This window comes from Ornithodoros turicata, chromosome 3 (genome assembly GCF_037126465.1).
Source record: "Ornithodoros turicata isolate Travis chromosome 3, ASM3712646v1, whole genome shotgun sequence".
Classification (NCBI taxonomy): domain Eukaryota; kingdom Metazoa; phylum Arthropoda; class Arachnida; order Ixodida; family Argasidae; genus Ornithodoros; species Ornithodoros turicata.
Window position 1 is genome coordinate 68,712,166 of NC_088203.1, and position 72,089 is coordinate 68,784,254.

General features: G+C 44.5%; 2 protein-coding genes across 2 annotated transcripts; both read left to right on the forward strand.

Moving 5' to 3' along the window:
• The first annotated feature begins 5,921 nt into the window (after window positions 1-5,921).
• Window positions 5,922-7,630, forward strand: LOC135389602 (uncharacterized). The gene is made up of 2 exons (XM_064619637.1): window positions 5,922-5,987; window positions 6,122-7,630. Exons 1-2 carry the CDS (start codon window positions 5,922-5,924, stop codon window positions 7,628-7,630), a joined length of 1,575 nt encoding a protein of 524 aa, XP_064475707.1.
• A 21,854-nt stretch (window positions 7,631-29,484) lies between these two features.
• Window positions 29,485-32,121, forward strand: LOC135389603 (uncharacterized). Its single transcript, XM_064619638.1, has 3 exons — window positions 29,485-29,590; window positions 29,709-29,807; window positions 31,136-32,121. The coding sequence occupies exons 1-3, from the start codon at window positions 29,485-29,487 to the stop codon at window positions 32,119-32,121; spliced, it is 1,191 nt and encodes a 396-aa protein (XP_064475708.1).
• The last annotated feature ends 39,968 nt before the right edge of the window (window positions 32,122-72,089 follow it).

Here is a 72,089-nt window from a genome sequence, read left to right on the forward strand (position 1 = left end):
GCTTCGGTGGCGACGAAATCCAGCCATTTCGTGAGGGAACGCACGTTGTTTTTCGAGCCACCAGTCGAGGCGATGCAAAACCATTCTCTCCATCAGTTTCCCCATACAGCTTGTCAGGCTCACCGGGTGAAAGGAGGATAGGGCATTTGGGGGCTTGCCTGGTTTCAGGATGGGAACAACCAATGCCTCCTTTCATGTATGTGGTAAAAATCCTTGTTGCCGAGACGTATTATAGACATGAAGGAGAGCTTGGAGTGACCGCCCGTCAAGGTTTCGTAGGGCGGCATAGGTGATTTTATCGGGTCCAGGGGACGAGCCGGCGTTCACAAGCTTCAACGCTGCCTTTAGCTCGATTAGTGTGAAGTCGCGGTCCATAACTTCCGGGGGACGGGGCCAGTCTTGGTGAAGTTCAGCCGTCAAACTGTATACAAAACCGTGGTGTAGTGGCGTGGTCGAGGCAGCCGCCGGAGTCGTTAGTACCACACAGAAGTCCGTCGCAAGCGTGTTTTCATCTACACCCTTAACGATAGCCAAGGCCGCGAGAGGATTCTTTTGAGGGGGCGCCTCCTTCACAGATCGGATTATCCGCCAGATCTTCGTGGCCGGATCAAACGGTGAAAGGTGGTGGCAAAACTTACGCCAACGCTTCCTGTCCTCGTTCTTAAGTTCTCGTGTTACTTTAGCTTCCATCCGGCGGTATTCCACAATGTCCGTAAGTTGCCCTGTCCGACGAGCCGTTCTTTCTGCTCGGCGACGTAATGCTCTAAAGTGGTTAATTGCTGGGGAATGGCCGACATGGCCTGTTACCCTTTTAGACATGACCACCGCGTCATGAATACCGCGGGTAATTGCTTGAGAGAGAGCCTCTGGGGACATAACGGTGTGCACAGATGTTCTGAGGCCTGCACGAAAAAGTCTCCAGTTTGTGAAAGAAATCAGTCCCGCAGTGGCTGAGAGGGGCAGCCTGTCGTGCGAAATATATAGAGGAAAATGATCGCTACCTCTAGTGTCGACGTCCGTAGCGCACGACAAGTGGCGAATTATGTCGGTTGAGCACCACGAGAGGTCCAATACATCAAGTGACGTTGGGGATCGCATGTAAGTGGGCTCGTGGTTGTTCAGCAGGCACATGTTATTATTCTCCATTGCCTCCAACAACCTCCTTCCCCTACCGTCCGTCCTTCGGCTTCCCCAGCCCGAGTGATATGCATTGAAGTCACCCAGCACAGGCGCCGGGGCTTCCAGAGAACCAAGTAAGCGTTCGAGGTCACTCCACGGGACCTGTTCCGCGGGACGGATATAGATACTGACGACCGTTAACAGCATGGGGCCAAGGCGGATCCTGCAGGTGACGTAATCATAAGAGCGATGACAAACTGCCCCGATGGGAGCAGCAACGAGGTCATTGCGAACGTATAGCGCTGTTCTGCTCTCAGGGGAATGATGAGATCGATAGATTGTGTATCCATTAACACGATGTGTACAATCCATGCCGTGTTCGCATATAGCTATGAAAGGGAACTTGTACTGTTGTAGATGTAATTTAAAATCTGGGAGCTTGTTACGCAGGCTTCGAGAATTAAAATTAAAATTAAAAACTGGTAGAAATTCATAGTAAAAAACGTAGGCCCCGGAGAGACATGCGGTCAAGGGACTTTTTTTCTGCCAATAACTTTTGCCACATATTGGTAACATTTTTATTTCATTCCAGTTGACGGAAAATTAATTTCTCGAATTAATTCCGAAATGAACTCCGAAATTTCCCAAGGCAACCTAACGTTTTCTTTTTGGAAATGGGTTCCCTGTAGTCATTTTACTCAGTATAGCACATACACCCACTCATAATGCAATGGCAATTGCCGAAATAAATTCGCCTAAAATCCGTGGAAATGAAATCCCTTGGCTCCGCCTCTTTTTTGACGGCTCGTAGTTTGAGCGCAAAGCTGCAAAGAAAGGAGGTTACGTTGGCACGCCACACGAGGGGGGAAAGGACTACAAGCCGTCAGGTGACTTCATTTTTGATCAGATAGCTCTGATTCCCGCACTCACCGCGCGTGTTTGTTCCGTGGGTAAGGCTTGTAACCCTTTCCCTCCTCGCGTGGCGTGGCAATGTAACCTCCTTTCTTCGCAGCTTTGCGCTCAAACTACTAGCCATCAGAAAAGAGGCGGAGCCAAGGGCTCATTTCCACAGATTTTTGGGCGAATTTATTTCGGCAATTGCCATTGCATTACGAGTGGGATTACGTGCTATACTGAGTAAAATGACCACGGCGAACCCATTTCCGCAAAGAAAACGTTAGGTTGCCTTAAGAAATTTCGGAGTTCAATTCAAGAAATTAACTTTCCGTCAATTGAAATGAAATAAAAATGTTGCCAACATGTGGCAAAAGTTATTGGCAGAAAAAATCTCTTGACCGCATGTCTCTCCCGGGCCTACGGTTTTTTCTATGAATTTCTGTCATGGTTGGTGGACCACCCTGTATATCAAATCAAATCAAATCTTTATTTCACTGTAACAGTGCGGAGACTCGGGGCAAAAAGCTGCTCGGGGCAGCTTGACGAGGTCCCGAGCTCCTACAGTTGGCCCCCATAGGTCGTCCTGGAAAAAGGGATATCCCATTCGTATACCGTACGAAAGTTATATGTAGGCGTGGGCTTTCTCAATCTTAATATGTTAAAAAAACTCATGTTATTTGATTTGATGGCACGTTGGTAGGTTACCATGAGTTTATATTTGTATAGATCTTGCACTGGGAAAATGTTTAGTTTTAAGTAGACACCTTTTAGGTCAGATAACATAGGTAAGTCAACAATACCTCGAATAGCCTTTTTCTGAATTATTGGCAGAGACTGCAAATTAACCTGTGTAGTAGTTCCCCATATAAGGCAACAGTAGTTCAGATGAGATTGCAGTAACGAATTGTAGATTATTAGCTTTGCATGCCGAGGCAGGACATAGCGATTTCTATCGATAATCCCTGCTATTTTAGCAATTTTTGATTTCAAAACGGCTATATGTTCATCCCAAGTTACATATTCATTAAAGTATACGCCAAGTAGATGATCTGACATGATCTCGATTGGGTCAGATTTGATTTTTATATCAACATAGGACGGAACCTGCTTATTTCTGGGTCTAAATACAACAGCTTTCGTTTTAGTTGTATTGATTTTCAATTTATTCATCTGTCCATTGACCCAGAGAATCAGATCGCTGTTTGCCTTCTTTGCTAAATCAGCAAGATCTGTCCCAGAGAATAACAAGGTGGTGTCGTCTGCGTACATAATTACTTCTGCGTGTTTGCATGAGTCTATAATGTCGTTAATATAGACGTTAAATAAAAGAGGTCCTAAAACACTGCCCTGTGGCACTCCGGAGACGATACTCGACAGGTCAGAGCTTACCGGGCCTAAGGTAACCATTTGCTTCCTGCCAGACATGTATGATTTAAATAACTCCCATGGAGTTCCACGGACACCGTAGCTGTATAACTTTCGCAGTAATAATTGATGGTCTAACGTATCGAAGGCCTTGCTAAGGTCGATGAATACACCCAAAGTGATGGACTTGTCCTCGAAATCTTGAAGTGTTTTTTCCTTGACCCTGAGGAGGGCAACTTCAGTTGATCTCAGTTTTCTAAAACCGAACTGGGAATCAGTAAGCAGATTATGTTTTTCCAGAAATGAGGAGAGTTGTTTATGTAAAATATGCTCGAAGTTTCTTGCAAATATTGGTAGTACCGGGATAGGCCTATAATTAGTCATATAGTTTTTATCGCCCCCTTTATGAATGGCAACTACCTTGGCTAACTTCATGTTACATGGAAATTCACCTCTTGCAATAGCAAGATTGTATATGTGGGAGAGTAGCGGCGCGATAATGTCGGCGACATATTTTATTGGTATAATCTGAAGTCCAAACGCGTCCGTACTCCTGGAGTTTTTCATGTTTAGGAAGGTTGAAACTACTTCACCAGGGCATGTAGGTGATAGGAAAAATGAACTCGAGCAAATATTAGGCTGCAGTGTTGGCCTGCTTTGTTCGTTAGAGGTACTTCAAACATACGGGGGTGTATACGGGGGATAATACGAGGGGTGTTCAAGTAAAACCGGGACTTTCTGTCTCCTGAGTGTACAAATTGCTCGCGCTACTGCTTTTTCGTCATTTTCACACGCGACACGCCTTTGCGTTCACCACGTGGTGGTCCAAAGTTTGTGCAAAGCAGAAGACACGTGATGGACAAGATGGCCGACAACGAGGTGAGCGCGCACATCGAACTGTCATGAAGTTTCTCGTGTATGGAGGCATAAAGTCATCTGAAATTCACAGAAGACTTCAGGCTTAGTATGGCCACGATACGCTTAGCCACAGCAAAGCGTTTGAGTGGTGCAAACGGTTCCGAGACGGCCGTACATCACAGCAGGACGATCACGGCCGGGGCGGCTCAGAGCCCAGTGTCAGAATTCCTGAGAACATCCAAGTTTTCCACGGTTTTCTGGGACAAGGCTGGCGTTGTTTATGTTGATTTTCTGCCCAGTGGTACCACCATCAATAGTGCATATTACTGCCAGGTTCTCAGAGATGTGCATAAGACGCTGAAGCAAAAGTGGCCTCATAACCAAAGGAGTCCTCCTCCTACAGGACAATGCACGCCCGCATACCGCTCATCTCACGACACGCACCTTACAGGAGCTTGGCTGGGAGTTGCTGCCACATCCCCCTTACAGTCTAGACCTCGCCTCCAGCGATTTCCATCTCGTCGGGCCACTGAAGGCGTTCCTTGGGGGCCGCCTACAGCTGCGACTACAGTAGTAAACATTCAACCCAAGTTATACACAGAAAATCCACGGCAAGTACTGCACTTTTTTACAATTACTCTAAATTATTTAAATTTTTAAAATTTTTAAATAGTGCAAAATCTGACTCAATGCAATATTTGTCGTGGATTTTCTATGTAAACTCGGGTTGTAGGAAAAAATAACTAAACAGTAAAGGAGCACACAGGCAGAAACAATTTATTTGAAAATTAACGACGCCATCTTGAAAAACGCGCTCTGGTGCGGGCGGCTGGGGCAAGACGCTTGCAGAGACAGATGGCCACGTAGTTGCAAGGCATCACACGAGATGGCGCCCCCTTTATAGCTTTACGCGAGAAAGACAGAGAACAACAAAATACTAGAGAGAGGTAAAATTGCAACACTGCCTGACAAGTCTAAGCATGCCAGAGCGCGGGCAAAAGGCCTAACCGCTACTGGGCGATTCCAAGCGAAATGATCCAGCGGACCTACTCGGACCCCACAAAACGATCCCGGATTTTTACGATTTTTTTTAGCAGTCTTTAATAGTGCAAAACGACATACCACGAAACATTTCTTCCCAAATCTCCATGTGGCGGGTGCTAAACACGAGCAAGGTTCGCAGCGAAAAGCATGCATGGCGTGAACGGCAGGTGCGGCTCATAGAAAGCACCTAGAACTGTGCGGTTTTCTTCTGTGTATAGAGGAAGCTATGCTTTACACAGCGTCCAAATCCCGGTTGTCGTGCTGTAATCGGTGCAGGTATACAAAGGCCGGAAGTTTCGCAGTTTTCCCCCTACTTCGCGATTTTTTTTGTGGAAAATCAAACCATTAAATTTTGATGAATATTTTTTCCTGCCAAGGCTCTAAGGAATGCTTCAACAGGAAAAATCGCCAGACATGTAACCTTCATAGTCATTGCAGGAAAAAAAAGAGGAAGTTTGCGATTTTTCAAAAATTCGCTACAATAGACCCTTCTCGAAATGTAGCGCCATCTAGTGCCACCCTCGCCAACTGGCCGCAGGCGCCATTGTAGGGGACAGAGGAAATATTTCATAGTTTCGAGGTCCGCTTGCTCCGAACGTCGGACGCCAGTTGCGTGTGAGCACTTGGATTTAGCGGGAATGCCTTCGTACTGCTGTGTTCCGCATTGCAAACAGAAAGGCTACGTGGATCAGGACGCAAAGAAGGTGCGTATATAAGCGTGTTTTATTTATTGTACGTGAAATAAAACTGGTGTGTGCAGCGACAACAAACATCGTTCCCCGGCTTTTGCCGAAAGCGGGGCACTTACATACGAGTTTATCTGCTATTCATGTTCCAGGTGTCGTTCCATTGCTTCCCGAGGACGGCTGCCGCTCACAGAAAATGGATAATCGCTATCAAGCGCGACGAAGGCAAGATGTTTCGCGTGACGCACTCTACACAAGTGTGTTCAAGACACTTCGTCGAGTCGGACTTCATTGCGAACGTGGCCAGTGGGCACACACATCTGCACAGTTGGGCAGTTCCGTCCGTGTTCGACTTTTGCAAGCCGAAAACTCAAAGGAAACCTCCACGTCAAAAACGGACTGCCGCCGGTGTAGCCACGCTCCCCATCACCACAGAGGCTTGCGACGAAGCGATAGAGCCATTGCGTGATATCACCTGGTCTGATGAGAATCTCCCAGCGGAAGCCACCCAGCGTGATTCAGACCAACGTCAATGCATGTGCGCTAAGGACTGTTCTGTGCTAAGCAACAAGCTGGAGAAGCTTACGAAGCAGAACGACGAATTGCGTAAATGCCTGAGAGAGAAAACGGAAGAAGTGTACAGGCTGCAAGCACAACTCGAAATGACTGAAGGAAAACGAAAAAAGTTGGAGGAGCAGCAGGTCGCCTTCAGTATTAACAAGTTCAAGGACAGTGATGATGACGTGCGATTTTACACAGGACTTCCCTCGTACGCACACTTTAGAGAACTGCATGAGTATCTCAACCCAGGAGAGAGTGGGAAAAACATGGTACTGTGGCAAGGCAGTGCTTCCAGCGACAACGTTGGCCGGCCTCGAAAACTTGACACAGAAGATCAGCTCTTCCTAGTTTTGATAAAGCTGAAAGTTGGACTATTTCACAAGCATCTTGGACACCTGTTTAACATTTCGTTGAGTACTGTGTCCAGGATCTTCTTGTCATGGATTAACTACCTCTACATTCAGCTATCCCAGTTACCACTTTGGCAGCCACGATCATTCATTGATGAGACCAAGCCAAATGGATTCAAGGAAAAGTACCCAACGACAAGGGTCATCATTGATGCGACTGAGCTCAGGTGTGAGGTGGCAAGCTCGTTTGTAACGTTCGTTTGTAAGCTCGTTTGTGTATGTTCCCATTCAGGAACATACTCCAGTTACAAGTCTGCAAATACATTCAAAGGACTGGTTGGTGTTGCACCCAATGGTCTCCTGACCTTTGTGTCCGAGCTGTTCATGGGGTCACTGTCCGACAGAGAATGCGTTGTGCGAAGTGGGTTTTTGGAGATGCCTTTCGATGCATATGACTCAGTAATGGCCGATAAGGGATTCCGCATTGCAGATCTACTACAAGCCAAAAATGTGTCCTTGAATATTCCGCCGTTCCTGACAAAAGGTCAGTTTTCTGCTGAAGAAAACCAGGAAACACAGGAGATCGCTGCTCTTCGTATCCATGTTGAGAGGAGGATTCAAAGAATTAAGACCTATCACATTTTTGACCGGTACATTCCCATATCCTTGGCTCCTGTAGCAAACCAGATTTGGACGGTTTGTGCAATTCTGAGCAATATGCAGCTGGCAATCATTAAGGCGGTTGAGTGACAGCATGGTAACAGCCTGCTATTTTTTATTTTTGGATCTTTCTGAAATCTTTGTGTTGAGATGTAACCATTTAATGTACAGATGTTAAATGTGTGAGTACAGGTACATATCTTAACAACTGATCTCATGTAACCGTGTTGATGTAATGCGACACAAGGTAAGGTGAAGCTGCATAGAAGACAAAACAAATTTATTGCAAGGCTCTGTCTCCTACTTCTTGTAAATATGGTAACATGGTCGCAAAATAAAATGATTTAAGTTTTTCTTGTAGCACCCCCACTCTTCACTGCAGAACCTAATCCGTTCAACTAAAATGAAATGCCGTCCATACACCACAAAGTCTGCCCAACTCAGTCCACAAATCCCCATTTGCCCCAGGACCTGGTAATAGTAAGGGTCTTTTTAACAATGCATTATTCTCGCCGACTGAAGAGCAGAACACCTCCTGTTGTAGCTCCGTCAGCTTCTTCTCTGACAGTGAGTAGGGACACTTTATCTCTAGCACACCATGCGGAGAGTCTTCAGTGGGGTCAAAGACTATTCTGTCAGGTGTGGCACCCAGCCACGGAGTCGAAGGGTCGACAAACAGTTCACATGCTGAAAGGGTGACGTGGTGGCCTCTGCTACGTAGAACGCCCTGATAACGCTGTGCAGCAATGGGCTCATTTGCAATGCCATACCTAGAAAAGAAAGCAACTTTAAGGACTTAACCGTGGAAATAAATTTCACATACCCGTTACCAGTGCAAAACGGAATGTCCAGTTGCTTTCTCATGTTACAGGGGACTGTAATGTCTTGGACATAAAAGTGAATCGCTGAGGTATATAAATTTATTATCATTGCCTTCATGCAGCCGGTAAACCGTATCTGATCGCTCGAACACAGTCTGACAGGTCCTTCCTCGAAACAATGGCTGCCAGACATTTTTCTGTCCACTCCTTTCGTTTCATGACAATGCCAAAATTCGATGCAGTAAGTCGCAGCCCACGCTCCTTGAGCCAGGTTCCACTCTTCGCTTGTTGACGTGTCTTCTGTTCAAGGCTTTGGGCACTTTCACGTGAAATCGCTAGCCTCTGTAAGTGTAACGCAGTGTGTTCGAAATATGATCACTAAAGCAAGCAAATCGTACTTTTTACCTTTATGATATCATTGCCCTTCTAGTTTGGTGGTGCTGTCCATGGCTGACACTGCACAAATGGCTTGTAATCTTGCGGTACCTTACATGTGCTCCCAGCAACTGCACGAATGTCTGAGGAGAGGACTACGTCGTATCCAAACGGGCGCAGTGGTTGCTGGTATGCCAGTGGTGATGACGTGAATGCAGGGCCCAGCTTTGTCTCTTTTGATTCTCTCTGAGAGGCTTCAAACAGGGCCTGGCCAAACATGCTTCATTCACTGAGCCTTGCAAGAGCTTCTCCAAACTTTGATACAGCGACTTGCTGTGTGGGAATGCTTCTTGGGTTTCGTCTGGCATCGTAGGTTCGGCATGTGATGGGGCTGTCTAGTCCCCCTTCACGTACACTCCTCCAGTCCACAACTGGAACTGATGTCCCTTTAATTTGTCGGCGCCTTGGCACTCCCCACTGTTGTGGCAGGTCTGCGACGGAAATTTGACTAGGGGCCTCGCTGAAGCCCTTGTCTTGAAGCAAGGCAACATTCCTCAGCACCCCTAACTGGTGGTTGCATGACCCGAGACCGGCCGGACTGTCGCGCTTGCCTTCTGCTATGTTTCCGTCGTCATCGATTGCAAGTGAAACAGCGTACGGGTGGGCACCTTTCTTTTTACTTCTGTAGCACTTAGCCTTGATGTAGAAGATTCCAAAGCTGCATATAAAATGACAATGATATGCAGTGATAGAAATCCAAACAGTTCCTGAGTGTTCGTTTTCGCGCGAGCGAAGACTAGTTGTTATCGGAACCCAAAGTTTATAAACATGTACATGCACGTGTTAAACTTGTCAGTACAGCGTATACTACCGAATGGCTTACCATTCCTTTGTGTAGTTCGCCTTTATGGACTCCGTCTCCACGTATGACTCAACAAGAAAGTGGTAGCTGCGCTCCATGTGGCGCCCGTGTTCCCGTATACCCTACAATGGCGCCGATGCGTAGTTACGGTTCAGTGTTGCCGGACTTTGTAAAACCCTCTATCGAGCGTAAAACACGCAATGAAGAGGTCGGAAGAGACGCCTGAAACCAACGCAGTTTTAGAGAGCGAGCCTTCTCCTACAAAATATAACAAAATCTAGAGGGTGTTTTTTCGTATACAGGAGAAAATATTTTTTTTTGTAGTAGAGCGTATTCCGACCACAGTGACCCATGTTGCGTGTATCCAGTGGGGTGCTATATTTTCTCTTGGGCTCCTGCTTTAATTCGTTTTATTTTTAATTTTCTCTGGTCTGGTTGGGTTTTAATGAGCAAGCAATATGCTGTGGCACAGACTTCTGCAAGGTTACCATAATCTTTGCTTCTGTAGCATAACACGCATATTGCAATCCTGGGTGGTTAAGTTTATGGCATTGTTTCCGGTGTGCGCGGCACGGGCAACGGAGATTGGGGATTAGCGGTGATGGGCAGGTCTAAGTAATACTTTTTGTCGTGTGAGCTAAAGCCCTGCGCGGATGAGCTTTTTGACATCCGCATCCGATCCGAAAAATCCGCGTCTCCCACGGCACACAGCAATAGTTCAGTTTCTATGCTCGATATATCAGGCAAATTTTCCAGCAAATAAACGTTATTTCCCGTTAGCACAAAAAAGCAAAAAAGCTGTCACTAAACTTCATCCACACGGGCGACTTCCTCTCTTTCGTTCTGACAATGAAAACCCCGGAGCGGCATAGCTTTTCTAGCGAGGACAGGTCCTGAGCGTTCATGATGCTACCACAGGATACACGACACGAAGTACAGATTTAGCTTCCACGAAGATTATACGGCATCAAGCACAGCAGCACATTTTGCACCAAACGGGATAAGTAGAGTTTATTGCAAGTGAAACGCAAGATCGGCGCCGAGTGCGCACCTCGACTTTCGTACACCTTGTACTCCATGTTCTGTACCTAGCGTGAAGCAAACTCACGGCGCAATCTCGCGGTTTATCCGAGTCTGACCCGCTCCTGAGCAACAAGCGTCCATATTTCATCCGAACCCAGAAGTTTCTTGCGGATATCCGCGGGTATACGCTTCCATACGCGCATGGTGCAAAGCTTTATATAGCTGTGAGCCTCATTGGAACCTAGGACAGCATGAACGATGAACTACCACCACGAGATTACGTTGTTTCCAGTACTGCCATGTACATGACTTTTTTGCACGTTCGTCTTTTCCTCTAGCGTTATAATTTGTTAGACTTTTCGTGGTTAATATTTTAGCTGAATTGTTCAGCATTTAAATGAGACAGATAAAGGGAACTTTCATCAAGTGTACATGCATCTACACGCCTATAATAGTCATACTGGTGAATTGGAACTCCACAGCGCTCAACTTGAGCCATGTTCCTTTGGTCCGGGTGGTTGTCATATTGAAAACTAACCAGAAAAAAATCAGAAATACGTGGAATTAAAACGGGAGCCCAAGAAACAAATATAGCATCCTACCAGATACATGCAACGTGGGTCAGTGTGGCTGTAATACCCTCTACTACAACAAAATTATTGTCTCCTGTATACGAAAAAACATCCTCGAGATTTTTTAATATGTTGTAGAGGAAGGCTCTCTCTATAAAACTGAGTTGGTTTCAGGCGTCTCTTCCGACCTCTTCATTGCGTGTTTTACGCTCGATCGTAGCGAAATTTGGAAAAATCGCACACTTCCTCTTTTTTCTTGCAATGACTACAAGAGTTACGTGTCTTGCGATTTTTCCTGTGGAAGTATTCCACGAGGCCTTGTTAGGGAAAAATATTCATTACAATTTAATGGTTTGATTTTCCACAAAAAACAACGAAGTAAGAGGAAAATTGCGAAACTTCCGGCCTTTGCATACCAGCACCGATTACAGCACGACAACCGGATTTGAACGCTGTGTAAAGCATGGTTCCCTCTATACGCAAAAGAAAACCGCACAGTTCTAGGTGCTTTCTATGAGCCGCACCTGCCGTTCACGCCAGGCACGGTTTTCGCCAGCGCTGCGACCTTTGCTCGTGTCTAACACCCGCAACATTGAGATTTGGGAAGAAATGTTTGGTGGTATGTCGTTTTGCACTATTAGGGACTGCTAAACAAATTTTCGTAAAAATTCGCGATAGTTTTGTAAGGGCCGAGCAGGTCCGCTGGATCATTTCGCGTGGAATCACTCACTGCTAAACAGCACGGAGAAAACACTACACATCGGGGAAAAGGCTGAAGGCGATCGACTAGGCCTAACCACAGCGTCATTACCTACACAATTCAATGGCTAACACAAGACAACACCCACAAAAATACTACTCACACAACGCTAAACATGCGACAATACGAACGAAAGGCCGCTACGGGTCACTGCTGAACAAGTCTAAACATGCGCGTACAGGGAATATCCGTTACGGTGAACATGCCAGAAAAGGCTTAACACGAGCGCGGTAAAAAAAACGCGCAAACATCGGGCACGGCAAACCACTCACCTTTTTCCCCTCGGCGAGGGAGCGTCCGATCGCAACGACAACCAGGAATCAACTGACGCAGAGCGGGGACGACGGGGCTACCGACCGCACGTCTTCTCCCTACGAGAGCTTGCGGCCAACTGACGCAGGCGCCTCTCCGCATGCGCGCATGCTCCTAGCGCCCTCTGCGCTCTCCTAGCGCCACTTCCGGCGACCATCAGTGAGAAGTAACACGACCGTGCCTGCGAGAGGCTAAGATAGAACTGAACCCCTGCGCCCTCTGCAGGCCTTGCTGATTGGTTGCGACGTCATCCCATTGTCCAAAGTCTACAGAGCTTTTTTTTTTTCACTAATGCTAACTGGACAAGGTCCACCTGAAACAATAGAGCCGCAGCATGACGTCATCACCCAAGCATGCAGCTGCATAATTCAAGGGCGCGTACGCTGTAGGCAGGGGACCTATTACTTATTGAATCACTATCCCAAGATTATTTCCTTTATTCTTCTATAACGATTGCATAGGAAGCAGAAAAACTATTGCAGAAAAGCACCATGCATGAAAGCTGATCGTAGGAATTCCAAAGTCTTACTAAATGAGACTTGCAAAAGAACAAAATATCCTAACACGTAACTCCATCAATGGTTAGTTAAAGGGACAGTCGCATCGACCACAGATCGATTCCGAAACCACAGTGAAATGAGATTCCCCGTCCTTCACTGAACATGACTCCGAAAGTCCCGTTCCGATCGACGGAATACTTTTTGCATAATTCGTGTGTAAGCGGCGCTACAGCAGACGACGGAAGCGGGCGTCAAGCGGAACTCCCTGCTGAGAATCTTTAGCAACGTCACATGGAATCTGACCAATAAGAACGCGGCGAGCCAGAGGAGTCCCCGCGGCTTGCAGCTTGCATGAGCAAGGTCAGGGAGACGAAGGCGAAGGCACATACGGAGATGGCGGACTCGGAACGCGGAAGTGGCGAATCGTGCTGTTCAAATGCCTTTAGTAATAGCTCCCGTGACGAATATACATGTTTGATGACGGCCCATATTCGACGGATCCGCTTATTCTGCAAGTCGCTGGTGATGTACGTGCCGCAGCTGCGTTAGCGCAACAGAACGAGCCTCAGGACCACTGCTTTAGGTACGTTCATGATCGGAGTGCTCAATACTTAATCCCGTGACATTCACACTACGACGCAGGAAACAATCCAAGTGTTTGTGCGGCGTCTGTGTTCCTCAGGAACTGGATGAGTACCTATATGCTGCAGTGCTGGTGAAGTGGTAGAGTTGTGCAATGACGGCACGCACCACACGCACGCATCACACTTTGTTCCCAGCTCCCTGTCATCGGCCAGAACTTCTAGTGGTGTATCTACCGCAGTATTGCAGCGACGATCACAGTCTTCGCCTACTGTGCCCACGATAGATAGGCACGTCGAGCAATCCTTATTTTCGTAGTTGTCGTCGTTGTTTGCACACACGACGAATGCCCCATGAAAGTTACGAAGGCTCTAACCAACTGTGCAACTCAAGGGCCGGGTTAGAATTAGAATGATTGTCAGGAAATTAACTATGCTACGTGTTTAGGAAAGTGTCCTTTCTTTTTACAGCTACGTCAGGTTCACTGCTTATTGTGTGTTTACAAGCTGAGTTTGGAGATTCCTTGAACCGAAAAACAGACGACAGATACCTGGGTGTGTCGTCCGCATGATTCGCCAACGTTTTTCCATCCTGGTCCTATCAGGACTATCATCTTTAGTGTGCCTCATTTCCTGTTCACACCTACACCATAATAGACTTGCGTTGTTTCCAATTGAGAAGTGTGAAACAGAATCTGTGTTACCACAGTAATCCTGAGAAGTGCAAAGGAATCGGCAGGAGCAATAAACTACCTAGCCATAAGTGACAGTTATACTTTTAATGATAGTGTAATGCTTCTTATCGTTGGCAGTATTATAGCATGTGAGGGATATAACACGTCAAATAATTTCAGGTAACGTTTCATAACTCACTAATGGTACAGTTACACCTCATTATCATAGTAAGTGATACATCTGTCTGGGAATGTCCAAAATTTGTCATTCCCACGGAAGATTGTTCTGCCTTGATAGAGAAAAACAAATTTTGATACCTGACATTGATCCAATTTTTTAGCACCACTGTCTTGAAAACAACTTTCAAGACTGTAACTTCAGAGATCCTTGGCAGAGCATTACCTCTTGTCTATGTATTATAATAATTATTATAATGAAAGGCAATAAGTTATGCAAATGTGAATAAATCTTTGTGTTGACTGAGTGTTGTCCATTCAAGAGCCATTGCACAAGTCCACATCCAACTCTTCACGCACAGATATTTATTATTTGCGTGCACCACACTGGCAATGTCCCTTGGGATCTGAAGCGGGGACTCACAAAAATAAAATAAACAGTTTTGTAAGTACTTCAATTGCAATGAAAACGGGACGATTGGACAGTACATTGGACGGTTTCATTATAACAGTGGTACACAGGAAAAAAACTCGGGGTGTTGGGGGGGATCTGGATCGATCTCTGGGCATAACCAAGTGTAAAATTTTAGAAGGGTTTGTACATCCTGAAATGGCCCTCATGCCTCAGACCCCACTACTCGATTAATGCACCTCCCTTACAGTAAGAGGCCTCTTACTATCTGCGGCATATCCTATCAAAGCTCACAGGACAGCAAATTTGGCCAATGCTTATGTGACAGTGCCTCGTAGAACATGCAGGTTTTCTGTTGAATTGACACTACATCTCTGATAGCCCCTTTAATGTCTGGAGGTAGGTGCATCATTTTACATTTAACCAGCAGTAATGTATAGCATTGCAAAAAAGGAAACAAGGGCTTAAACTCAACGCTGCATCAGCATCATTCATCATCTCACAATAGCGTTGTTGTTGTCAGCCTCTGCACAAAGATTTGGGTGGACCTGAAACGGACCTTTTTTTTTTCTTTTCGTTTCCTGCTGTCAAGTTATTTTGTCTTGGCATGTAGCTGTGAGATGTCAGTAGAAGCCATGAAGTCATTCTCTTTACTTCTTGAACTTGGATGAGGAAAGCACTGTTCTGGAAGATCCTAATTTGTCAGAGGCGTCGTAAAGGCATTAGTGTAAAAACCAGGTCTCTCAGCAAAATTGCCGTGCACACACGTACATTGTTTGATGCCGTTTCATGGATGGATGGGACTTGATCAGCAGCACCTGGTCCTTCTATAACACAGAACGTCAAAAGTGCACCTCAATTAAGTTGGCTACGACAACCGCAAAAACCGCAGCCCTACAGCACACAAACAGTTCACAAACGGAGAGATAAAAGGTAACTGGGAAGTGGGTTATGGCGCTTATGTTACGGACAGAGGTACTGTTTGTATAGTGCCTGTTTCTAACACCAGCACACAAACAGCGTCAGTTCTTCCTTTTAGTGATCGGGGTTCATAGTTTGCGAATTGTTCTGTGTCCAAAAATTGTAAACACATTATATGTATTTAAGTAATATACGTACCACTTGCGCTTGACCCTGTCGAACTGCCTGCAGCTGTAATACACATGAAAATCAATCATGTCTACCACATTCCACAAAAGTCACAGGTTCAGTAACAGTGAAAGTTTCATGATAACGCGTCCGACAACGAGAAAAGTCAATCACGTTCATATGAATGACATCACTTGAACTTGTTTATTGTATTTTATTTATCTAGTTATTAATCATAGGTTAGGGGATACCTTACGTTGTACCGATTTCGTCTTTTGCTGCTAAGTGCTACTCACGCGCAAGAGTGACAGACCCGATTGGGAAACTACATAGACATTGTGACTTACTGTCGAAGTTGCTGGCTCGCTTTGTTCGTGGAACACTGTCGGAACGGCGTCAAGTTTCAATTCGTTCCTTTTTTGTGTCAATCCAAGTTGCACTTCCATGATGTTCTCATCCAGGTACACATTATCGGTGAAATGCGAGGAGCATACACGGACAGCATGAACACTCCTTGCTTCATCTGGATACCCGCTAGTGATGTAGCTGCTTCCAACTTTCGCTTCGTCTGTGGTCTGGCTGTAGCTGTATCCTTGGCGTGCGAAATCAAACATCGAGGTTTTCGAAGGAAGTTTTCCTGGAGTCGGGAACGCTGTGTCGGTTTCCAAACGACATCCCACGCGAAGGATGCAAGCGTAGCGATAGTAACCGAGTCACTAGAAAGTGTCACATGTGAATACGGGCGACGTGCCGGAAAAAACAAAGCAGCCCCAGACTTGGCGGCAGACGACAGCGTCCTTCACAGCGGATTAGCCAGATTCGACCTTGCGTCACGCGATGTTGTTGGCGCTGGCGCTTTCGAGGATCAAAACGAAACCGTATCTTTTAAATTCGATTCCTCATCACCCGATCCGTTTTGGAAGGAGAAAATTTGGCAAATAGCTCGTGGTAGTGTACCGAACACATTGGTATTGGATTCGTAACCACGGTTCCGGATGCGACAGTCCCTTTAAACAACAAATGAGCCCAATGAACAGCAGTCACGGGGAGCGTACAACAATGCGTCTACTCCATCTGACAGATTGATTTAAATCATTTGATCACTTGATTTAAATCAAGGGTGCAGCAGCACTAGCGTCATCGTCAAGACAAGAACGACCAACATGAACCTTTCGTGTCCATAAAAGAAAAAATACAGAGCGTCAACAAAGGAAGGGATGCAGGTGAGGACATCTCAGGAGCGCAGTTAAACGAGGAAAAATCACACAACAGCCGGGCACGGAACTGAATCATAATGCTTTTTTCTCCTCTATAAAGTCATGCATCTGTCCCTCTTGCGGTTACTTTCTGAACAAATTTAATCGCAAAATTATGAAGAATCGTTCTGGCACTATTCCCATTTAAATCAAGGGTGCAGCAGCACTAGCGTCATCGTCAAGACAAGAACGATCAACATGAACCTTTCGTGTCCAAAAAAAGGAAAAAAATGCAGAGCGTCAACAAAGGAAAGCATGCATGTCATGAGCGCTGTTAAACGAGGAAAAATCACACGACTGCTGGGCAACAGAGGAAAGCAAACACAGAAAAACATTTGAAAAGAGTGAAAGAGACACTCATCATCATCGGACACGTACAGTACATTCCCTCATTGTAAATCCCCTCGACACAAAATCCACCAGAATCGTCGCACACCATACAGCAGTGACGAACCACACAACCGTACCCCATCAGAGGCAAACTGTATTCCACCCGAGGCTACGCTTTTCCACTAACGGCCAACACAAATGCTAGGAACAAAATTAATGCGTCCACACCCGTCAGTGTCCAAGAGAGAAGTGAATCCTTGCGCCCTCTGCAGGCCTTGTTCATTAGTTGTGGCATCAGCCTATTACCTCGGGGCTACACTTTTTTTTCCACTAATGCTCAACTGGACAAGGTCCACCTGAAACAATAGAGCCGCGGCATGACGTTATCACCCAGGTATGCACCTGCACTGTTCAAGGGCGCGTACGCTGTAGACAGGGGACCTGTTACTTATTGAATCACTATCCCAAGATTATTTCCTTTATTCTTCTATCACGATTGCATAAGAAGCAGAAAAACTATTGCAGAAAAGCACCATGTATAAAACCTGATCGTAGGAATTAAGCATTTCAATTCCAATGTCTTACTAAATGAGACTCGCAAAAGAACAGAATATCCTAACACGTAACGCCATCAATGGCTAAATACGACGAGCTCAGAAGAGATGTCCATCTCATCCGAGAGCCAGGGAGATAACTGAATAATGACGCTTTGTTCCTCTGGCATCACTCTGGTTTACACTTCGCAAAATAAACTTCGAGAATAAACTCCTCAAAATAAAGCACGAAAAAATCCACGATGTAAAGATAAAGCCGTAAAAATCAACTTTGGCCATAGAAACGCTTTGGTATTGGGTTTTTTCTGCTAAAAGCAAAAGCCATACACTGAGCAGCAGGGCATAATAAAACCCTCCATAAGCATCACTTTGGCTTTGGCAAGCATGGCTTTGCCTCCACAAGCATGACTTTGACATAAATGCTTTGTGCTGTGACAAAGGGTACGATGACTCTGTTCGCAGTACCATTTAAAACGTTGGCACCTATAGGGCTAGATTGCAGCCCCCTATTGCGTGTAGATATTCTGATGCTTGCAGAGCTGTAAGCTATTCTTCCGGGTGAAAGAAAGCTTGAAGTCTGAATACGTTGTGGCTCACTGCCAAACACATACGGTTGGAGAAGAAATTACTGTACATAAAGCACAGTGAGGCATGCTCCACCCAGGCCACAAGGGGGTACCATTACTTCGAGCCACCTTCTGTTAATGCAGCAAAAACACCTATTTCCACTGAAAGAAAGACTGTGGGCTTTTTTTCTGTTGTGGTTGAAGGGCACACGAGATCATAATAAATTGTTTCCAAAACCTGTTACGTCGCATTCTGACATGATATGAGCCAATATAGTCAGTTGATGCAATGATATCTACAGAAAACACATGCCAGCAGATTCTGAACATGCTAGAGGGGAGGGTCTGTCCTTGAAATGATGAGATTTGTTCACTTTCCAGATGACTTCAGGTATGTGAAAACAATCATAAATGTTGACAAAGCTGTTATGAAGCAGCGACTGCAACTAATCTGTATAACTGGGCAGAACAGTAGAATGCAAATTTGTTCAAAGTGTGCGATAGCGTCATACAGATGGGATATGAATGAGCTGACGAAACATTTTTCTGGCATAAGAACAAATACACCTGTAGGTTCTCAAACGGGAAAAGCAGAGTGTCGATTTTCGCAGGAGACAGCCACAAAGGCATCTTTTTTTTTTTTTTTGCGTCCTAGATGACCTCAACTGACGAACAAGCTACAGCACATTATGGTGACAAAATGTTCTTTTTTTTTTTAAGGGGGAATCACTTCTTCAGAAGTCTATGGGCGATTTTCATTCGCACAAGACACGTGAGCGCTCTAAACTATCATCTTAAGATTGGTACTGGCGTGTTCTCTTAGCTTTTCTCTAGTCAATGACATATTTTTTAGGGGACAAAGTTGAGCCGTTGATTTTTAATAAATTAAAGTTTGACGCGTCTCGAACATGTGCTGCCATCTCGATAGAGTCTCGCACACTACAATGTTTGCGAATTCGGGCTACATACAAATCAACGGATAGTCCTGGAATTCTATAAAATATGTCATTGACGAGGGTAAAGCAAGGAGAACACGCCAGTACTTCTGTTTATACGACATTTTAATCCGCTTCTGAGCGGTGTGCGAAGAAACTTTCTCTATTGTCTTGCGCAGAAGTGATTCCGGCTTAAAGAAAAATAAACGTGTGGATTTTCAATACGTTATAGGAGAGGACTGGTTACATATACAAGGTGGTTACATATACATATAGGAGTACAAATCAGGAAATATTTCTTTTAGACGACCTACATGGGAATATACTATCTAAAAAAAGTGTTTTTTTTTTTTTTGCAAGTGCTTGATATTCTCAAACGCTTGGTTAAACAATGAATACAGATCAGTTTGACATTTTTACGTGAAGCTAATCCCCATGCAGCAGTTTACAAGGATAAATAATCTGGGGCTCCTTCAAGAATGCTAATTTGCCAGAAATGTATCGTAAACTTGGCCCAAAATGTGCTCTGTTCTTGAGTTCTCACCATGTCATCACATTTATTCTCGTTCTACATGCCCTTTGGGATGGCAGACCCGTGCTTCCCCTCTAACACCAGGCAAGGAAAGCGCACAAATGATGTATATGTAGATGTCAGAAGGAAGCTCGTAAGGGACAACTTCATATTTCGACACAGTTTAATGCGCCCCCATTGTTCAAGAAAACACAATGATGATTTACATTCTATATACGCATCGTCTAAAAAATGCACACAATTTTTTTCAGTGATATTTAAGAAAGTCAAGCTACATCTCTGGCTGGTTTTGGCTGGAATAGCCCAGATTGACAGTTACACAAACAGATGTATGTCAACATTGAAAAGATGAAGGAAAAAAGGTATTTTAAAATGCCTCACTATGCCTCGCTCAATTTACTACTTTTCATAGCTTACACCTTGACAGGTGTTCTTTATCCTAAAATGGTTTCATTGCCAAAATCCACAAGAATGACCGTCATCACATTAACAAGTTTCAACTGTGTACCAAGTAATAACAAACATGTGCTTACTTTTTCTGCAATCAAGATGTGAATTACATCGTTGAGTTGCAGGCTTCAGTGAAAAATCACTGCTAGTGACGTCGCTGCTGAGTGAGTACGTCACTGCTAGTGACGCAACATGTGATGCCAGTGTCTTTCACCCCATCCCATGTTATTCCATGAGCAGTTAGCATCAGAATCAATGAGCTTGCTTGATGCACTTATGAAGGGTAATTTCATGTGTGCCGATAAACATACTGCAGTGCTAATTTAAAATGTAGTTTGTGGCTGTGGAGCACGCTCATATTCAGTGTGCTCGTGAACTAGGGGAGCATTTTCTGGCATAAACATTAGAGGAGTGAAGACCCTAAAAAATGTAAGCACTGTTTACATGCATTTGACAACCTGCATTTTTATTACTGAGAGGTTCACTTCGTAGCAAGAGGGAAAGGGTGCTGGCAATGTGGCACATGTTCATAAAATGTAGAACCAGAGACACAGAAAAATTGAAATTGACAGCATATGATTATCTCAATCATGTCATGGTGTCCGTGTTTCGGCCTCCTGTTCTACATTTGTTAATCTTTTTGTGTAGTTGCTGGATTTTAGCCCAACAGCACGGGTCAGCAATTAGAGAACATCCAGAACATGCAAGGCATACATTTCCTCATTATCCGCATTCCTCATTCAAATAACGTTGAAGCAGTAACTGTAGTGTTAAGCGCTATCTATTCAGGCTCAAGCGAGCTATATCATTTGAACTGTAAATAACACGTGACGCAGCTGAGTCACACGGAAATGTACAAAAGTGGGCGTGAATAAAGAAAGAGCTTCTTTTTGGTCTTGGCTTGGGAACCAACAAGGACTGCCTTTGTACGCCTCTGTCTCGTGTGATGCCTCTTCACGGACTAACAAGACATGGTGTCAGAAGTTAAGGCGTACCCTGAATATATATAGATGAAGAAGCATCAACAGTGCAAAGGCCTTCGGCAGTAATGGCAAGTCTGAAGCAACCGCCACCGTTTAACTTCGACAATGTCGGCGAGCGGCCGACCTGGTGCGACGAGTTGAGGATTTCATGCATGCTTGAGGAATAAATGAGAAAGTAACCATTAACCATGCGAAGAACCAATAAAACAGTGAAGCTGGCTTCTGTTCACTAAAATATGTCACATGTAACAATATACAGGATGTCCCAGAAAACGTGTCATTGAATTCTAATAAAAAAAACTACGCCACCTGGAATCATGCGGTCAATGCCATTTGTTGTTACTAAGTTTTTGCCACCTCCTGATGTGCATGTCTCGTAACTTAGGTTTAATTGCGTACATTTTTGCGAAGTGAACTCGGAAATTTGCCAAGTACAGGTCACTCTTTCACCCCACCGACATGAACAGCGTGCCCAATTTACTCAAATTCATGATAATTGACAGTGATATTCAGGGTCTATCCTATCGGGAAAAATAGCCGAACATCATGCTTCTCCGCGTAGTTGGGTGTAACGCGCGAGGACTTTTTGAGCGCATTCGCTGTCAGTTCGACGAAAGGAGGTTGGAAACCCAGCCCACAGAGTGATAGTAAAAAAAGTGACAGTTCCTTAAATTGGGAAAGAGAAGGTATGGTCTCACGGACGCGATAAGCTATGTCTGTGTTATCTCTTTCTACCATGCCGGTGTGGGCTGGGTATCCAACCTCCTTTCGTCGGACTGACAATGATTGCGCCGAAAGATTCATCCCGCACAATTCTCTGGGAGGTCCGTAGAGCACGATTTTCGGCATTTTTCTCCGATACGATAGCTCCGCAATATTCCTATCAATTATCATTAATTTGAGTAAATTCGGCACGCTCTTGACATTGGTGGGGTAAAAAAGTGACCTTTAGTTGGCAAATTTCCGAGTTGGGTTCGCAAAAATTTACATAATTAGACTTAGGTTACATGGCATGCACATGAGGAGGTGGCAAAAACCTAATAAGAACAAATGCCATTGACCGCATGATTCTATATGGCATAGTTTTTTTTAATTAAAATTCAATGACACGTTTTCTGGGACACCCTGTATAGTATGCCTCAGTGTTTCCCAAACCATGTGTCAGGACCCCCATTGAGGCCGCGATAGCCCAAGCAGGGCCCAAGAGAAAGCAGATGAAGTGAGCGCAATATGCCACAAAACCAACTATCTCGCTACAACTGCATTATATTGAAGTTGTTTTTAAAAAATGCAAGTTCAGTTCAGCGCACAATCAGTTGGGAAACAAGCTAACTCGCAGCAATGCTTTCAATCAAGTGTGTCGCAGTATTCCTCACTGTATTATGACGAGACCCTGGACCTACATCAGACGTTACTTGCGCGCACTAGTATAACATTCATATTACTGTAAATGTATCGAGGCAGATTTCAAGCTTCCTAAACAACAGCGCGGGCACACACATGCACAGACGGTGATCTCAGTTGTCTCGCGACATAAACTCCCACTTATTAAAGGTCAGCTACGCCGATTTCCCGATGTGTTGAAGCGGTTGTGATATTCAGAACGAGCACATCCAACTGCCCCCGAAACGCACCTTCGTTTCTCAATTTTGTCTTCCTATTACGAATATTAATTCATCAAAGAAACCAAAACAAGCCATGGGCGCAGCCATTTTTGTGACGTAGATGGGATAAACCTGCTCCATCTACGTAGATAGAGAATCGTGCGTCTGATTGGATGAAAGCTGAGGCTTTCTCTGACTTCCCTGGCGTCCTCTCCCGTTTGCGAGGAAATCCAGTTATGGCCGCCGGCTACGATGAGCGTTTCGTCCCAGGTAATCCCGAGAACTATTGAACGATGGAAACAACAACCGCGAACTCACCTCAACATCATTTTCGGCGTAAAATTGTGATTATGTGCTCGAGAACTTCGCAGTTCAACCGTTCAGCTGCCATTCACGTCAACCCGTTTGCTGCTTTTACTACAAGTGCAGGAATGGGAGCGATTGAGCAACAACGTGAGACTTGGTGATCGTTTGAGCATATACCTGCAGATGACTGGTCTTCAAAGAAAAAAGGCCGTATTTTTGCCCATGCACATCGTGCGGTTGCCAGGCTTGTTACACGAGGTACATATATTGTGCAGCATCATAGCGCGACTGCAATGAACGACGTAGGAATGTATCGTGACCACTCGAACTGCATTCGTTGAACCATTCGTCGGTTATATGAAAGCGCTGATTAGAGTTGCCCCGCACAAAAAGTGTTGGATGTAGTTTTGTAGTGTGTTGTTTATCTCGTAGAGCGCATCGCGGCATGTAGGTCGAGAGCCCTTATACGTATTTTTTGCATGTTTACTTCAGTGTGCACAAAGGCCATATTTCATTCATAATAGTTTAGCAAATAAACACGTACGGGTCGATCTCATATTGCTTTTGAGTTAGGCATAGTGTCTTCAGATCAGGGTATGTGTATCCTGTTTGCTGGGCCCAACAGATGTTATTAAGGGTAGTGCAACATTTCCCACTTCTTGAACCATGCTAACATTGGCAGAATAAGGAACATTACACTGTGCTGTGTATTCCACACTCAGTTGTCTCGTGACGTAAACCCCTAATTATTATATTGGGTACTCCACATGTTCAACCAGTCAGCACTTCCCATATCCTATTTTTTTTAAACATGTGCTTAAAATTGCACAACTGCCACTCAAGTAACTTTGCCACCAAATTAGTCAGTGACAAAAGGTATATGTACTTTATCACAAATTTAATAACCTTGGTGGAAATGGTTGATGGTGTCCTCTGCCTTCATAGCAAAATACACAATACTCCAAATGTTTTCCTTGTCCACAAATGCCCTGTCAAAGCTGAAAGACTCTTATCAAAATGGGGAAGCGGGCTTGCTTGTCCAGAGAAACAAATATGAAACAGCAGTGCTCAACGTAAATAACTGCATGCTCAGCAACTAAGGCTGGTGATGCCAAAGACCTAATATTTCTAGGTTAGAAGGAACAAAGGAGAAAAGACCACTGCAGCGTATTAATGTTGTTTCAAAAGTATAACATCACAAAATTTGTGAGAGTCAGTTGGTGTATTTAGTTATGTTGGTCACCTCCTGCACCCATTTTTAATAAGATTCAAATGCGTTGCTACCAACCAGGACCTAAGCCTGACCTATGATCTAATAATAATAATAGTATCTATCTATGACCTATATGGACCTTCACCACTAGTTTGGTCTAGGTTTCACATGTGGCTTCTAGTGAAATTCGAAGCTGCTCTGTAGAGCTGACAGGAGACTTGCAGAGAAGAGAATTTTTTATTTATATTTTCCAAAGAACATGTAAAAAACAATGTGCTGTACCAACTGTATTCAAAGAAATACAACTATACTTTGTTTTAACTATGTGCATATCAGCAGGTTACAGGTGACCGATGACAAACAATGGGCGTCAAGGGTGAGAACACAAGAATACTACCACTGCAGGCACTGTCCTGAAATTCTAAGTCACCATTTGTCAGAAAGCAATGACCACGCACAGCCTAAGGATCATATTGAGCTCCTTCCATTATTCTTTTTATTGACAGCATGTTGGCTGCCGTCCAGTCCATGAAAGTGACCCTTATCGTTGAAAGAACGGTTCAACAGCAAGCGAGCTGATGATAGTGTCCATGATGGCGAGACCTGAAGAGGAGATACAAGAAGGGACATAAACACGCTATGTTGAGGCATTATGTATGTCCCTTCCTATACCTCGTCTCAGGGTTTTTCGCTATGGACCTTCATGATGTTTCCTTCGGCAAACTTTACATATCTTTATGTAGAATTGTGAAGGTACAGCCAGGCGCTGTTAGCAAATCACACAGTACTTTTCTTGAATCAAGAATCCATAGAAGGTACACAGTCATCTTCAGCATTGCACACATCTATGCGACATGTTAATTACTTTGGAATGTCACAGACATGTCATGGAGGCCGGCACATGATTAGTGGCGCTGAACAGACAACTATTTGTCATAGTTTAGGCATAAAAAGCAGTTTTGTCACCTGCATGTTGAGACAGATGTATCTCTACATACTTTGCCATGACACAAATATATGAAGCAACAAATGTACCCTCTACTTTATTATGGTTATTAGTCAACACTGCCAAGAATGTGGGAACACAGTCTTGTACCACCTACACTCTTCAAAATGACCTTCACACACGACACACTATAGGTCAACGAGACTCCAGAATGATGTCCTCTCCCTCCCCATTAGCTGAAAACATTTTTCTACAACCTTGCATAAGGGGAAGTTAGTACAAGAAACGCACACATTCCTTTTTTGAGCAAATCAGTATTCAGAGCGTTACCATACTGTACTGTGATAGGCCTGCAGTGCATTACGTGGTACAGCACATACTGTAAAAAATTTCACCGTAGAACATGTCCCCCATTCTAATGATAGTCTTCTCTAGTTTTACAAACTGCCATTTCCAATAGTGCTTTATGGTATGACACATTATTTTTAAATCTTTACTGTAGTTTACTGGTTATAGCAGAAAAAAGACACCACTGTTTCCCATCACAGGACGCAAGCCATAAGTGCTATGGAAACAATACATGCTGCTCTCTAGCAGTTGTTCGTGTTTGGACATGGTATGGTGCATGCAGGGTAAATTCCAGGGTTAAAATATTCAAACGTGAACAACTGTTAGATTACATGATGTAGAATGCTCTATAGTACAGTAAAACCTCCAAAGTCGGACACCCCCCTACCTCGGACAACTCCCCATGATTTCATTGCATGGGCAGGCTCCCATTGAAACTACATGGGGACGAAATTTTCTATGTTGGACACCACCCTATCTTGGAAGTAGGATAGGGTTTTCACTGCAAAGTCGGACAAAACACTGGCCACATTACCTCAATATCGGCCCATCTTTGCACCAAAAAGACCCAAAATGAGCCAGTGGCCTTGACTTTTGCCCCTTTTTCCCCTATACTGCTCTCGGCATTTTGTTGCTTTAGTTTTTAGAGTCCAAAAACAAGTGCTGTTAGACTACATTGTAATTCTTTATGTGAGCACTTGTCTTCAGTTTGTCTAGAGTCTTTGAACGAGCACTGCACCAAAGCTATGAGAAGTGGGCTGACGCTTCAGAGACAAGTCCTTGCTGCTCGAAAAGCTCCAGAGGTAATGCCATTGAGTAGAATCTGAACGGAATTGAATATACTAAAATCAGTAATAATTATCAGTGAAGAGTCGGTAGAGGTACCACTACCAGGCACCACCACCAGGTACCACTAAGGACCTTAAATTGAAGAAGGGGGACATTTCTCACAGCTGTGATCTCTTCCATTTTTTGTTGCCGTCATATTCTGTAACTCTGACACCTCTATAAGTAGGAGACGCTTCGGCTGCACTGCGGGTGTCCAACATAGGAAGGTTTCACTTGTATTTATGTTCCGTGTCATGTGACCACAAACAATATATGCTTTTGCTCATGCTGCACAGCACAGGCGGATTGAGCTGCATTTGAGGATAATAACATGAAACCCGAGGCGCGGAGGAAAAGGCATGACTTTACGGTCTCTGTGTCAGTTGTTTCATGTTGTAATTGCGTACCACCTGGCCTGTACTTGAGAATAGGTTTGATGCATTGTACACACACCATAGACATGCAGTATGTGGTGTGTTGTGATAGTAATGCCACTGCCAATTGAAGAATAATGCTCCATGTGGATTGTTTCGGTACAATCTTGAACTATGCATACCAAGGGGTAGGGCATCTGCGTGACAGGTTTACTTGGAAGTAAGAATGTAAATGTTAGCTGAAGTCATTGAATAATTAACATTATCAATATACTGCTGCAGATGATACAAACAATAGCAGGAATGTCTCTGTACTCACAATATTAGTACAGCAGCTACAGAAAGGCATAAAACAAGTTTTTGTATACATGATACCACTTGAATGCAACACAAGCTTCTGCTGCACTGCCAGAACACCACGGCGGACAGATTTACCTTACTTCACTTGAGAAAAAGTATGTACCGTTGCACACATGATGCTGTTTGAATGTCTAGAAAAACATAATTTATGACATTTAGGTTGCTCTAAGCTAGCGAGCAACAGCAAGGGTATACGAACACAAGAAATCGAGCACAAGTGATGGAATGCACTTGATTAATCAGAAAATGAAATGTCTCAGTACCATGTGTCACTGTTCCGTCAACAAAAACAGATGAACTTTGAAGGGGCGTCTGGTTGGCACTGGTGACAACCTTCAGCTTGAAACCCAGACGGTGGTAGTTGAGACGTGGAGTGCAAGCTTTTCGGTGGTGCCAGAACGCCTGTGAAATCATTTAACAAATAAGGCAATTCCAAATCTGTACTGAGAATACACCCGCTGGGGCGTAATCTCTAAAGGATGAAGCAGTAACTGACAGATAGCGTATCTTTCTCTTCTACGTGATGCAATTTGCACCGCATCACTGACTTAGCATTACGAGTCTTACCTTTATCGGCTGCCTAGTCCTGCCCCTGCAATCTCCTGCTGCAGATAAGGTTAGCACAGCATCCCGGACAAGACATCTTCGGCTTCTTGTGAAACAAGTTGCGCATTGCTTCCGTAACATTCGTATGAGCCAGATAAACAGATCAAACCGCTGCTTTCGAAGGTGGCACCCAGTCGGAGTTGTAACCGATTGTTGCAGTCAATAGATTTCTCTTTCGCCTTTCGGAAAATTGTGGTTTGAAACATTGGAACTGTATGCTGAAGTGTTCTTGCAGACGGGAGCAAAACGCTCACGCATTCTCGGCACGCAGCACAGAACACGAATCACACCAGGATGTCTGTACTGGCCTAGCAAATGCTTTGCAGTCGAAGGAAGCAAAACTCACGTTCCTCGTGGGTTTAGTGAAGTCCAGAAATATACTGGCTCCCTAATAGCTAACTGTTTATCACTTCCCCAATGTGAATCTGCGCAGCAGACGGCTCGGCAGAAGAAACTGGCCGGCTTGGCGGAAGAAACCAAGCCAAAAGCCATGCCATGCCAAGCCGGAGCGCGGGCAGACTACGAATGTGTCGTCGACACAGGGTTTGCGGGCCACAAGACGGGATGTCAGTGAAACTAAAAATTCACTTTTTCGGAAAACCGCGAGGAGTTTGGGATAACTATTTTGCATACATAATCAGTGTTCCCTTATGAACACATCGTGTGAGTACTATTCGCCTTGAGAACGAACGACGGTGGCGCTACGAGCGCGGGTATCACGTGGTGCAGCGACGTCACAAGCTGGATACCCGCCGATTGGGCCGATATACGCAGTATACATGTGTACCCTTTTTACTGTGTCAAGAAGCTCTCCGCGTGCTTTTATCGCACGATTTCATGGAATTGATGACTTCAAGTGTCCAAATTCGCAAACATGGTGTTATTTTGCACAGTGCCTCAGTGTAAAACCTACGCGGGCGAGCGTGGTGTTAGTTTTCATTTCTACCCGCTCGACAGAAAACTCCGGAGAGCATGGCTTGTAAAATTGAGAATGGGAAAGATGAATTCCCGCCACAGCCGTGTTTGCAGCAAACACTTCGCAGAGGACGACTTTGTATATCCTGTTGGCTCTACTTTGTTTGGTAAGTTATCCATAGAGGCTACCAAAGGAACCTGCAACAATGCCGATGTACATTTCGTAACAGGGTGGAAACGTAGGAAGCTTGTCCCGGGCGCTATTCCAAGCAGGAACTTGCCGACACGTCGTCATGAAAAGCCTGCTGTCACGTCGGATCGCGCATTGCGGCTTGCAAATCGAAGCATGACAGGTGGGTGTTTTGCTTACTGTGCTTCTGCTGGATATTTATTAATGTTACTCGTGAGTACATGTAACCTTTACCAGAGGTCGGCGACACCTATACCTACGCAGAATGCAAGAAAGTCAAGCCCGTCAGCTCGGTCAGAAGTTCACTTGCAGGATTTTGTGCGCCATTTCATTCCATGCACCCCCCACGGAACCTAGTCGAGCACAGCAGTGCTGATTCAAACAGTAAGCCCCAATATATATATTTTTTTAAGATATTTCAAACGTGAACTTAAGTTCCATTCTGCCAGTTGACAGATGTTATGAGGTACATGATCCTGGTGATCATGCCATGCTTATGGAAGATAGTGCTAGTGGGCTGTCCCTCTCAGCTGGTGAAAATACAACGCAGGACTGTGTTGACAGAGATCAAGGTCAAGAGGAACAAAATGACATAGGTGTGACGCTGACCTCTTTATAGACACTGCACCGCATAACCGACGCTTACGAACACTGCATTCCGTTGTTAATCACTGTTTGTAAAACTCTGCCCAAATGATGCTTGCACTCTAATAGGTGGAATTCTTGACCTGTCAAGCCATCCTGCATGTGTGGAAGGAGCCGAGCACTCGCAGGTTGAAGATGGCTACTCCATGGAGAATGATACAGCTGATGGTAAGTCTTCCTTTGTGTGCATGGCCAGCACTGATTCTTCATCTAGCCTTTTGTCAGTTAGCAAGGGACAGGCAGGAGGTATGAGACAGTTGGAGGAATGAGGCAGCCAAAATATTTTCTACATTTGTTGTAGCAACACAGCTATAAGAAAAATATGTATGTATGGCACCAATGTGCCCATTGTTTTTGTCATAATGGTCGATTGGTCCATCAAATTTACTATATCTGCTACAAGGTTTCAGGTACACAGAATCAGTGGTTTATCCAGAAAGTCGGGGTCAGGGGATGTCGTGAAAAACTGGGTGGGGCTAATAATTCCTCAGGGGCCACAATGCAGAAAAAAACACAATTAAAGCCTCCAGGCGCAAGACCCCGTACAGGTGGTGCGAGGCGAAAACATATAGGGGGAGTGGGCAAAATTTTAGGGGAATGTAGCGGGAGCCTGGGTAAATCACTGCACAGGATCACTTGACATCGCCTTGTTTCTTTGCACATCAAATCCCAACAGCTAGCTGAAGTATTTATAGACCCTTATGGCATGCCAAACTCACAAGCTTAGTCAGCGACCTATTGACGTGAAAAGTAATGTTTTCAGGCTTGTCACTTCGGGACGAATAGGACATTGCAGAAGTGGAAGGAATGGGATGGCTTTTCTTAAATTAAAAAATTGCTAAGAGCTTCTCGAGATCGTTATAGATATTGTTACAGGGCATTTATGTATATGTAGACCGTGAAGTTTTCAGGTCTTACTTTTTTCCAAATTCAGGGGTAAAAATTGGGTCAACCACTTTATGTCGAAAATTCATGCAAATTTGGGCGGAAACATTACCATCAGACTGAATTCAGGGAGGAATCAGGCTCTATTGTAGAGTAAATGTTCGTTGTACAGTTTATCCAGAGTGTCAGAAGTCGAGATCAACCATGTATTTTGTGCAAAATTACTATGTCATTGCCAAGATGTACCTAGCTTAGGTGCAGTTTTGCGGGTAGAAACCGGGTTTAACCCTAAAGCTTCAGGGTCTATGTATATGTAGCACACAAAAACATCATTCCATGTTTTGGCTGATGGGACAAAAATTCAAGCGATAAAAATACCCCGGTGCAGGACAAAGAAAGGACAGACACCACACCAGCACTGAATTGCTGATGTGTGTCCTTTCTTTTCTCTGCATTGGGGTGTTTCTTATCACTTTTAACATGTATAACAAACCAAGCCAAATTTTCTTGCTTTTTAAGAAAACTTAGAGCATCGGAAACATCTCGTTCTATCCACCTCTCCCCTATTATTTCTCCTTCCCTCACCTACAGTGTGTTTTACCTCACAACAGCTGGCCCTGAGCTTGAAGAATTTACAAGGACCGTTGGTATACAAGTGGACAGTGCTAACCTGGCACGAGGAAGGCAGTTCCAGCTGCTTTCAATTAGCACTATAGCTGACGAAGACGCTTTGCGATGTGTGACCGGTATAGGGACATTTGACATTTTCTACATGCTAGCGGATCTGTACACAGAAATACGGCTGCTCCAGTCATCTCGGAGCTTTTGTGTGGCTAATGAAGATGCAATCTTACTTACATTTGTAAAATTGTACCACAATGTGTCCTCCTCACTTTTAGCCGTACTGTTTGGTGTGCACAGGACTACTGCGTCTAATATTTTCAAGGAGTCTGTCCAAACACTTGCAGCAGTGCTACAACATGCCATATTCCAGCCAACAAAGGAAGCTGTTCTGGCATGTCTCACAAAATATTTCCAGCGCTTCAGCAGCACACGCATGATACTAGATTGTACAGAGATACCTCTACAGCAGCCAACTGATCTGGCATCACGACTGCTCACCTACAGCCATTATAAGAAAACGCATACAGTCAAGATACTAGTCTGTGAGACACCTGGGGGTCTTATTAGTTACCTAAGTCCTGCATATGGAGGTCGGACCTCTGACACTCACATTACGAAAGAGAGCAAAGTACTCGAAACATGTGAACCCCACATAGACAGTGTCATGGTAGATAAAGGATTTCTCATTGATGACCTCTGTTCTGAGCATGCCATAAAGCTAATTAGGCCGCCATTTCTTAAGAAGAAAAAGCAGTTCTCTCCTCACGAAGCAGAACAGACACAGTCAATAGCCAGTGCGCGAGTGCACGTTGAACGTGCGATCCAGAGAATGAAACTCTTCAAAATACTGCAGCAAAGGTTTCCACTGGAGCTTCTGCCGTACATTAACGATATCACGACAATTGTTGCTGCTCTAGCAAACATAGGGAAACCGATCTTCAGTGAAAACAAGTTTCTGTTTACCGGAACATGATGGGCATTATTCTGCCTGAAAGTTTCTCATGAGTACTGTGATATAAATTTATTAACTGACATTTTTCACACCTACTGAATGTTTAATAACAGTATTGTAGTGAGGAAGTTACAACACAAGTATCCAGACTTCCTGCTTTCTACGTACAACTTGCTACTTCCTGTATGACTGTAACTTGCTACTTCCTGTATCACAGTAAATAAATTATGCACTCACTTTTCAAATCAGAACCATGTGGTGTTTGTCGCTTTACAAGTAGGGCCTGACTTTTTCGGGTTTAGCCAAAATCCGCCTGATATTTACCCCTGAACGAAATTTGTGAAATTCGTGTTTAGCTCAGACTTGCCGAAAGGCAGAAGAGTATAACGCAAATATGCCCGAATTTCTGCGATTTTATCTTGCACACAACTACAACGAATATAACCCAAATACGTCTGAATTTTGAGCTGAAAAAAAATTTCACCCCCACAAATTTTGCAAAAGATATAACCCGAAGAAGTCAAGCCCTAGTCATACGCTGACAATTTAGCGGATCAAAGGGCTTACGTGAGCAAATGCTGCAGGATATATGCCTTGAAGAAAAATGTGCACCTGGCAACAAGCTCGGCAAAGTATGCAGTGTCAAACTTTACACTGAGGTAGAGGTACCTGTCCTTTCTTTCATATACAAAAAAGTCTGCTGACTTGACCTTTGCAAGCCCCATCTGCATTTGAACCTGAGAGTAGTACCTGCTTGTAGTCTTTAGGGTGATGTTCTCACTGTCTCCTAGCAGTTCTCTCTTTTGGAATGCAGCAATATCAACTGGGCATTTCACCTCTAAAGCCCTTTGGAGGCAGCAATCACAGCTCACCAAGCCATCAGGGCTTGCGCCGAGATAAGGATGCTCGTCCATGATGTGAAGCCCACACTCATCAATTCTCAGGTTGCTGTGGCTTTCATGTACCGCCTTATAGGCCAACTTTGCTTCAGCTTCAAGGCGAAGTCCTCTTTCCATAGCCTTAGTCTTTACAGAGTGAGTGCGCATGATCAAACGCAGCAGCGGCCTTACATCATGGGGTCCCATTTTTGACCTAATGGTTTTGACTCGGGTGAAAACTGTGTGTGCTACCGAAGCAGTGATCATGCCAACACGTTGTTGGAACCACAAGTCTGAACTGCACTGCCCTCGTGTCAGAAGTTCTATATCCCTCAAACAGGCTTGTGTCCTTCCTTCTAAGATATCACTGTACAGTTTTTCGGTGGACACGTATCCATGCAAGTCCCTCTGCAGCTTTGCACTTTGTTCCACAATTGTCTTCAGCGTTGGGAGTGTTCGGGAATTGAGTGGAAGGTTGAGTTCAGATGCTGCAGCTGGCTGCTCACATTCTTCCACTGGCTGATTGGGCTCTGTGATGGTGCCTGCCAACAGACATAAGTACACTGTGTTGTTGTATTGTAAGCACCTTCTAAGCACTTACGAAGTGGGAGTGGCTGTGGAACACTGTTTTCCAGGTGAAGCTTTGCTAGGTTGCGGTGTCCTAGAGGCTTGAGAATCCGGTCAAGGATGCATCCATTTGGAAGAGGAATATTGCGGCGCTTTATCTGTGAGAGACGAACCAAATGCAAAATACTGTCAACCCTGGATTGGCAAATTTTTATGAAAGACACCCGGTGGGACGAAACTTCTTTTCTCATGTATTCCTCTCTCGTTTTATGAATCCTTCGATTCGGAGGGTTCGAAACCAAGGGTGTTCATAAATCGAGGGCTGACTGTATATGCATTGGTGCTACAACCAAGTTATGATCTTCCAAGTTACAAGATAACCTACTTTTTTCGCACACGACAGGTTGGTAGCGAGGCACGGGGCATACTTTTCCCTGACGAAATCCTTCTGGGTTTTACCCCACTTCTGTGGCAGGTCGGTCTGTGAGAGCACGTCGAACGACTTCTCCGAATTTATGTAGAGCAGGAGAGCAACTATGTGCTTACACCTGGGGCTCCTAAAAGCAGAAATCACAACTTAAGTCACACCAGCTGTGCGCAGCACGAGAGGGAATGAAATATGCGCCCCTTACCCGGCTTTACAGGAACACGCTGCTTTCTTTACATCTCGGTTTTCGATCGTCAGGGTCAGTTCGTGGGGGTGTCCACTGAGGTTCGACGTTGAAAGGACATATGCCAAGAAGGTGAACTCCACATCATTCCAGCTGCTTATTCTGCAGTCGACAACGTGTCCGGCGTCGAACACCAACTCCCCTTCCTCCAGGCACCGCGGGTTTTCACAAGAAGCAGCGATGTATTTGTTAATGCTTGACAACGGCAGAGACACTGTTAAACAATTGGCCGCTCCCAGTAAGTGAACGCAACAAGATATGACAGCAAGCTAACAACAGATCTATCGACAGGTGTAATTAGTAACGCTAAGAAGTTGAAGGAAAATATGACGGAACGCGCGACGTACGACATGACACACGAACGATCTAGCGAATGCTAGGTTGGCCAGTCGTGATGTGTTTGCGATAGTTTGAAGGCTTAGCTTATTTACCTGTGACACGATCCTCCGTGGTTTCGCTGTCACATTCCATTTCGCAATGATGTCGTTAAACGAAGTTTTCAGAGACTTCGTGAAACCCAAGCAGCAACATTAAACTAAACGCCGTCTGCTTTCGGCCGCGCATCCAGCTTGTGACGTCACGCGCTGGTCGCCGCATGGTGGCGACACTCAGACTTCTCAAGGCGAATTCCATTCTGTAACACTCGAAAATCGGCGTAGCTGAGCTTTAACACACATGCACAGACGGAGGAAGACACCGGCTGTCACACACGCAGCCATCCCGAAAGCTGTGCCCATCTTCGTTGATGCACCCACGAATTCACAGGAAGACTGCCGAAGCTCTCCCACTCGTATCAACTACCTGTACCTTGAACTGGAAACAGTTTGGGGCACACTCCACAAAACGAGAACAGCTGATTGCTGATTTCATGGACACGGCCATGCGAGCCAAGAAGGATAGTTCAACATTCGTTCAACAGAGGGACAGTTTTAGTTGAGTTTGAAGGTGGCGCTAGTCGTCGGTGCAACAATTTCCAGAGTGAACTGACCTCGATCAGCTCAGATAGCTCAATACTTTTTCATTCTTTATAGTATTATTTATTATTATTTTGTTTCATTTCCAATTCTAGTTCCAATTCCAGCTCTACCGATCAGCGCGCTGACACTAGTGCAACGTAGAGTCAATAAATAGCTAGTATAAAAACAGCGGTTCAATTTCACAGCGTGTAGCAAAGGAGCGGAGAAATCTCGCTTCTCTAAAGATACTTGAAGTATATTCGTGTTTTATGATTCATTTTTCCTCTCTCTACGTTCCAGAAACATGCAGTTTCTAAGCGAAGACAATATAGTTGCGAGCGCAGTTGACATACTGAAGTGTATACAGATCCCGTACCGTAAAGACCGTGAAGACCACCAGTCCAAACGTGGTTGCCACGGTTTCGGTTTTGGCCCATTTGCATGTCAAAATTCAGGGATGGATATTTTAATACACGTGCGTGTTTCAAAATTTTTAAACGTGGTGTGGATTTTAACTAGGACAGTCCCCCATATCGGTATCTGGCTTTTGTTCAAGACGTCCTAATTAAAAAGTTAATTAATGAATTTAATTAATTAGTCATCCTTATTTTTTACTTTTATTTATTTTTATTTATTTGGATAATACTGCCGGCCATCAGTTGAGGGCCAGGGCAGAGAGAGAACAATGAGCAACACAGGGACACAACATCAGTTCGGCTCAGACAGAGCCTAACATAACGAAAATAGCACAAGAAAACAAGTGCTCGCCTAATTCAACATGCTTAGTTGGTCAATAACTGCCTTAGAAAAAGCTGCGGAGCCATGAATGCACGTCAGGTGTGGTGGTAGCTTGTTCCATTCGCGAGTAGTGCGAGGAAAAAAAAGAACAATTGAAAAACTGCTTTCTGCAACGAAACTCACTGATGAGGTTAGCGTGTTTCTGCCTGGTGGTACGACTCTCGTTGCATTTAAGGTAGTCGTCGAATTTAAGACCGCTTTTACCATGTACAATACTATGGAAAAAAAATGAAGACGCCTTACTTGTCTGCGGCAGGCTAAAGCTAACAGGTCTGATGCTTCATACAACGATGTGACCGAGGTATCTCTCCCGTACGAATTATATACAAAACGCAAGGATTTTTTCTGGACAAATTCCAGACAATCAATTAGGACTTGCGTAAATGGGTCCCACAAAATGTCGGCATATTCTAGAAGTGGACGTATTAAAGTTGTTTTGTATGCTGTCAGTTTAGTCGCAGAAGTGCAATCACACATATTTCTTTTCAGAAACCAGAGCTCGCGTGACGCTTTGGCAACAATATGATCGATATGCGCTGCCCAACTAAAGTTTGATGAGAGGATGACGCCCAGATATGTATGTTTGGAAACCTTTGTGAGTGGAACGCCAGCTATAACATAGGAAGACAAAATTGGTGATTGTTTCGTAGACACAGTCATATGTACACATTTTCCTACGTGTAAATTCATCTGCCACGAGTCGCCCCATTTAGAAACAGAATCGAGAGCAGCTTGCATACAGTTCTGACCAGCACTATCAGTCACTCTTGTGAATAGAAGACAGTCATTGGCAAAAAAACGACACTGTACACCTGGATATTCTACGCGTAAATCATCGATGAACATTAGAAAGACTAGTGGCCCCAGCACAGAACCCTGTGGCACGCCAGAAAGAACAGGCAAATGCGAGGATACCTTATGGCCAATACTTACAAACTGTTTGCGGTTAGTGAGGTAAGAATTAAGCCACCTGACTAGACAATCGTTATCCAATATATATCTCAGTTTAAACAGCAGTTTTCGATGAGAATGTTCTAATGTTCTCTATCGAATGCTTTTGTAAAGTCCAAGAACACAACGTCAACTTGGCCGTCATTGTCTATTGCTGAGGCGAATTCATCAAAGGTATGAACCAGTTGCGTCACCGTGGAGTATCCCTTCCGGAAACCATGTTGAACACTAGCCAAAAACGACGCATTTTCCAGGGAAGTCACAATATGCTTAAAAACAAGGGGTTCCAGGACTTTGCTGCATGAACTTAGCAGTGAGACAGGTCTGTAGTCACTCAAGCAGGTTTGGTCTCCTGACTTGAATATGGGCACAACCTTTGCAAGTTTCCAGTCGTTCGGGACAGTTCCAGATTGCAAGCTGTGAGAATATATTATGTACAAAAACTTGGAACAGCACTCCGCATACCTGTGCAGGAAGGCATTAGTATGCCGTCTGGACCATATGATTTTTTAGTGTCGAGTTTCAGAACGGAAACGACTATGCCTTCTCTTGTGATCTCTAGATCAGCAATGTGGCAGTGGTTACATGCGAGTGGTGGAAGAACGGAGTTATCAACAGTAAATACTGAGGGAAAAAAGCTATTAAGTTCAAGTGCGATGTTCGCATCATCTACAGTAGTTGCCCCATCACGATTGATAGATGTAATCTTTGTGTTTTTTTTAGTTAGGTGAAGCCAAAATCGTCTTGGATTCACGCTGAGGAAGTTATGCATCTCTACGTTATAAAAACGGTAACGACACTTATTAGCCATTATAGTCTTTCTTGATAAAGCATGCGCGTAACCGTAGAACTCAACTGTGAAAATGACGTGCTCTCGTGGGTTTTTTATAAAAAATTGCCCAAGCTGAAACACACACACACAAAATAAACAGGAACGTGCCACACGGGCATACTTCGTGGTCGTAGCCCTTTTTAATACATAATTTTTTAAATAAAATAACTAGGACTACCTGTACATTAGTTTCGCATTTACGCGTATGCGAGTGGAGGAAAACCTTACCTACAAGGTGCTTTGACATTCTAATTTCCATAATTCACTAAGATGTATTTTTTCTTAATGGAGCTGTTTTTCTTTCTTTCGAGAAACAGAAAGAGCAGAATTGCTGGCAATCTTCCTTCATGTTCGTTTTAGATATGAGATGAATCATTCGTATCTTCATGCTTCAAATTATTATCCACAGAGGTAACATTTGTTTGTAGTGCACCGTTTCAGGTTTTCCATTACGGAGATACCTCGCTCGCACTATTCTACTTCCCTTATTATCCGTAGGGGCGTCGGTCGTGCTTCACGGGAATGGCGAGCGAGCCCTAACCTAACCTAACCCAACCCATCCCAACCTAACCTAACCTAACCTGAAGGGGAGCACTGCGGAACATGAAGTTAGAGATTGAGAAGTGCGGCATATACAAAAATAGGATCCACTAGCAATGAATCGTCCACGTGATCTGATGACGGTTCACGTTGTAATGCAGATGGGGAAGGCCATCCCGCGTTCTTGATTACCTTAAGGCGAAAAAACTCGCACTAGAGCAGCAGAAACTGAACTGCTTGTTGATGGTTTCACTAAAGGTGGTAAGAAGAATTTATAGAAGTGAGCGAGCGATGGCGTGTTTCCTCTTTTTTTTAGTTCATATTATCGTCAAAAGTACATTGATTTCTTCGGTAAATGGTGTTTATTGCTGCACTGTACGCTCTGTCGATTATTCTAGCTATGGTTGAGGGAAAGACAGCCAGATAAGCTTCACGAGTCATGAAACGTACCAGCGAACTCCTCGCTGCAGGATAAGAGCTTCCACTAAAGGCTTCCCTGCGTTGACCAAAAACAAGGCAGTGTCCTTTGCTGGGGAGCAAATCTGCGTTTTCTTGTACCATACAGGGTGTCCCAGAAAACGTGTCATTGAATTATAATAAAAAAAACTACGCCACCTAGAATCATGCAGTCAACAGCATTTGTTCTTATTAGGTTATTGCCACCTCCTAATGTGAATGTCGTTACTCCAAATTTAATTATGTAAATATTTGGGAACTGAACTCGGAAATTTGCCAGGTAAATGTCACTTTTTTACCCCACCAATATGAAGAGCGTGCCGAATTCACTCAAATCCATGATAATTCACAGTGATATTCACGAGATATCCCATCGGAAAAAATAGCCGAATATCATGCTTTTCGGAGCACCGCACAATAGCGCGCGATGACTTTTTGAGCGCAATCGCTCCCAGTGCGACGAAAGGAGGTTGCGAAGCCAGCCCACGGAGTGGTAGTAGAAAAAGTAACAGTTCCTAAAATTGGGAGAGGGAAAGCATTATCACAGCGAAAGTCGGACGTGATAAGCTGTGCATGTGTTATCTCTTTCTGCAATGTCGGGGAGGGCTGGGTTTCCAACCTCCTTTCGTCGGACTGACAAAGATTGCGCTGAAAAATTCATCGCGGGCTATTCTGTGCGACCTCCGTAGAGCATGATGTTCCGCTATTTTTTCCGATGGAATAGCTCCTGAATATCACTGTCAATTATCATTAATTTGACTAAATTAGACACGCTCTTCACATTGGTGGGGTAAAAAAGTGACCTTTACTGGGCAAATTTCCGACTTAAGCTCGCAAAAATTTACATAATTAAACTTACGTTACAGAACATTCACATGAGGAGGTGGCAAAAACCCAGTAAGAACAAACGCCGTTGACCGCGTGACTCTAGGTGGTGTAGTTTTTTTATTATAATTCAATGACACGTTTTCTGGGACACCCTGTATACGCAAGGCAGCTCCATGGCATGTCACTGCTCTCCGCGTAGTAGGTATGCACATACAGTATCACGTAGATAGTACCCATTCGGGTGAATTTCGTGTTTTACTCGTCTTCCACTTTTTAAACTGGTGTTCATTTTCATTCTGGGGTAAAAGAGCTGAAATGAAATCTGTCTCGGATGAGATTTGCGGACGAAAGATGGGGTGGTGGGGTCCTCGGGGCGAAAGTTCGGGGGAAGGAGGGGGGGGCAGAGACAGCGTGAAAACTCGAGGTGGATAAAGAAAAAAAAGAAAAGAGAGGAAGGAAGTAGCAAAAAAGGTATATTCGCTGGAACCGCAAGGGGACGCAAACTATTGCAAACACGTTTTTCTTGTGCCGGCCATCGGTATTTAGCAGCCTTTCTGAACCCTGATGTGGATTACAGGCCCAACTAATGACAAATGAGCAAGTAAGCATCCTCGCTGCTCACTTTTTGGTGTTTTACGTCGTTTGAAGTGCAAATTGTTGCGCCCACCACTAGCGCCACATTCGCGTTCACCTATTGCTCCTCTGTTGAACTGTCCTCGGCTCGCACGGCCGCGCCCATGAAATCAGCAATCAGCTGTTCTCGTTTTCTGGAGTGTACACCAAACTGTTTACAGTTCAAGGAACAGGCACTTAATGCGAGCGGGAAAGCCTCGGCGGTCTTCCTGTGGATTCGTGGGTGCATCAACGAAGATGGGCATAGCTTTAGAGATGGCTGTGTGTGCGACAGCTGATATCTTTCCTCGTCTGTGCATGTGTGCGTGTGTGTGCCCTGACACATATACAATAATATAAATGTTATACTACTGTGCGCAAGTGACGTATGCTGTAGGTTCGGAGGTCTCGTCATGATACAGTGAGAAATAATGCGACGGACCTGATGGAAAGCACGTTAGCTCGGTTCCCGAGTGTTTGTGCGCTGAACTGAACTTATATTTTTGTAAAACAACTTCAGTATATTGCAGTTGTAGTTAGATAGTTTACTTGGTTTTGTCGCATATTGCGTTCACTTCATCTGCTTTCTCTTTTCGCCAAGTGGTGTAACCACCGCTTTCACTATTGCGGCCTCCTTAATGTTTGTGTGTCGGTTTGGGAAACACTGAGGTATACTAATGTTGTTACATGTGACACATTGCAGTGTACTGCAGCCAGCTTCACTGTTTGACTGATAATTTGCACGGTTACTTCTTTCATATTATTTGAATAACTTTTATCTGATACTGTACCATTAAATAGGATAGGAACCCATTATGGTTTAGAATTATTTTTCCTTTGCGATGTTCCTACACTAATCTCGGTGTCAAGTTCTCCCTCATTAAATTCCATTCCTTTTGAGTTCTATTTCACACTGCTTACAGCTTAATGTGAGAATGAGAAAATGTATGCTTCGCATGTTCTCAGCATCCTCTACAGCAACTGCTCTTGGGCTTAAAATCCAGCAACTACACACGAAAAAAACAAACAAATATAGAATAGACGACACAGAAAAACGGAGACGACATGATTGGGACTGTGTTATGCTTTATTTGTGTGTGTGTGTGTGTGTGTGTGTGTGTGTGTGTGTGTGTGTGTGTCTGGTTCTGCATTTTTGTGAACGTGTGCCATATTGCTGGCACCCTTGCCCTCTTGTCACAAAAATAGCCTCAGACATAAAAATGCAGGTTGTGAGAGGCACATAAACACTGCTTACGTTGCTAACCTGTCTATCACAAGACATGTGAAAGGATTGCCAAATTAAAATTCAATAATTCAAAAATGATTCTGAAATACATAATTCCAATAGAAGGGAGAGTAAACATTGGAATAACAGGTAAATGTAAAGCACTGAAGTGTTGGCATTCTTCTGATGTGTATGATATACGTACTGCTCTATTTAACCCATGACATATATGTTGTCAAACAGTAACTTCTTGCGTTCAACATCAATGTGCTATACCTATTCCATCTAAGCGACTCGTCTTTACACAGACACGTGGCACGCCATTTTGGCACAAAGGTTTGATATCTCTGCTTGTTGGATATATCAAGCAAATATTGTGCCAAAATTGTGTTACCTGTATGATATGCTGCATCTGCTGAGATATGTTATGGGAGAGAAAGACTCCTGGAGCGATTAAAAGAAGTGCATAAGAGTACACTCTAAATCGTTTCACACCTTTAAAGGTGTAAAATAGGTGTATTAACAAAGATCACACCCCTTTCACACCCTACAACTTTGTTTCCTGAGGGTGTAACAATGGTGTACTACACCCTCAGGTGAAATATGGTGATAAGTGTGTCGCCTGGGTGTATAGAGGGAGTATGTTTATTTTCGTTCACATGAACAAAAGTAAATATATACAACAACGGGGAACGGGAAGTTACATTACAAAAGTGCATGGCGTGGATTTACAACAAGTCTACCATCTGATAATGTATGCAGATTTAGAAGTTCTGTTGAGATAGTGCTTAAATTCTTTAAAACGCGTTGCTCCTCATTGCAAGACAGAACAAATACATGATAGTGCTGATTGATTGATTGATTGATTTTAAAAGAAAAAAATGGAGATGGTAGTCTCGAGCCACTCGGGACTGGCTACTCCAGGGCGCGTTATTAATAAAAGAAAGGGAAACTACACTAACCTCGACGCTTTGAAACACTTTGAAAGAATAAATGAGAACATCATCACCTAGCTTGGCACCAAAAGCGAAGTCTCAAGGCACTAAAAACAAAGAGCGTCACAATGTGATAGTGCTCATCATACTCAACTGCAGTTAATGTCTGTATGAGAAAAATGGTATCCGAGTTAATAACATATATGCCTGTAATCTCAACGAACACGGGTAAGTCCTCCTCTCAAGATTCTTTGGCAAGAACACAGCCAACAGCAAATGTGTTATCATTATCAACTGCACTTTTCACATAGACTATAGAATCTCTTTGAATATCATGGTCATGAATGTAACTCTGAATTGCTTCTGGGGCATGTTGAAGTAGTATCTCCTTGGAAACATCAGTACATGTGGCATTTCTGATGAAGGGCTGCGATCCCACATACATTTGATAAAATTGATGTCTTCCTGCTAATGAAAGGGTTATGTTCTCAAAATTTTGAATTTTTCTAGCGACATCTTTAAAATGCTAGTGCTTCCCTTCGAAACGCGTACACCATTCAGCTAGGAGAGGACCAAACACCCTGATGAGTTGCGGATGATGAACAATGTAATGCATTTTACAGGGGTTAGATATTTGTGGGTACAACACTGCAAAGCCTTGAAGAAACGAATAAATGCAACGTTCTAAGTAATGAACATGCATATGGGGGAGGTGCCTGCTCATGAGAAGGTCTACAATTTCACGAAAAGCTATATACAGCTGCCATACTTCATTGCCATGCACAGCTGCCATGCCACACATGGTTGTCTGTTTGTCGGCTGTGCATGTTTGCACACATATTTAATCACCTTGTTGTACATACATATATGGACCTCAATGTGATTATATACAATATGCTGGTAATTGTGAATACAGTTACCAGCATATTGCCACGAACCCAGCAGTTTTATTCGGCGTTACACCCTTTACACCCCAATTGCCATGAGGGTGTCAAAATACACTTTAAAAGGTGTGCGCCATGAACATTTTGATTTACACCCTTTAAGGTGTAAAACGATTTAGAGTGTACCGCCCGAAGCCCCCTGGTCTCTACCAGTACCGCCCACTTTTGTTCGCCTCCCAAACCTTTTGGAAAGAAGAGATCAGGTCCCCCCCTCAAGTCCTCCAAGCCCATTTTCATGCTCTGGTAGACGAGAAGTTTTCTACATTTACGGCAGCATGTACCGATGGCGCATCCCGAAAGAACAAGTCCGCCTCAGCATTCGTCATTCCATCCGAAGGCGTCGTGCACGGAAGACGCCTTTCACATCCAACCTCCTCCACAGCTGCGGAACTCTATGCCATCCTTTTCTTTCTACAACACATCGTTCATTTTACACCGCGGGAATGGGCAGTCTTTACAGACTCCAAATCTGCACTTCAAGCAATTGAAAATTCCGGCATACGAGGCCCATCCGCACCGTTAGTCACAGATGCGTTAATGGCTTACCACACTATCTACGCCGCAGGCCACAGGCTAGTTCTCCAGTGGGTTCCAGCCCATTGTGGTGTCGTGGGGAACCAGCAGGCCGACAGCGCCGCAGAAGCAGCACTCTCGTATAGGAAACGGACCCGTATTGTTCTGCTGAGAGGAGACCGCCGTTCAATTCTGCGACGCCTAGTGACACACCTGGCTTCCCGCCAACGGACAACCGACATTCTTCCCCCCTCTATGTTGAGCAGAGTTGATCCAATGCTCGCTTTCCGCATTCCACGAAACACCTCTCGTCAAGATGCTGCATTAATCCACCAAATGCGCCTCGATGTGGCCTTTACAGCTCAGTGTTACCACTTGAGACAAGTTGACCCTCCCACCTGCTGCCACTGTGGTGCTCTTGAGGATCTGGAGCATATTGCCACGAATCATCTTCGAGAAACTTCCAGGGCAGGCACGAAACGGTACATCTCATCCCGGCGCATGCTGAAGAAGAAGAAAGAAGCTTCCAGACACATCGCCTGCTCTCTGGGAAACGCAGGTGCTGTTTCTGTACTTGTCGGCGCGGCGCTTAAATACTTGTGCACTCCAGTTTATTAGCGTGCGCTACGGTTTCTTGCAGTTACAGCTATTGGTGTAATTTTGCAAAGCAAATTTATGCAAATTTAATTTAGCAAATGCGTGTAATTTTTCGCGGTTCTTTTCTCCTTTCACTGCTTTTACTCGGAATGTAGATGAGGGGAAATAGTTTGCATCCAGGTAGAACAGAAGAAAGTCGCTTGGGAACGGAGAGCTCATGAGAATAGAATTTGTTTGTTTTTTGTTATATGTTGTTCAGTGTCAGTATTCCCTTTGCTCGATATGTTGATGGAGTAAGCTGTTTGCATTTATAGGTATTTGTGCAGAAATGCTGGTATCTGAGTGTGGAGTAGAAATTCCTTTAAAGGGTCTCTGACCAGAAGCTGGAGAGCCTTTTCCACAGTGGCTACCGATAGAATACACAAAAGCAACTTCACATACGAAAATGCATGCCTCAACACCTCGTAGTTTTCGTAAACTCGAATTTTGAACATCGCGGTTCACGCCGACGCTGGCACACCTAGCGTCAAACCAAGAAAACGTACGCATATATAGAAAACTCATCTGGTCATCCCACTGGGATGACGTCAATCGCCCATGCAATCAGCGCGCAGAATGCCGTCACGTGATCGAGCACTACAACAACAACTTTCAGCAAGAACCAACATTTTTACGTCGATATACTGTTGTCACAATGTCTGGAAATAAAAAGTATGTATATACTTCGAAATCTACGACCTGTTTTATAACTGCGATAATCCAATTAGCGACTTCCGTGGAAAGAGGAGCTACGAGGCTACGAGCTACGACGACTTTCGGGATCCAGCGCGCTATTTCACTGCGTTAGCGTAGTGTGTGTATTTCCAAGTTTTCTTTATTTATATCTTTTGGAACAACGACCAATTTATCGAGGTACAGCCCTTACTTCATTTGACGTGCCTTGTGTCGTCAAAGCGAGATTTCTCGGCGGGCATTCAGTTCCGTACGATACTGCGCGTTCAACCGCAGCGGCAGGATAATACCGCGGCGGACTTTGCCAATCGTATTTGAAGAATGCAGACTATGAGACGGACCCCTCTGTTTGAGTACAAAGAACCTCCGCCTACAGCAGTCCGCAGTGCTTTCCTTGAATCTATCTTCCAAGACTGTTGCATCTGGACGTACAGTATATACAGTGATTACTCTCCTTGTGAGAATTACGTTGTGGCATGCAGATGTTAGGAGACCATTTACGCAACAAAGAAAAATACGGATTAAAGTAAATTGAAGTTTATGCACTAAATCAAAAGATTACTGTACAATTCTGAGTGTTGTTGAATGCAGCCATGCCAATGTAGTAAGCAACATTCACAGTACGTAAAATGAAGCTGTGTATTCAGCATCTAGATGTAACATTATAATTGTCACAGCAGTGTGCACCAATGTAGTTCATGACTTCCTTGGACAAGGTGTGGAACCAAATGTTGGAAATACAAGGCAGGGATCAGGTACAAGTTTTCTTCTATTTGTTTTCCTTATAATATGCAGCATGCTGCACATAGTAAAGAAGGGTTCTGGATTCTAAACCAACGCAGTTGAAATCCTTAGTTTACCCCAAGCTGTACTGTTGTTGTCTAATCTGGGGAACACCACAGAGGGCAACTACGATAAAATTGCAGTGCACAAAAAAAGAAAGAAAGAATGCCTGGTATACGACAACCATGTCTACAGGTTGTCTACAGGTGCAATGTGCTGGACCCTCATTGCAAAGAGGCCCAGCAGGGGTGCCACTACAATCCATCCATCCAGCCCCTCAGCTCCTTCAAGACATGCAAAATACAGTAGACAAAGCGTTCACTTGGAAATCAGACATTTACACAAAATTGCCTTGCAAATTCAGGATCTTTTAGCGCCATCCCAAACACTTGCCATTACGGTATGAAATCTATCACTGTACCACCTTACAAGGTTCCACTGCTACGGACCAACTACAGAAATCAGCAAAAACTGTTCCTCTTCCGAACAACTTTTTTCAGCTGATTGGAAATGGCCTTCCTGTGTCCAGTTTCAAAACAGAGTTACACAAACTTGTTGAAGTGTTATTGGAGACAGTCCACTCTGTTATGTATTTTTTTTTTTGTGTGTGTGAAAATGTGGACAGCTCGGTGCAATTCTGTATTTTATTTATGTGGTTGTGATTTGCTGTATGCTCCTAGTAGTAATATCTCATTTATCGCATTTATATGGCTTTTTTAACAATGTTAGGGTGATGACTTCATGGAAGTGGAAGGAACAGGAGAGGAAGACATCTGGCAATGGTCATGACAGTTGTCCGTCAGGTACGGGACCACTTTCTTTTATAAATGTGGTATATAGCGTGAAGTCGTTACTAACCAAAAGTTTTTTGTTCTCTTTAAAGGAATCTACAGGTGGTGAGCACGCGTAAGGAATTGACATATCTCAATACAACTTAGACCTGCATGTTACACATGAGATGTGTGACTCTACTTACACACACAAGCTTCTGCAGGTTCGATGCATGTATATTTTGAAACATGAAAGACAAGGTGCTAAAAATATATCTGAGGTGAAAAATTGAGCAGTTCACTGCAGAAATTCTATCGATTTATTTTCAGCATTTTGGGAAAAATATAGTGATGGCAAGATTACCTGTGTTGTACTGCCAGACCATCTGCTATTGGAGTTCCATGTCCCAGTTATTATATATAATAGCTGTTTGAGGTTATTACATATTTATTATGCAAGTTTTGTGCCTGTGAGTTCCTGTAAATGTGCTCTGCGGTGATCATACTGGACAGAGAGCTATGCCTGTATAATAACAGTGACTAATGTTCTCCTGCCCATAAACCTATTCCTAGGGTACATCTGCACCCTTGGAAGTCACTGGAGAGGCGTGTTAGCTTAGCTCAATTGGTAAGGGCCCCGGATCGGTAATACAGAAGATGTGGGTTCAAGTCCTACTACTGGCTAACCTTTCCAGTGACTGCCTTCTTTCATCATTCATTTCTTAGGCACTTGATGCTTTGTATGTATTTGCCTTTTCTATGTGTTCCAGTCTCAGAACATCAACTGCCATGTTCAAAAGAAGTGGAATATGCCTCTGCAATCTGGAACCCATCCCAACATCTCTTAATCGACAAAGTAGAATTTGTACAGAACCGCACTGTTTGTTGCTCGTGATTATCATCCTTTTTCCAGCATCTCAGCCATTAAAGCCAAACTCTTTCTTACTCCTTTGATTACCAGATGAAAGGTATCAGGCCTGGCATTCTTTCATAAGTTATATTACAGTCACACTCCTCCCCACCCCACTTACTGTCAATATCCTCACAAGTTACTTCCAAGACTTGATGACTCGCACAAAGTACTTGCTCCACCTACACAAACAAAAAAATTCCTCTACTCTCCGCACCAGCTGATGGTGTCAAACTGGAATGACGTTCCTGCCCACATAGCATCAGAACAAAATGTATCGTCATTTATTTCAAAGTGCTATGATCGTTTTCAGATCGAATGAATTTCTTTGTGGTGAGTGAACGAATTTTGTTTGCATCATTCTGGTATTTGTCTTTTTTGGTGAAAAACCTCCCGCATTTATGTAAGTCCCTTCACAAGGGTCTTTAAGTAAACAAATGAAATGAAGAACTTCGTGATACTTTCATAGTTGGAGCATTTTAATGCATATTTTAAAACAGTGGCTGCTAAAAATGTGTCAGGTGAATCGTGATTTTTCCCAGAAGCCCAATAATGTATAACGCTGCATCACATATGCTATTTTGGAGCAATCTCTGCAGACATATTATGAAGATATTATCTGAGTGCCACAATAAACTATATGAACCACATTTCATGTTACATCATCTTCGACTAAAACATGCCTATTTGAGTACTTGAGCAGCCCAAGATACAAAGCTTGGTTCCTCAAGGTCTACATCCTACTCGAACTGGGTGTGCACTTTGCACACAAAAGGAAAATTGAGAATAAAAAAATGGCTAGGAAGCAAGCGAACTGGGGTTTTACATCATACATGGAAGATGGTTTTCGATAGTCAACTTGTGTAGTGAGCACTTCTGGAGGACTGAGAGCAGGAACCGAGGTCACACACAGGGTAACTTGCGTAACAGTGTGATTTACTTCCACATAACGATCATTAAAATACTTGAGGTGCTTAAACAATACTATTTGGGTGCTATCAGACAGTAAGAGTTCGAACAACACTTACGACATATTGACTGAATGGGTGGACAAAAGGATGCGTCAGAACAGGATTGGATTTGTGTCCGTGGTGGAATTGAGAGCCCAATGTAATTCTTACTAGGCGGAGCAGGCTGATGAGATGGTGCTTTGTGTCAGGGGTCAGCACAGTGGTTTATCCAGAATCCCAAGCATGGAGGAGTGTTGAAAAAAGTTCGGGGGAGGGGGGTCATTATTATAGTTGCATCATTACCGACATGTGTCTACAGCTGAAATTGCAAGGACACCCCCTGTAGAGGGTACTTCCACCTAGTATCTTGGGTATTTAAAGCATGTAGTAGTTACTATGGGAAAGGCTTTGCGTATCCTGTTCACCGCGCAGACTGGTATAACGATTCTCTTGTTTTTTTCAAGTCTGTGCAACATCCATCTCACGAACTGTTGGTATGTAGTGTACGTATCTATTTCCTGTATGAGACACGCAAGCTTTGAACAAAGCTAAAGCTAGTAGGACGCCGAGTATTAATTCAGCTGCACTCTTTCTGAATAAGTGACGAACAATAACGAAAAGTTCAGAAAAACTATTTTGTATTGAAACCAACCAGCATGATTGTGCACGAGACACGTACGCTTCTTACTTGTGAATACGAGCGCTAGGTTCGTGCTGCCCTGGAAGTTCTAAATATGCTACTTTACGAGCAGCTCCTTGCAACATAAGCACTCGACTTCTTTCGGCATTATTATGCAATGAACCACTCCGGCCCCTTTACACGGCGCCGTCAAACATGAAATTTACACAAACTGTTCATGTGCTTCATCGTGATGGATGCTGAAAGCTCATCTAACAGTCTGTCGTTGGAACTTCCTCTTCATGCTGAAGTCGATTCGCGGCTCAACATTTCAAAAGCAAGGCCTCCAAACTCTGCTGCACGTAGCAGGTGCCTCTCAGCTGCTGAAAGGTAGCTGAAAAGCTGACTTCTCGACTCCGCTGTGCTTCCGCGTACATATTGAAAAAGCACCCAGCAATACGGAAGTTGCGGAAACGCGGAAACCACCCGAACTTCCGGTGTGGACTTTCCACCAATAAACGTCGCGGGCGTTTGACGTCATACACATGGGAAAACCACTGCATAATAGCTAGAGTTTTGCGCTGATCGCACGAGTTGAGGGCAGAAATCGAAACCGCTTTTCGGCTCCTTGTTTGGAATAGTTGGCGGCTCCGCAGAGACGAAACGTTTCAGTTGTAACTTGGAGGCACCATGTAGGTTCGTTATCCATACAAACAAAGACATTGACCAGGTTCTGGTCAGAGACCCTTTAAAGCACGTCTCCTCGTGCATTCCTGACCTGATGTCTGTGTGTGAGTGCTTTTTTACTTGATTTGTGCCGTCATCATGGCATGTCTGGACTTGCTTAGCAGTGTTGCAGTTTTACCCGCAAATAGTATCTTGTTGGTGTCTTGTGTTAGCCGCGTAGTGATGTGCGGTGATTCTGCTATTATTCCTCAGGTCTTAAGCCTTTTCCCTGCTCGCTTAAAAGAATTTGCGTGCCATTGTTCTGTGCTTTCTTTACGCAAGGGCAATGCGGCTGTGTATGTAGCATTATGCAAGAATTATCTGATAGCAGAAATGGGTGTCTTTTTCTTAGTTTATTAGCGTATGCTTAAGTTTTTGAAGTCATTGCAATTCCAGCACAAGTGCGCACAATGTTTTGTTGCCCTTTCCTTTTTTTCACCGATTTTACGCAGAAGAAAGTCGCATGGTACAGCTGAATTCGTGAGAAGAGGGCTTGTATGTTTTTGTTTGTTAAATGTAATTAGGAGCACGGTGTGTTGAGGAAGTCAGCTGTTATAGGTATTTGTGCAGAAATGCTTGCATCTGAGCGCAGGACAGAAATTCCTAGCACGCCACCCTCAGTGTTAATTAATTATTTTGGCTGTGAGACTGTATCACTGCATGACAAGGCTGAAATGGGAAGAGAGAAAAAATTGGAGCTCTTTTTTTTTGTTGAATTTTAATGTAAGAATGAATATCATTAAGAGTAGGACAAAGGAAATAATCTTGTGATTCAATAAATAATAAGAGTTTTTGTCTTTGCCGCTGCCTTCTTCAGACAGGATGTGGTGACGTCACGCAGTGTTTCAGGTGTCTGTAGCAATGCATTGACCGTGTGGGAGCGTTATCTTTGATTCTCCTGCTGCTGTTGTCGTTGTTGATAAAAAGCATTGCTCTCCGGGGTGAGGAGGATCAACTGGGGGCGTTGCTCTCGGGCTTAAAGGGACCGAAAAGTGAAAAATAACCCCCATATTTTTGCCCACTGTCGTGCACAACATCGTTATTTGATAAGACACAGAAAGCGTTACTTCTCAGTTCGGCATATTTTTTACGTATAAATATTTTGAAGATTGCCTAACATGGACGGTGCTGCCAGCGAACGGCGAAAAAGAGCAACTTGGGTTTCAGGTCCAGGGCTCCCAGGGATTGGTCAACCCTCACCACGTGAGAGCTAATTTTGTAGAGAATGAAGCTGGCGCACATTATCTTACAGCTAAACACTATTTTAAAAATGACGCTCACTTCCATAGCTTTTACGTTAATAAAGCATTCAGTTACTTCGCCGCTACGAGCTACGATCCGCGGATCCGCCGCGCCATCTGCAAGGCCGTCTGTGTTATCGCGTTTATTGTTTACGTCGTGGGCGGTCGTGTTGGTCGCGCGAAGAGAAGTGAATGACATGTTCGTGGTTGTTGTGTCAAGTATTCGAGAGACCTACATATGCCTGGTGTGGTTTTGGTGTTCGGGGATGCAAAAATCATGTTCGTTCACGATCGGCGGCAGGCGTTTCTACCACAAGATTCAACAGGAGAGTGCGCGAAAACGAATGTGGTTCAAAGCACTCGGTTATTAGATGTAGCAGTCGTGTGATATGTGCTGAGCTCATTTTGCTGCCGATGACTACGAAGATGCCGTAGAAGGCGAATTGCGAAGACGTCCGAAGCACACTGATGCTCAGTACCCAGTGATTTTGCTTCACCGAGGTGACGAGTTCAACACAACGTCTTAGGTATGTACAGGCGTCACACACGTACAAGTTATAATATAGCGACGACGTATTCCTTTTAACTTATGTTATCCTACTTGTCCCGTACTCAACTTTGTCAACATCAACAAATTTAATTTTAGGGGCCTTCCAGTGTTGAAGTGGCGCAAGACTGCTTCGTATGTGTGATCCATGCACTCAAGTTGGCATGACAGAAATAACTGAAAGCAGGTATGCAAAGTCCACAGATGGAAGCACTAGATTTTTTACATGTTGCAGACTTTGTGACTTTTTTTTTTTAGTCTTTGGACAGGTGCAGAACATTAGTATGACGTCAACAAGAGAAGAAACCGATGAGAACCACTAGCTTGTTCGAAGGGTACGAGAATAGTTCCTGTTGAGATGGGGTTATGACTTTCCCCAAGAACACACGCGGTCCTCAGGATGTCCTCAAAGTGTCATCACGTCCTCGTCCGTGATGGGATGAACGGAGGAGGTCCCCAGGCTGTCATCATAGGAGCTTCCAGTGACTGTCATTTGCGTACATCCTGCGGTCGTCAACCGGAGGACGAGCACAGGAGAAGGAAATTACTTTAATACTGCGTTGTGCATTTTAGTACCTGCTAGCAGTTATCAAGTTCCCGATTTATTTCTCATTACCCAACAAGATATCAAAGAGGGAGTGCTCATGCATAAATTTAAAAAATACAAACATAATATAAAACAAAGACAGATATACGGGTGCAAATACTGAGCTTCGGATTTTAAAGGAATCCGTCCATGTGCTGCGTTTGACGTGCAGTAAAATACAGTTTGCCAGACCTTTCACAGCGGTCTTGTTGCGTGAGTGTCCGCAAAGGGTCCCTGGCAGGAGGTTGCACGGAGCATTTTATTTCCGAAAAGACAAAAAATAATAGCGTTTCACCGCCCAAGCTTCACTTATGATGCATGCCTCAAACCAAAGCAGTAAGAAACACGGACACTACCTTGATAGCGATTTAATACTCCAACGAATTTCTCAGTTCATTGTTGGTTATGTGCAAAATCAAGTTAAACTTAGATACCTCACCCTTTGTTTTGACTGAGATGCGAAGAGGACTCGCGAATCTGCTGAAGTTCGCAAGACAAGCAATAAGTTGTATCTGTTCTGTCTTGGAAAGGAAATGCTGCTGCACCATATGCTTTTCTATGTGATTTCGGTTGTCTTGTGGCCTACGTGCCTTTCATATATCCCTCTTTTTTTGCTTTTTAAACTGTGACACTCATTGTTTGTGATGAGAAATACGCTGAACAAATACAGATGAGAAACCTCAAATGGTAGCTGCTGACCGAGGTTGAAAATATATTAAAAACACACACACGCTGACTGGGTGCTGCAAATGTGCCCTCACTTCCCAAAATAAATAATTCACTAAGGTACCTGCTTGCTCCCAGAATTGTACTAGCCGCGTCATTTGGTAGCTCCCATAGGAGGTCCTGAGGATATGACGGGGAGTGTCACTTTGTCACATTTCTAACAAATTGAGGACCTGGTAGGGAAGTCCTGGGGATGTTATCCCTGTCCGCTGATGACTTTCCTCGGACGTACACAGGAGGTCATTGTGTTCTTGGGGTTATGACCAAGGAATGCTAATTAATTTTCTAGAGATGCACCCTCTGCACTTGAATACCCAGTGCAACAGCAAACGTTTATTGTCTTTGAAGCCGCAACTACTGGAATTGTTCAATGTGTGTCAGAGCTGCAGTGAGCCATGCAAGGTTACCACATCATATTGGTCCCAAAATTTGCAGAGTTTCCCTATCTCGGACGCAACTGTCATTTCTCTTTATTGCTCTTCCGATCCTACCTTCTCAGAAATGTATATGGTTCACCATACACTGCATGGGCACTGCCTTTTTCTGCTCATGCTTTCGGTTTCTTGTTCTGTTGAATAAATCTTCACTTGAGTTTGCAGCCATTACGCTGTCTACTGTGTTTGCCCCTCATCTATATTGATGTGCTCTAACGGTATAGCACATCAACATCCCAACAACCTTCCAAACAACCTCGCCTAGTCCTACTTTTGGGTGGAAACTACACGATGTGGTAACATCCACATATATAAAGTTTTAGTCGACGGAGATTTGCTGTTTTTGTACAACCTTCATTGTACATTTCTTTTGTCTGACTTAGCATGGCTGAAGAAATGTTCTGATCTTCATCAAGATGACAGGTCATTGTTTGATCTGCAGCATCATTTTTCCTGTAACCTTTTCACCAACAGAGAATACAAAAGTGAACAAATAGTAAAATATAACTAGCTTGTTAAATTCAAAAGGGAAAGACAAAACTGTTTATACTTCTCTTGTTTATTTATGTTGTAGGTTTTACAACTGTACGTTCAAGTAAGTCAAAACATCAGAGGGCAGGAAGTCCTACTCTATTACCTAAATCCCTGGACAATAAAAAATAAAGATATAGTTTGAATTGGGACAAAATGTTGCTTCTGCTCTTATATTAATGTTACGATGCATTTGTAGTGTATACTGAAGCCATTTTCAATTTGCAGGGCTGTCAAAAGTACTTTACAAAAGTACATCTCAATTACAGTAACAGAGAACTTATGCAATAAAGTATTTAGCCATTTTGGAGTACTATGCACACCAATGGTGCATGGTTAACTTTGAACCCAGATCAAGGGTTAATAATAATTAAAGTCAGCCCTCAAGTCCTCCTTTACAAATGTTAGTTGGTGACGTGATAATGAATCAGTCACAAGTACTCCGTTTAGCAACACAGAGTTAATTAAGTGTTAAATCCTGATCTTGGTTCAAATATTAATTGACATTTGGAAACGTGGTCACTAAGAAGTGTACTAAAAGGTTATGAACACAGTTCAGCTGAATGACACTGATGAAAATTATCTTACTTACTCCTCACATATACAATTGAGACATGAGTATAACCTACAAATACATCTATGCCCACAGGTTACTTAACCCTCCAGGTACAAACTAGTAATTATAATATGCTGTGACAGCAAAGAAAATGCAATGAGAAAAACTTGCAGCAAACAAGAAATGAAAATGTGCTGACAACATTTCTACAGGTCAGCGCACTGATGGGCAAGCATCCCTAATAGCATGCATGACGCAGATCGAGATCCAGTGGAGTATTTTCTATTGTATTTTCACGGAGCACCCCATATCTTTGTGAATCGCCAACGGGTGGTATAACGCTATTTCCTGCAGAAATAAGCGTTTTCCGTCCAGTTTGCCGTTCAAGTAGCGCGTAAAGACCACATGGCGCTGCCGTGTCCGTTGCCGTGCTCTTCGGTTTCTGGGATGCATGTAAAAGACACTGGCAGTACTTCGGTGTCAAGGCACAGTATTTCGAAATATTCGTTAGTTCTGATGCAATCGTCTGTCTGCTTTTCACACGCATTCTCTACCTCTCGGCAGCAAAAACCGTAGTATCCACCGTAGTATCCGTCGGTTTGCATTTCACACAAGAACACCTGCACGACGAAAAAACAGCGCTTGTTTCGGCTTACATAAGTGCTTCTCCCTGATACATGGAAATTTCACAAAGCAGTCCATGTTCACGGCACGGTGAGCTACTGCTGAGGACGAACGTGATTCCGATTAATCTCTGGACGAGGAATCTTCTGCTGCGAAGAACACACTTTCCAGCACGCTAACGCACGAACAACAGTCCTGTGTGAGTGACAGTTCTCGAATGCGGAATTCCAGCGCACTTATGTCCAAGAGGCTCGACATTCTCGACGTAGAAAGCGGTCACAAATGCCCACTGCCATTTTCGTTTTCGCCGGATTAGCGCCCGGAAGTGCGCTATTACACGCGTCCTCGACAGATGGCGCGGGGTCATGCCATTGTTGACAGACTGCTCGGTTTCCTACTAGGTCCCTGGACGTGCGATTATGGAAAATTCAATTACAGAAAAACTACAGCGATTTCAGCGGAGTTCTTTGACATTTGAACTTTTGAAGGTTCAAGCTTTTCGCTGAACATAAAGTTTCGATAGGTTTATATTCACTTTTCGGTCCCTTTAAAAGAAGCAGCAACGCTCACGAAAGACACAAGTCTGGGGGGACGGTCGATGGGACTCGGCTGAAAGACACGGCTGAAAGACACGGCTGAAAGACACGGCTGAAAGACACGGCTGAAAGACACGGCTGAGAGACACGGCGCTTCTGGACTGGTGGCGGTAGAGTGGCCGTGCGCGGTATTGTAATGTTGGCTCTGGATCTAACTGGTATGTAATAAAGTCTCTGGATTTCCTATGTCCGTTTGGAGTGTCGTCCTTCGGATGCAGAACGAGGGGTCTTCCCCTGGGTGGGTTTCGCCTGCCTGGTGATGGCAGTAGGATTCCCACAAATTGGCGCCCAACGTGGGGCCCAACTCCTGTTCGCCGGAGAGCACAGTGATTGTGCAGTATTTTCTCCGGAAGGCGAAATAAGGGGAAGCGCCTCGGGTTAGGGGAGCCTCTCGTTCGTTTGAGGAGACACCGTTCCCAATTTTGTTTTCGTTTAGCTATTGCATTCTGTGCGTACTTCACTTGGCAGCCTGCCCGCGCTTTTCTTACTTGTACTTTAGAGCCAGCACTCTACAACCTGCCCGCACTGTGCCACTTTTCCATTTTTGTAGCCACAGCCCGACCATTGGCCCAGCGCGCCTACAGTTCAGAGAAGCGCATTCCTGTTACGAGGTATCTGCAGTGCCAGACCGGATAGGCATCTTCGTTAACGGTAGAACCCCTGCCTTGTTAACAGCCCTACAACCCAGTGCCCTGGGAAGAGTACGTAAAATTTTTTCAGAGTCTCGCGTTACAGCAAGTCTGTCCACACGTGAGTAGTGTGTGCCTTTTTGACGATTCGTCTCTAAGACCACCGCTTTGTGCACGAGCCTCGACGAGGTATGGTAAATATTGGCAGCTTATCAGTTCGCCAAATTCCAATCTGTAATCACCTGATTGAGAAAGGTTTCCCCACCCCCGGAGCGTTTATAATCATGCGCCCGGCGCCGACAGCAAGAATAAATTACTCTTCCTGAATGTCAGAGTAGTCTCCTATTGGTGCTAAACGAGTTTTGGGGCAGACAGCTGCATATCGCAGTCTGAATCTGGTCCCCTTGATTGATATCGGAGTTGTGCACTCTTCTATTAAGCGTACTGTTCAAGGGCATAGCGGCTTGACCCGCTTTCGCCTAGGTTATGGATTAGGAAACACTTCTGAGCCTGTTTCACGTGCGGGCTGTTATTCATGCGCCTCAACGTAATACCCACCATTTCGGTCGCATGCATCCGGCGCTCTCAATTTGGTTAGGTCCATTACTAGCTACCCTTACCTCCTCCGTTTCACGGCGAGACACGGTAGTTGGTTTCTCTTGAAGGGTTGTATGCAAAACCCTTTTGGCAGGGAGTCCCCTCCTAACCATATTGCACGACTTTTCAGTTTTATTTTTCGCAGTACTGACATGGCTCCAGGACGACGGAGGCCGGTGCAGCCCGGCGAAGACCAAGAGTGGACCCCGCTCCCTGGCAAAATCGACAAAGCAACGCAAGTCCAATCGAGCGGCCCGGGTTCACACGCTGCAGATCAGTAGCAACCTGGACGGTCGTGGCTGGTGGTTACCCGGTATCATGGGTTTCCTGCTCCAAATGGTCCTCCCAACAACGTCCACTTAGAGGAGAGGACCTCCAACTCGTCTTGCCCCCTTTCCGTTATCTTACGATCGAGGAGCGCAACCCAGGTGACCCTCCGATTCCTCTCAATGGAGACGAGCGCCGCATGCTGTGCCCAAAGTGTTCCGTTCCGGAGATTCATCGACAAACCCACCGTCGCGGGTCCTTGCATCGCTCCAAGGTCGAGGCGGAACATACATCCAGAAATGCGGCCAACGACGTGGAGGCAGCTGTCCCGGTCATTGCAAGGCACCGACCCGAACTGCTGCGGGGCAGGGATCTGCCCCAACCGGAAGAGGATAACCTTATTGACATCCAAGATATTTGAAGAGCGATGCTCCTCATCAAAGACTGTGAGAAGACCAAGAAGACTGTTTCACGGCGTTGAAACGGAATGAATGCTTCGCTGAACTGGCCCCTGTCACGATGTGAACTGTAGATCGTTTTTGTTTTCATACAAAATGTGTATGTGGTTGAAGTTTATTTGGATACCATGACTAGTCTTAGCGGGTGGGGAGTATGGGAGCGATAGCCAGAAACGTGTCCGCATTATCTTTGATTCTCCTGCTGCTGTTGTCGGTGTTGATAAAGAGCATTGCTCTCCGGGGTGAGGAGGATCAACTGGGGGCGTTGCTCGCGGGCTTAAAAGAAGCAGCAATGCTCACGAAAGACACACGTCTGGGGGACGGTCGATGGGACTCGGCTGAAAGATGCGGCTGAGAGACACGGCGCTTCTGGGCTGGTGGCGGTAGCGTGGCTGTGTGCGGTATTGTATTGTTGGCTCTGGATCTAACTGGTATGTAATAAAATCTCTGGATTTCCTATGTATGTTTGGAGTGTCGTTCCTCAGAGGCAGAACGAGGGGTCTTCCCCTGGATGGGTTTCGCCTGCCTGGTGATGGCAGTAGGATTCCCACAACCGTTACTGGAAAAAGTGTATCAATAGAAAAATGGAGGATGGTGTGCATTATCCTGGAGGGATTTACGAGGAGCACTTTTTTCCAGATGTGTGTGCTTGGTTTTCTGCTTTGTTCAAGTATTTCTGTTCGCTTTTTTCCTCCTTATTGTCTGACAAACATGCGCTGACATGCCCTGACCTGTTCTGTCATGCTTTCCTTCTACATGTAGTTTTTCTTTTTGACTAGGAACATTCTCGTCTTGTCGATAGTGCTGCCTTGAATGGAGTTGAGCTAGAACGATTCTAAATAATTTTGGTATTCGTTTAGTTCAGAGAGTAGCCGCAAAGGGAACAGGTGTGTGGCTTTATTCAGGAGGAACAAAGCGTCGTTATTCAGTTATCTGCCTGGCTCTCGGATGGGATGGAAATGTCTCGATTAGCTCGTTGTATGTAGCCATTGATGATGTTCGGATATTTTGTTCTTTTGCGAGTCTCATTTAGTAGGACTTTCGGAATGAAATGCTTAATTCTTACAATCACCTCTCATGTTTCCTGTTTCCTATGCAATCGTTATAGTAGAATAAAGGAAATATTGGGATAGTGATTCAATAAGTAACAGGTCCCCTGTCTACAGTGCACGCGTCCTTGAACCGTGCAGGTGCAGTGATGACGTCATGCTGCGGCTGTATTGTTTCAGCTGGACCTTGTCCAGTTGAGCATTAGTGGAAAAAACAGTGTAGCCCTGAGACAATAGCATGGCGTCACGACCAATGAGCAAAGCCTGCAGAGGGCGCAAGGATTGACTTCTCTCTTGGATACGGGCGGGTGTGGACGTGCTAATTCCGTTTCTAGCAATTGCGTTGGCCGTTAGTGGAAGAGCGTAGCTTCGGTGGGGCTCCGTTTGCCTCTGATGTGGTATGGATGTGTGGTTCATCACTGGTGAATTGTGGGTTTTGTGACGAGCGGATTTACAATGAGGGAATACGGTGTACATGAAACATGATAGTAACTGTCTTTTTCACTCTGTTCAAGTGTTTCTCTGTGTTTGCTTTCCTCTGTTGCCAAGCAGTTGTGCGATTTGTCCTCGTGTAATAGAGCTCCTGACATGCCCCGACCTGCATGCTTTCTGTTGTTGACACTCTGTATTTTTTTTCTTTTATGGACACGAAAGGTTCATGTAGACCGTTCTTGTCTTGACGATGACGCTAGTGCTGCTGCACCCTTGATTTAAATGGGAATAATGCCAGAACGATTCTTAGTAATTTTGCGATTAAATCAGTTTGGAAAGTAAGCGCAAGGGGGTGCAGATGCTGGACTTTATAGAGGAGAAAAAGCATTATGATTCAGTTCTGTGCCTGGCTCTCGGATGGAAAGGATGTATCGTTCTGCGCTCCTGTGACTGCCATTGTGATGGGCTGCTTTGTTGTGTGACTAATGTTTTCGCTTATGATAACTTGAGTGCAGTGCATGTTGCCTCTATACAGGTAAACAGGCGAAAGAAACGAGAGTGAAAATACACATAAACGCAAGCAAAGAAACGAGACCGAAACCGAAACAAAGAAGCAATCCGTTACCACTAGGATTGCGCGTGCAGTGGAAGGAGCAGAGAGCCAAAACCGAAACCACCTGCGGGTGGGCGTCGCAGAGGGCGCTAGGAGCGCGCGCGCATGCGTAACTGCCGCGGCGCGGCGCCCCAGTCACTTGCTCGCTGGCTGTCATGGAGAGCAGAAGTGCGCTCGGTTGCTCCGCAGTCCCCACGCGCGCTCAGTTTCTGCCTGGCTCCCGGATGGAGCAGTCGCACCGTCACCGCGGGGGAAAAGGTGAGTGATTTGCCGATGTTTGCACGTAGTTTTAGCACGCACCTTTTCTTGCATGTTTGCCATAGCGGATATTCCCCGTACGCGCATGTATCGCGGTGACCAATGAGTGATTTGCCGATGTTTGTGCGTTGTTTGACCGCGCTTGTGTTCGCCTTTTCTCGCATGTTTGCCGTGCCCCATACACGCATGTTTAGACATGTTTAGCGGTGAGCAAGACTTTTGTTCGTGTTGTCGCATGTTTAGCAATGTGTGCCTAGTGGTTACCGCCTTGTGTTAGCTACTTAGTGTTGTGACACTGTGGTTAGAGCTAACCGATCGCCCCCTAAGCCTTTTCCCCGATGTGTACTGTTTTCTCCGTGCTGTTTAGCAGTAGCGGTTAGATATTTCTCCAATACATGCCTAGACTTGTTTAGCAGTGTTGCCATTTTTACCTGCCGCTAGTATCTTGTTCTGTCTTTCTGGCATAGAGCTATGATGGTGGCGCCATCTGGTGTGATGCCTTACAACTAAGTGGCCATCTGTCGTTGATCTCTGCAACTGCCCGTCGCCAACTACCAACATGGCGGAGCAGTTTCTTCGCCACGGCATCGTTGATTTTCGAATAAATTGTTTCTCTCCACTCCATTTCTATCTCTTTTTCTTATTTTTTTTCTTTTTTATGGACACAGGTTGCCGCCAACTCACAGCTTGTTCTGGACACGAGATAGATGCTCCCTATTTAGTGTAATGACTCCCAGGAGGGTGCTGATTAATGTGGGGGTCCCAATCACGACCATCTCTATAATACACGACCATCACACTCGCACCTAGCCCCAGCGTCACTAATGTTGTTTTGTCAAGCGGCCGCCGCGCGTTTGTGGCGCTGAATACGGGACCCTCGGCAGACGACGCATGCTATGCGGATACTACAGTCACTATATAACTGGATACCGTTGCTGCCGTCATTCGCGTTTGGTTTTTGCTATTTTTCACGCGGTGGACAGTGTTTGTCTCCAGTGCATGGTGCAGACGTGATGGTGTACTGCACCGTTCCACTTTGCAAGCCGAAGAAAGCAGTGTCGAACACAAGTATTTCATACCACGAGTTCCGCTCAAATGCTGTCTTACTGGAGCAGTGGCTCGAAATATATCGCGGCGTCCTGACACAAGTAACTTCATTGCGAATTGCGATTGTTTCATTTCATATAGGGTGCACTTTTTGGATGGTAGTGTGTACCATAAATAGTTTTATCTAATATAGCTGAGTACCTTTTACGCATCTCTCTCTGAAAAAAACAACAACAAAAAACGAATAATAACCGGTGCCCTCCGACCAGGGGTGGACATAAATACACTTTTTGAGTATCTAAATATAAATACAAAATACTTTGTTGAAATGGGTGTTTAAATACTATTCATAAATACTTTTTGATAGGAGTATTTAAATATAAAATATACAGTATTTAAATGCCGTAACTAGTACCATAAGTACTGTGATAAATACTGTCATAAATACTGTGATGAAGATGCCATCTGGAATTACAGAAATAACAATGAACATAACAATAAGTCAGCAAGGAAAAATAGCATTTGTTTGTTAGATTATCACGGTAATTTTGATATTAGAAGTTTTTGACTGCATCACTTAGGATTCTTGTGTTCGGCCGTACAATCAGATTCGCAGAGGAGAACAGCATCTTCACTGGTGCCGATGAGCAAAGGCTTGCACTAAATTTGATGAAGATGCTTGGTACAACAAAGTAATCAGCCGTGACCATTGCCTGCAACAACAGCGAAAAACTCTCCATCTAAAATCGCTTTTTGCCTGCATGCTAGCTCGAACTCTGCGTGTTCTCGGCATTTCAAGCCCGAAGACTTTAGCATCGGCGCAAAGTGCAAAATTCTCGGCCGTGGCACCGTGGCTACGGTACCTACGTTAAGTGATCACGAAGTTTACACAGCCTTGCATCTCCCAGGAGTGCAAAACGAACACAAAAAAGGCACCAAAAGGTAGCGTCGCAGAAAAGCCACCATCAAGAAAAATTCTCAGAGTGGCTTCTATCCGAACAGCATAATAAAGGTTAGCAGAGCATTGTAATGGCAAACTGCAAAAGAAGAAAAAGAAAGTGTAAAAGTGAAATAAAAAGGGACCAATAAGAGGGAAAACAAAACAAGCAACTGCTGATTTGAAAATGAAGTGCTTGCTTATACAACAAATTCTGTTGGACGTCGTATCAGGTGTCAGTCATCTCTTTGCCAGGAACAGTTTCTTCTTACGGTCGCATTCACCCATTCTCTGTAACTGCCCTGTATGTTAACACGGAACGCCTCTCACGTGAAACGCAAAGTCTGAACGCTTGCATCTGACAATCATAAACGCATGATAACTGGCCCAACACACAAGGTGCTGCTGCCAAGTTTATCTGTACGATGTACGGCACATAGTGCGCGAGTTTCACAGTTTTACATGCCACCTACGCTTCAGAGCACAGCCTATTTCTGAGTATTTAGTTTCAGATCTCTTAGCTCTACATGAACAGAGAACCTGCGACAATACACAAACATGTACGCACGAAGAATTAACCACAAGGACCACTCATATTGCACACAGTTGAGCTACAACAAACGCTCTTCTGGGTCCCGCAAGTGGCGCCCCTGGCGGGCGCTCCGCGCGTATATACGGCACTTCCGCTCCTCGAGGCGCGGACGGAAGTCCCATAGGCGAACGGGCGAGTGTTATGGTCGTGTATTATAGAGATGGTCGTGGTCCCAATTAGCTGTAATTGCTAATTAAATCGTGCTTAGACGAACTTATGAGTTGGCGGCAGTTTGTGTCCAGTCCATACTACTAGCATCATGTGTAACATAACTGTGATCGGGGTGTTTTGGTACATTACGCTCCTTTTACACCAACACGGGTACTTAGTCGAGTGTAGTATACGTGTTTTCGGGTGTGTCCCCATAGTACACCCTTTTCACACCGGAAAGGGCGTAAAAAATTTACTGTGTAAGAATTAGTTGGAAAAAGAGTGCATATGCAAAAATACACAACACAGCACTCTTGCCGTGTATGCTGGCATATTGACCCCTGTTCTATTGCAATGGTGGAACACATAGAGGCTTTATCACAACTTCGCGGTTTCAGGCAACTGTGTTGCAACAGTGCTTTTAAAATCACTGTATGTTGCCAGTGTCTTAATTCATCATTTGCAATAGCAGCCGCAATTACCGTAGAAGCACTGTTATGGGTGTTAGAATGAGCTGCTGCAACCTTGACACAATTAGAAAATACGGCCGTGCGAATAGCAGAGGTGGGCATCCTCACGAGGGCAAATGAGGGTGAGGGTGCCCTCACCCTCACATCACCCTCACCTCACGCACATTGAGGTGAGGTGAGGTGAGGAATGACTTCTAAAGGGGAAACTGAGGTGAGAAAAACTTCTCAAAAGAGAGATTGAGGTGAGGTGAGGAAAATTTTTGAGAAGGAGGTTGAGGTGAGGTGAGGAAAATACTTCGGAAAGCAGGTTGAGGTGAGGTGAGGTGAGGAAACTAATTTTAAAAGGAAGTTGAGTTGAGGTGAGGTCAGGAACAAAATCCCCCCAAAAATGAGGTGAGGTAAGGTCAGGAAAATAATTTTAAAAAGACGTTGAGGTGAGGTGAGGTGAGGAACGAAGTCCCCACAAAAAATTAGGTGAGGTAAGGTGAGAAAAAACATCCGGGATGAAAATTGAGGTGAGGGCAAAGATCGTGAGGGCCCACCTCTGGCGAATAGTATTTTTTAAATTTTTTTATTTATTTCATCACACAAGTGATTAAGCGCAGAGGCTAAAAAGTCACAGGAGACTTGACAAGGCCTCTACCCCCTACAGCAGCACATTAAATAATCACAATGTATGCAACACTATGCACAATGGTAAACAAGTACAGAAATGTCACTCAATCATCAATAACAGAGATAATAGTCAGAGATATATATAGATAGATATAGATAAGGGGGAAAAGCCATTAAAAAAAGAAGTAAATGATGCTAGACGTGTTTGAAATTCAAACTTACAGATTAAAATGGCTTCTATGGCTGCACGTAGAGAAACAGATACTCACTGAACGATGCGACAGCACCAGAGGACACGTGTTTCGCCGTGTTTGCGGCTCGTCGGCCCTGGGTAGCTGCGCATCGTTGGAGATTGGCAAACCAGGGGTCACTCAGCGAGCGATATACACCTGGGAGGGTGACTGAGCACTCCTCAATGCCACAGTGCAGGCCAGTGAATTATAAAGAAGGGGGAAAAGCCATTAAAAAAATAAGTAAATGATGCTAGACGTGTTTGAAATTCAAACTTACAGATTAAAATGGCTTCTATGGCTGCACGTAGAGAAACAGATACTCATTGAACGATGCGACAGCACCAGAGGACACGTGTTTCGCCGTGTTTGCGGCTCGTCGGCCCTGGGTAGCTGCGCATCGTTGGAGATTGGCAAACCAGGGGATAGATAGATAGTGAGAGATAATAGTGATAATAGTAGAGAATAATAGTGATGTTCAAGTTCGAATCAAATACTCGTACAAATTGAATATGAATACTGTAAAAGTGGTTAATTTCGCGCGGCTAATAATTGGCGAATTCGAGTGGGAGCACGTTTCGGGAATATTTTGCGAGACCTTACTTTCGCGAATTCATGTGGAAGCAGACGGAAATGAAAATCGCGGGATCGGAGATTCATGACACTGCCGACAGTAAACAACGAGAATTAGTCACCCTCTACATGCTGGCCTCTACGTGCCGGGTTGCTTATAGAGGCTTACCGTGAACTCCAATCCCGTAACAATGACATACGTGCTGGTTCTGTAAAAGCAGGTATCTGCAATGCCAAGTGCTACACTATGCGAATAAACTACTGATGTTGAACTGGCGTTTCAGTTTTAGAAATCCTCGACCAGAACAAAGTGCGAGAACAAATCTCATCAAGTGAATTGATTTGTCTTTCTGGAGCCCATATCGTCGCGAATTCCAGTGTCCATGCTTTTTCATACTTGCTGTCTATATTTTTTTTGTGAGAAAAGTTTGTGGAAACCTAGGTTGCCACAACTGGCGCTCAACGTTTGGGGTCCGAGCTCGTCTGTTCCGCGGCGGGGAACACGCGGCAGTGTTTGTTTTGCGTAGTTTATAGTAGTTGTTTCAGTTTGTAGTTAGTATTTCATTGCTGTTCGTTTTTTCGTGTTCGTGTGTGTTTCTGCTCGTTTGTTTGAGTTTTTGCACCCCCCACCTGGTGGCCGAGCCCCCGGAGCTGATGACTTGACGAAGGTGCCCACGCCACAGTCGGACGCCATTGCAACGGCAGAACTCCTATCACGCATGGCTGAGTTATTTTCGTTGCTGGTTGAACGCCTTGATGCCGGGTCGGTTTCGCCACCGCAGGCACAAGCGCCTCTGCGACCTAACTTAACGGTGCCTACCTTCTCGGGTTACACCGATAAGAAATCTGTTGCCGATTTTCTGGACGACCTTACCGCCCATCAGACGGGTACTGGAATCTCCGACGAAGTTCTAATCCAACGCATCCTGCAGGTTGCTTTGGTCGGAGACGCCGCCCGCTGGCTTCGGTTGCAATCGGAGTTTACGTCCTTTCAGGACTTCCAGCGTCGGTTCAAAAAGGAATTTCTTCCTCCGGATTACGAATACCGTGTCCTAGAGGAATTACATAAGCGAAGTCAACATCCTGAGGAAAGCTTATCTGATTTTGTTCGGGCATTGCAAGATCTGTACAGCCCCAGGCAACACATGGTGCGCTATTATACGTCTAAAAGACGTCTAAATGTAGACTTTGGGAATGTCCATTAGACGTCTAACAAAGTAGCTCTATTGCTCCGTAACCGTCCCCTAGCCCGGCAAACGTGACGCTAAAATACAGCTAATAGCCGGATAATTGTTGCAGAGATTTAGACCCTTTTTAGACCAAACGTCTAAAATGGGACAGTATTTATCTATCCACGGAGCCGTCATATAGACATGTATTAGCTATAATGTCTAAAATTATGCATAATTTATACCTAAATTTTGGCACTAGTGGACCGTGTATTTCTTATCCAGGTATATGTCCCTCACATGCACATGCAGGTATGTGTAGTTCATGCACAGAATACAAAGGCAGTGTGGATATTGGTACAAGATTTATTTCTATTAACGTACTGGGCAAACATAGACTTCCAAACATGTGACAAATTACAGACATCATGAGCACTTCCCATCTTTGTACAATGACATACCAGCAAATCTAGGTAATCTTCCTAAGTAGATAGTAATATACATGCACACAAATCGCAGTACTTGTATCACTGGTAGTTGCAAGCAATGCCTCTGTCTTCGGGTCGGTGCTCGCATCCTGATTGCTCCAAAGACAACCAGTACTTTACACATCTGTGGGGTGGCAGACGGCTGTGGGTAGCAGGAAGGAACGTTTCCGAGATACACTGGAAATAGAAAAGACAATATGTGGTATCACTATAAATGCCTGTATGCCTTTAAAAATATTGGATGCAGCTTGTTTACTACGGAACTGAAATGCATGCATATTTTTTGCTCAGGCACTTTGCAAGTGTGAAGTATATCGCTATCCTTACATGTCGGATCCTATTTTGCTTGTTTGACTCCCGACTGACAATTCGAAAACGAAACCTTTTTCTATACACTGGCATAGCACCATGGCAAAATTAGACAAGGGGCGACATCAGGTAATCCCAGCACTCATTGCGTAGTAGTCCATGCATTATTTCTGTTGATTTTGACACAGCATGGATCATGCCCTGAAAGACGAGAAACTGGAGTAGTTTGCAGACCTTCTCCTGCCTTTATGTAACGCAAGTGACCAAGGTTCGAAGCAGTGCTAAGCGTTCTGGGATTTCTGAAGTTGAAGTTACTAAAGAGACGGTGACGTGACACATCCTACTCTGCAAACCACAATGCGCAAATGCAAAAAAAAAAAGAAACTGTGTGACGGAATCTGAAAAATAATCATTCGGACATCCTGCACTCACACGGCATCAATGATAAAATCCGATGCAGTTCCGACACTCCAACTGTAGCTGAAGTTCTTTAGACACAAAGTATTTACAAGCGGCTCACACTAGCGTCAGATTAGTGAGCTCATAGACATCCAGCGACATTGAACAACAGCACAGTCAGATTTGAAAAGATAACTGTTTTCGTTTACCTGAAATGTGGTTGTAGCAGCAGCTAAACTGAAGTGCCAATAAATGACTCACAGGACAGGCGTTCCATTCGTCATCTCCAATCTATGAACTTGCAAGCACCTATAAAAATAATAAAGACATGAAACCAAGAGGTACACGCGACAACATACTGTGTGCGGTTTTACACAGCCAGCTATCAAATGAAAGAACTGCTCAAAGTGCGCACCGTTTTAAAAACAAATGCAACAACATTAACTATGTTGTCTCTGGCAAAATGTTCACTGAACCCATAATTTACTCAACACAGGTAGCACAGATTAGTGACAACTGCACGGAGTATTGAGAGAAGACAGTCAGGTTAGCGGGAACATAGAAAACAAGGGGTATTGAACAGCACCGTCAGATCTGAAAATGTAACGGTTTTTGTTTACCTAAATTAAGTTCGTACCTCTAGCTGAGCTGAAGCGCCAACAAATGGCTCACAGGCAGGCGTTGTATTCGTCACCTTCATTCCATGACAGTGCAAGGTGCTATAAAAATCATAAAGACATGAAGCCAAGAGGTACTCGCCCCAACAACGTATCCAAACGATCTAAATTTATCGGTATCCCTAAAGTCTCAAGTTAGCCCATTTTTACACGTATACTAGCGCACCATGTGTCACCTGGGGCAGAACGGATCCTACTCCTACGGAAGAGCAGCGCGTCGCACGGGCTATCGGTCTGTGCCACCCACACTTCCGGCCCTATTTAAAAGCCTATCGCTTTACTACCCTGGAGGCGTTGGCCCAGGAGGCTCGTTCAATACAAGGCCACCTCCTGGCAGAGCTCGAATTCCGGCCCCCTCCGCTCCCGGAGCTAGCGTTGGAACCGCGCTGTGCGTGGTCGGGAGGAGCCGCCTCGGTCGAACACCTGCATGCAACAGGTTTTGGTGACAACCCCCGTAATTCATACAATGTGGAGTCATCCCACCGAGCCCTAGATCCCTTCCTCTATGACCAGAGCACGATCCCTGCAGGAACGAGCCTTGACAAACCCGTCCCGCCCCGAAATCGCGGTCAACCTGGCCTTTCAGCTAGCGAAACCCCACGGCAGCGGGAGCGGCACCATCCTGCGCCCTCGCAGCCACGAGCGCGCAACGGCTGTTGGAACTGCGGCAGCCCTGACCATTTTCGTCGGGAATGCCCGCACCAACGACCAAACTCCCGTAATGTGCCATGGGGAAACGGTCGCAGCCGGCGTCCATGCATGCTCGCTCAACGACGTCGGCAAGTTGCGAAGAAAGCGAGCAAACGGTTATTATCCGTGGCCTTGATCAGTCAAAAACTAGCTTTGCAAGCGGCAAGATAACGCAAAGAGATGCTTTGGCTCTTGCTTTTTCTGTCCGGTATTTCATCGAGGATAAGGAACCAAACATCCCGGTTTGAATTTTGGGTAGCGATTACATAGTCCTTATCGACACGGGAGGTATGCTTTCCCTTAAAGGAACTGTAAAGTGAATTTCAACCCAGGCTAACCTTATGATTTTCTGAAAGCCTATAGGAAGAGCACATCTCAGTTACGAAATATTTCTTCTGGAATCCCTGTTTTCTTTAAGTAATCGAATTTCAAAGTTTGCATTCGAGCGCGAGGCTGAGTACTCCCAATGCAACAACACTGGGTTGGCTCGTGTCGGCCAGTCTTGCATTTCTCATCCGCGTCCCGGTCTGGGCCGAAACCGTAATGGCCGAAATGTTTTGGGGGTACATGCAGTGTGATGCCAAACCTGAATGCCCTCGAGCTTCGGATAGTTCAGCAGTCGCGACGGCAAAACTTCTGTTCTTACGAGGCATGCTGGAGACACAGCATGACGCGATGCGAACCGCAGAATCGTCGACGGAGGATGAATTGCTGTCATCGTCGTCACCTGGCCGCGTGGGAAACAATCTTCGCGTATAATGAAAATTGTTGAGAGCCTCATATCGAAAATTTTGTATTGCTCCTTCAGTCCAGGTGTCCTTGCGGCTAATGCGTGCCGATGCCGACGGCCGAGGAATGCCTTTGTTGCCGCGAAATGAGATGTTTCTGAAGCAGCACAGCGGTTACATTTCAAGAAATCAGTACTTTGAAAACTGTGTTTGGTCATTGAGGTGCTCCAGGTGTCCTACGGCTACGTGAGAGAAAGCGACGACTACGCCCTTATCAGGAACAGCGAAGTGAACAAGTGAGTTCATTCACATATGCCTCCAGTTTGTTATCAGTAAAGCTACATATCCTAATTTTACGCTCCCCATACGGTACATGCAGGAAGTGTCAGTACGTTGCCTACAAACAGTTTATCAGGTGGCTCTTGGGACCATTAGGAAACCACTGCAGAAAAGTCCTCAAAACATGTGCTGTACATGCTATAAGGAAAAACGTTCCTTCTGAAGCATACAAAAGTTTTTTCCTTTTTGACGTGTGATGCAGTAGGTGCTGTCTCTCCATGTGTATGTTTGTTCGCTTTCGCTGAGATGAAGCTCTCCTTTTCTTTCAGGTGCGTGTGGGGAGCATTGAATGCCTGCCATCTTGACAGATGTACACTGCAAGATCACAACAGCATCGCTTGCATGCACAATAGAGGTCTGCCATATCCACTTCTGGAGTAACCAGACAGCCACTACACAGTGAAATACATTCTACAGACATCAAAGGTTGTAAATATTGCTTTATTGATCACTGTGTTTATGAATGAACATATGAGTGATAGCACAAAGCAAACAAGGAAGGAAGGAAGGAGAACATCCCGTACTGTGTCCATATCAATTTGCAAGTGCTTTTTTTTGCTTTGCGTGCTTTTTTTTTTCAGTGCACAGGTGTTTGCTACAAACACGTTCCGGTCCATAAGCTCTAAGAGAACATAGGCTATCACCTTGCCTATCAAACATCACACGAGTTCGTGACTTCTTCATCAGTATAAGAAGGGCCTCAGGTGGGACATGCAAATGGCTTCAACAAACGCTTCTCTTCAGAGGTATCCCTGTCATTGACTCCACAAGCATGCGATGAAAAATTTGAGACATTTTCTGTGCACATCCATATTTGTTACCCTTTCTCAATTTCTCATTAGAAATTTCCCATGTTTTCGCTCATACCAGTCCAATTGCAGTCATTGGCGCGGGTTCACGGCTTTTACAGACCGCTACTACTTCACTGTAGCTCACATCTTTGCAGGTTGTCGCTGTTTCACTCAGGAGATGATCTACATCCTCTGCCACGAAAAGACAATATGGTCATGGCTATGTGTTTTCCCTATACTTTTTATATCGAAACATGTCGACACACAAACTGTCACGGATGTTGATAGCGTGTCGCGTCAAACCTAGACACATTATCTCGAAGTTTGTATACAGTGTTTTTGGAATTACAGCTCATTTGTATACGTAAGCTCATACTACTCCACATGCTAAGCAGAAGCTCTGCATTTCCCTCAGAATTGGAACTACACCTGTAAAGGTGGTTACAAGTATGTTGCATCCCCGGGTTTAGCTCAGCACATGCACCGGACTTGACCGCAGCTTCAAGCGTTTTCTTAACCCTCTGTTACAAAATCGTCTTGTGGACTGCATGGCCACTAAGCATTCACAAGCATGGCAATTGCATATTGCAATTGTTTACTAGATGTTACTACAAGCTTGTTCTTTTTACCTTTCACTACATGTACATTTTACGTCATTGTTGCAGATATAATTATTGTAACAGAAAAGTCAACTACGCAAAGCTTGTGTGCCTTGTTTTGTATTATTTTTTGTGCCCTCAATACTTTCTAACAAGAACTTGGATTTCCTCCTCACCACCCTCTTCGTCCCCTTTCTCTAATGTACATCAGTGTAAATATCTGTAGCATGTGTGTGTGTGTGTGTGTGTGCGCGCGTGCGTGCCTGTATCATGCCTAATGAAGGACGGACTCTATTCGAAAGCTTGTGTTTCAGTAAAATTATTTGAATGTTTCAGTCTCTTATGGCCGTGAGTTCTGATAATCCTACCAGTGTCGCGAGAGGGAATATGCAACCTTTCCGGTAGGTGTTGTAGGTGAGATCTGTTGAGGTGACTTTAATATTAATCGGCTCGAGTAACCAGAGAATCTGGTCAACAGGAAATACTACAAGGTGTCATATGAATCTGTGCAAACATAAGACGTTATGAATTCACATCTTGGCTGCACTGGCCCCATTGAGAAGGATTGTGCCAGACAGCAAGATGTTCCCTGCAGCCATCGTGTTTACTTCTGGCTGGCGTTTCCAACATAAATTGTGTTCACTTGGGCACTCAGCTTAGAAGCGTGACGCGAACATCTGTGCCCACTTTGTGAGATGCACCGGAAGTCCTGCACTTCTCAAACAGTTGTAATATTGGAGTTCTAAATTTGATGCACATTTGATGTAGTTCTCGTCTGGTGAAGCAGCGCAGAAGAAGAGCTTTTAATATCTGCAAACTTGTATCAGCAGGCTATGTACCATTCAAAACTGTTATCTTCAGATTGAAAAAAAAATGACTCAACAGCTGGTTCCATCAGTGGTGCAGATATTGTCATATCATAAACCTGCAAGGAATGTAGAAGTCAAAATTTTAACAAAACAAGCGCTTGTCCCACCTGTGAGCAAGAGGGTGTATGGACAATAGGTGTTGAAATCATCACTGGAGAAAGGTTGAGAGGTGTTGACGGTAAATCATCCGTTTGGATGCTTTTACTTCCGATTTGCGCTTTCTTGTCAGCGATGATGGAAGCCTGTGTTGCTGATAGAAATGAAGAATACAGTCAGTATCTAGCGCACAATTTATCTCATGCTTACATTCTTCTGCGAGAGCTGAGGGCTCCTCAGGGGAAGGGGAATGTTCCGTTTGGTACATTACGTAGCGTAGGCAT

Bases quoted from the DNA above. Each gene is read 5' to 3' on its own strand.
- LOC135389602 (XM_064619637.1), top strand. From the start codon at position 5,922: ATGCCTTCGTACTGCTGTGTTCCGCATTGCAAACAGAAAGGCTACGTG. The intron at 5,988-6,121 runs GTGCGTATATAA...TTCATGTTCCAG, and splicing joins TGGATCAGGACGCAAAGAAG to GTGTCGTTCCATTGCTTCCC.
- LOC135389603 (XM_064619638.1), top strand. From the start codon at position 29,485: ATGCTTATGGAAGATAGTGCTAGTGGGCTGTCCCTCTCAGCTGGTGAA. The intron at 29,591-29,708 runs GTGTGACGCTGA...GCACTCTAATAG, and splicing joins AGAGGAACAAAATGACATAG to GTGGAATTCTTGACCTGTCA. The intron at 29,808-31,135 runs GTAAGTCTTCCT...ACCTCACAACAG, and splicing joins GGAGAATGATACAGCTGATG to CTGGCCCTGAGCTTGAAGAA.